The sequence below is a fragment of the Mastigoproctus giganteus genome, chromosome 10 (genome assembly GCF_048544385.1).
Source record: "Mastigoproctus giganteus isolate SK-2022 chromosome 10, ASM4854438v1, whole genome shotgun sequence".
NCBI lineage: Eukaryota > Metazoa > Arthropoda > Arachnida > Uropygi > Thelyphonidae > Mastigoproctus > Mastigoproctus giganteus.
In genome coordinates, this window is record NC_143584.1 from 144252052 (window position 1) to 144324140 (window position 72089).

At 38.7% G+C, this 72089-nt stretch overlaps 1 protein-coding gene across 1 annotated transcript; it reads left to right on the forward strand.

Moving 5' to 3' along the window:
- The first annotated feature begins 3512 nt into the window (after positions 1-3512).
- SkpA (S-phase kinase associated protein 1 SKP1-related A) lies at positions 3513-15190 on the forward strand. The gene is made up of 2 exons (XM_090384001.1): positions 3513-3626; positions 14506-15190. The coding sequence occupies exon 2, from the start codon at positions 14564-14566 to the stop codon at positions 15050-15052; it is 489 nt and encodes a 162-aa protein (XP_090240127.1). The 5' UTR covers positions 3513-3626; positions 14506-14563; the 3' UTR covers positions 15053-15190.
- The last annotated feature ends 56899 nt before the right edge of the window (positions 15191-72089 follow it).

A 72089-nucleotide genomic window follows, 5' to 3' on the forward strand; every position in this document is an offset into this window, starting at 1 on the left:
GTTACTTTGCCCCCGAAACGATCCCACACATCACCGCGAGATGCAAGGTGATCACACAGACTGAGTACACCCATAGACATGACTAGGTAGCCAGGATAGTACATCGGAAGCTAGCAAGGAAATACCTGTTGATCCAAGTCTGCGTGGGTAGCACAGTGGTATCGTCACCGTCCTCCCGACACTGGGTGGAAAAGGCCCGGGTTCGAATCACATCCATGACGCGAGGAACTTTCGTGGGCTTTTTTCACTCCGTGGCTGAGTTAGTTGGCCTCAGGCGTAGATAGCAAGGTTTTCCCCTCAGAAATGGGGTTTTTCGTCCAGCAAAACAGGCAAATCGACCAGAGAACACACGCAATTTACAGACACGAATTCCGGTTAATGTAAACATTTATGGGTAACCCTAATATAACAATAATAATAATGATAATACCTGTTGATCCAAGAAAGTGTACCGTACTACAAGTACGAACCCCAGGCAGTACTAGAGACCCCAACGGACAAGCTGTACCTGGACCGCGCCGTAATAACGGATAGGACAATCCCGTACAACAGACCGGACATAACCCATGTGGACAAGAAGGAAAATGCTACCTATCTGAAGACATAGCGGTACCCAACACTGGCAGCCTGCAGAAAACCCATGGGGTAAAAATGAGGAAGTACATGGACCTAAGGCAGGAGATCAAAGAGATGTGGCATATTCAACAAGTAACGACCATCCCGATCATCGTGTCAACCACAGGTATGGTGCCAAAGACCATACATAACAGCCTAGCAGCAATAGGTCTTCCGGTGAACACTTACAAGGAACTGCAGAAAGTCGCAATCCTGAACACCTCTAGGATAGTCAGAGAGTTCCTCGACCAACAGTAACACCAGACATAACAACAACCAGACTGTGTGCTTGGTGGCAATACCCGTCAAATACCCGTCACGAGGTGGAATCCCCCAATCAGGAAGAAATAATATAATAATAACAATAATCGCTTCATATTCCTTAAGAATATTAAAAAAAAAAAAAAAAACTATGATAATAGAGTCATGAGAATACTCTCATTTGCCTATGTGTATTATGTTTATAAATTGTGTATTTTTTTTTTTTTTTTTCTTTTCAATTTGCCTGTTTTGTTGGAAAAAACTCTACTTTCCAGGGAAAGCGAATTTGCTGTCCTTGCTTGAGACCAACTAATTCTGCCACTTAGTGAAAAAAAAAAAAAAAAACATAAAGCTTTTCAGTCGTGGACCAGAATCGAAGCAGTGTCTTTACAGCCTAGTGTTGATAGGGCGGTGATTACAATCACTGTACTATCAGCGCAGACCGTTATGAATAATAGGCGGTTGTCTAACGTTGACACTTCTGTCCACAGTATAGCTAAATTTCTTATTATTATATTTCTTTCTTATAATGCGAAGTGAGCATTATCTGCCAGTATAATTCTCACTTTTAAACGAGATAAAGTGTCCAGCAGCATTTTGAAATGCTGCTGGATGCTTCCATTTTGAATAATTCTGTGACATTATCTTTCTTACAAGGGAAATAAAAAATTATCACTGTCGGCTGAAATTGATTTGTGTTCATTTCTTGTTCAATGTACTCAACTTGCTGTACATTTTAGCTGTTAGCTGCTTTGATACGTTTCGATCCCTTAGGGTTTGTTTTACCCTCCACCACAATTGGATACATTGATTTTTTTTGTATGTCATATATACTTTACAATCAGTTTGTCTGTTGCTGGACAGGGCAGCATAAAAGTTATTATAAGTGTAATTATTAATGTTTGCGGATTGAAGGTACTTATTGACACCAAACTTGAATTTTGAACAGAAGTAAAGGAGATAAATGAGGAATAGAAATGTTTACTTCTGTGAGTTTGGAGTTGGACAGTGAATGGGTATTGACTAGTGTAAACCTATTTTTGGCCCCGTGTAGAAAAAGATAATGAAACAGATATCGTTTCAGAATAATAGTGCCCATGGAAATATCTATAGAAAAGGTATGTATCAGAAATCGAGCCTCTGATTGATAGAGTTTCTAAGAGATAGGTCATCAAGCCTCATGGATATCAGAGTTGTTGGGTTCGCCTTCCTTCCCACACCATATGGAAAAGACCTGAGTTCCCTCAATGACGCGAGTAATGTTTATGGGCCTTTTTCACAGGGTGGCTGAGTTAGCCGTTCTCAGGAGAGTGTAGGGTCGTTTTTTTCTCCCGGAAACTTGGATTTTTCTTCTAGCAAAACAGAAAATCGACTTCAGACACATGCAATTTACAGATAATATACACTGAGCAATATGGCCTTAGTCACTGATGCTTCTAAAAACCCTATTACAACAATAACAACAGGTGATCAATTAACATTACTGCCCTCTTTTGGATAGAATCTAGAAGCCTGAGAATGGTGTCGGGTCACCACCTCACGGGAATGACGTTCCATGGAAGAGCGGATTTGAAAATTGTGCAGAATTAGTAACTGTTTAGGAGAAGAGTAATGCTGAGAGGGAAAGAGAAATCCAGATTTGCATTATGACTATTTTTAAAACCATTTAGTGTTGTGCAAAATCCAAAACTGTCAATATAATGTTCGTACAGTGTAAATTCCGTTTTTTTTTTAAATAACACTAGAGCACAGTCAATAATTTCTTAAAAAAATAATCTGTTTTGAATAATTCTTTTGTATTCATAATCCCAGGCCTCACGTCTGTCAGTATGGACTTTGCCCACCCCAGGGTCCTGAGCTGGATATCATCATTCTTCTCTTTCTTAGTGATTCCTTTTGACTCTCTCTCTCTCAGCGTAACTCGGGAATTTTTTTGGCTGGTGCAGCATAAGCTTCAGGCTTCCTTGCACCATATGGCTAATAATAATAATAATATAAATATTCCAACAGTTTCCTCGTGTTTCATAGTCTCATTATCATTAATTACATAGCTTTGAAGCTGTATGTAGTGATCATTCTTCTCTTTCTTGGTGATTCCCTTCTACTTTTCTCTCTCTCTCTCTCTCTCTCTCTCTCTCTCAAGGTAACTCGGGAACTTTTTTTTTTTCCCTAGTACAGCATAAGTCTCAGGCTTCCTTGCACCATATGGCTATTATTAATAATAATAATAAATTGTTGGGTACCTGTTCCTGTGCATCACTATTCATCAGCTCAACTTGCTACCTAAAATCGTATTGTCAGATTGCCATCGTCTGCTGGACATAAAGTGCTACTTTCTGTGGAGAGCGAGATATAATTATGCAAAATATGCATATTTTTTTTTTTTCGGCTAATTAGGCCACAGAGTGAAACTTAGCCCATAAAAACTCCTCCAATCTTCTTCGTTAGTTTCATCCATATATTCAAGTAAAGGGAAGAATTGAAATTAAGCAGAGAATACGTCTGTTCTCAACAGATAAAAACTTTAAAAAGAGATTTTAAAAAGAAATGTCCAAAATATCAGCATTTATAGACCGTTGAAATTCATTCTTATAGAACGCGGGAAACTCTCATTTGGCGGCGCTGTACTCATAACATTTTTAATCGTCCATTTGGGAATACTGTTTGTTGCCTATTTTATTCGTCCCAGGAATTTGGAAGGTGTTGTCGTCTGGTGTGCAGTGAATTGGATATTGGAGTGTATATATTTCGTAAGTTTATAAAACGCTGTTTTATTCATGCGTAAGTAAATCGTGAATAAATTCAGTAGTTTCTAAATTTAACTCCTGTGAAATTCGACGCTGCATATCTTCTCTTCCCCCCCCCCTTCTTAATTAATTCCGTACTACGAATTGGAATATTTCATAATAACTAATATGGTTCGAGTTTTGTTACTCCTGTATATTTTTAAGAAAACTTTAATGTGAATTAATGTTTGCAGATGTGGCATTTTTGCGAAGATTAGCTTGTTGCATACAAGGACGTTTGGATTGTGAACGTTCAATAGTGTTGCGTCAGCATTTATCCCCCCCCCCCCATTTAAGCACTAGACGAATGGATTGTTCCCGTTCAGAGGGACTTTTCATTTTGCATTTATTACTACTTTTGTTTTTTTTTTTGCCATATTTCAGAAATTTGAACGAAAATAATCAGGAAAGACGGTAGAATGTTTACCACATTGATTTGAATTGCATTCTATAATATTTATCCGTCCGTTACATTGCTATCCTAGAGTAAGTTTTTTGTTTGATTTTCTAAATCCATAAATTTAGATCTCTTCATAATCGATTAAGGTGTACATAATTATGAAAATATTATTAATCTAGAGTGAGATTTTACATACGGTGGCGAGTCCAGTTTGCCTTTCACTGGCTTCCGTTGCTGAGACTTGGTAAACTGAAGTCGCTTGATGTTTACGTTATACTCCTCGATCTGATGTTTATGTCAAACCTGCATTGTTATTTCGTAGGAGCTACTGGAAATCCCTTTCAATACTGCATATTATTTAGCAACGGACATGAAACAACTGAAATAGTTAACATCGGGAACAATTAAAAACAGTGATGGAACTGGAAATGTGGAGAATTTCGTATTTGAGGGTAGATGGAATTTTGGAATGGTTGTGTGTGTGTAACAGTTACAGTAACTTATTATTCGAGTACTTGTCAATTTCTTTTGACCTCTGTTTGTTTTATCATTGAAATCACAGATAGCATTCCCCTCACTCCATTGTTTATCCTTTAAGAAGAATGCCTGTGTGGTTATGAAAGACACTAATAGTTATTCTAATTATCGTTATTAGATATTGTGGTTACTGTATTAATAAATAACCGCAATTCAATTTACTAAACATTAGTATCCACTGCTCATTGATTTTTCAAAGATAAATACACTTTCTTATATGGGGTGCAGTGAATAGCACTGTTGCTGGCGTAATTTGAAGCAACTTCTGTTATTCCAGGCATAATTTAATTATGATTTGGTTGTTTTTAAGTTTAAAAATGTTTATTAATGCAGAAATTTTTTTTTTTTTCCAGAAGCTGAAATTTTAGCCAAATGTTCTTACTGTTCATTGCTCACCAGAATTGTACTCCTTCCAAGTTAATTTCTGAATCTAGAAAAATCTAGCACAAATAAGACTAAGTAATCAGGGGTGTGTTGGATGGGGTCTCAGGGAGGCCTTGTGCAGGCTACCCTTGTTAAATTTTTGGGGATTATCAGTGTGTGTGTGTGTGTGTGTTTTATATATATATATATATATATATATATATATATAAAAACCTTATTTTTTAAACTTAATACCAACTGGAGAAATTGCATACAACTGCAGCGGATAATTTAGGTAACCAAAGTTGGACTTTGTTGTACCCTATAAATAAACAGATTATAGTAAAATTAAAAACGATGTAGCTAATAATTGATATTTAGATACATTGAATGGAATGTTAACCAGGGCTAGCTCCATTCAATATATATTCCATCAATAATTACTGAGGCTATCTGTTTGTTTGCCATTTGCCAGTTTTCTAGGGTCAAATGTAATTAAGGTGAAAGGGAAAAATTGAGATCTATTACTATCCTTATTACTCTTCCTATTTGCTTTAATTTTGGCATAAGCCTTTCATTTTCACTAAATAAATAAATTGCACTAATTAATAATGCAATTTATTTACTCACTTTTATATTCTTGATTCACTTCCATTATTTTTTTATTAATTTTCACTGCTATCTATCAGGCTAGCATTTATTTTGCCAGTTTTCTGCTAAATTTAATGTATATTAAAGTATTAATACTAAATTGATAGTATATTTGCAGTAAATTCTCAGTATATTTGAACCTAGAAAAACTGGCAAACAGAAACAGATAGGATATAGGATATACATGGAAGACTGCTGTACAAATTGGAGCAGTGTGGCATTGGAGGCAAATTGCTGCTATTGATAAAAGGATGGGTGAGTGGGAGAAGACAGTGGTAATCAGTGGACACTGCTCATCATGGACTAATGTTATTAGTGGAGTCACTCAGGGTTCAGTATTCGGTCCATTGTTTTCTGTATTTATAAATGATATTGATGATAGTATATCAAGCTTAATGTTCAAGTTTGCAGATGATACGAAGGTTGGCAGGGTTGTTAAGGACACTGACAGTGTGCTGCTGCAACAGGATCTAGAAAAGTTGAGCAGATGGGCTGAGAGGTGGCAAATGAACTTTAACATTGACAAATGTAAAGTACTATATATGGGAAGCAGTAATCCCAGAGTAACGTATCAACTCTGTGGTACCACACTGACAGTGGTAGAGAATGAAAAGGACCTGGGGGTAATTGTGCAGGCAGATATGAAGTTTTCTGAGCAGTGCAGACGGTCTGCAAGAGTAGCTCATAGTGCCTTGTCAGTGATATACGGGAATTTTTCTAGCAGGTATAAGGAGGTGATTATCCCCTTGTATAAGGCAATGGTCAGGCCACACCTTGAGTACTGTATACAGGTCGGGAGGCCTCATTTTAACAAGGATGTAGAGCTGTTGGAACGAGTACAGAGAAGGGCAACAAGATTAGCGAATGTAACAAAGGGTTGCTCTTATGAAGAAAGGCTGCAATTTTGCAAATTACAGTGTCTGGAGACTAGGCACCTGTGAGGTGATCTGATTGAGGTGTATAAAGCCTTGAATGGTTTGAGTGTGCTCAATGCTGATGGAATTCTTCTTGTTCAGAATAATCATTTGAGAGGGCATAAATTCAAATTGAGGAAAGATAATGTGCAGAAGTTTGCCTTTAGCCAGCAGGTTGGTGGAACAGACTTCCATCCTTTGTTGTGGAAGTTGATAGCCTAAATAAATTTAAGACTGAGCTGGACAGGTACTTGGAACAAATGGAGGGGTGAAATGGGAGCGTGTTTTTTTTTTTGGCAGATGCTGCATAAGCTTGCTTTCTTGCATCATATGCCTCTACTAATGCTAATGTATCCAAATATCAATAATTAGCTACATTTTAATTTTACTATAATCTGTGTTTATTTGTAGGGTACAACAAAGAAGTCCAACTGAAATACTTGGCCCTTTGGCCTCATGGGTATAGTTTTCACCTCCAATACTTATACAGTATTCTTAAATTTTTATTAAATTGCTCCAGTTGTATGCAGTTTATCCAGTTAGTATTAAGTTTAAAAAAAGGTTATATACAAACTGATAATGTTCCATCATTATTTTGATGGCATTAATCTGTTCTGATACTCTATTTCTCTTCCTCATTCTTCTACATAATTTCACATATGTACACACACACACACACAGTGCTATTATTTGTAAAAAAATAGGTTCCAGTACCCATTCTTTACTATCAGGAAAAATTTAAATTAAAAGGATATGAAAAGTACTCTGAAACTTTTTTCCCTGACATTGTTACTTTAGTAATCTTTTTAGAATAAGAACAACAAATTAAGTGTAACACAGTTTATTAAGCATACATTTATTTATTCAAGTATATAAAACAAGTAAAAAATAATAACATAAGTAAAAATGATTTCATAATAAAGTTTTTGTAGAATATTTTTTTTGAGTAAAAAGCTATTTTTGATCTAACCTTTAAAAAAGAATCCGAAGAGCCTCAGCTCAAGCTGGGAGGATGGGGGGGGGGAGTTTTTTTAAGAACTGGAATAGTGGGAAGGTGTTTATTTAAAAAATAAATATTGAAATATTTATTAATACTAAAAAACAAACATCCAATTAGGTACAAATTAATGACTTATACTGATGAACTTCTTGAGCAAGTGTCTCTCAACATCATGTGAGTATGTCGTAATTAAACATGCATGAGCTTTAAACATGCTCACATTGTTCAGACGACGGTTTCTTGATTTATTTTTAATATAGTTCTTGTTCAAAAATATTTGCAGAAATACGTCGAACCAAAAACCTGAAAAGTCCAAACAAATATTTTCAAATTTATTTATGGTCCAGTAAGCTACTTCACACAAACAATTTAGTCTACATCTTAAAGTCATCTATTGCCATCCATTTGTGTAGAATTGCAAGGGCAGCCTTTTGCCTCTCCAAATCCTCAATTTCAGTTTTAAGGCATTTTATCTTATACTCCACATGTCCTTTATTTTTAAGCCCTCTAATTCCATTTCAAATTGTGCTTCATGTGAGCTGTAAAGTTAGAACTGCAGTTACATGTTAAAAGAGCTGCATGTGGCTCGGGAGCTGCAGGTTGCTGACCCCTGTCCAATGAAGACTTCTTTTCTTCCACTTTGTGTGTTGGCTGCTGAATGAAGTTTTCAAAGCAGCCATGAATCGACATTTTGCTGGATCGAAGTGAGTCAGGGGTGTGCCTACAATTTTAAGAAACAGTAATGAAGAAACTTTTTGTCATCAACGAAGTGCTGGTTGGGCTAGCGATCAGATCCATTTGTGAAAATCCTCATTCCCTCGATGAAATTGGTATCTTACTCGGAGTGTTCATCAAATACTTCAATTCTTCTGAAACCTTGTCAATTAGGTATCCACGAATTGCATCTCTTTCATTTAACTGTAACCTAATTGACAATTTTCTAACTTCACTTTCACCAAATGCCAAAAATTCATGTTTAGAAGGATTAATACCTTCGTTGTCCCTTGTTTTCCTTCTCTCGTCATCAGTATTGTCACTAGTTCTTAAATTTGAATTTTTTTTTTCTTTCTCGGATATTCAAGTACTGTGACCATGTAAACAGAAAGGGGAAAATGTGGATAATGCGCTTCCGCAAAACAACAGATGATTATTTGTTGGGGTAAAAGAAAATCACTTCTAATTCTTGAACGGGGCATTTACGGGTTGATTCACAAAGGTGTCCAACATACGGCCCACGAGGAAAGTGAACTAAAAAAAAAAGCATTTTAAATTTTGTTAATTATCAGAAATTTCTCATTAAATGTTTTGTTCAGTAAATATAATTGTGTATTGTACTTCATAAAATTTTCAAATATTTTCAATTTTACTTTTACATGCAACAAGATATGGAAAATGTAACACACTAAAGAAATTTAACTTTGAATTGTTTTGAATATGGCCCCTGTATGGGAAAAGGTTGGACACTGCTGCAGTAGGTGGGCCAGAGTCCATTGGGAATACACCTTGATCTGCTTACTCTTGACTAGTGAGACTCCTCCATATGTGGGACTGGTGGTCGGATATGTTTTACCAAGTACTAGTAAGTTGTAGAATGCTTCGGCTCTTAACTCGTGCAGCAGGACTAATTGCCTGAAGGCCAGAAGTGTGCACAGAGTTGATTCTCTCCTAATCTGTTCCCTATATGAAAATTTTCTTTGCTCAACGGAAACTATTTTAAATGTAACTTTCAAGTGGAATTCAAAAATTTGCTATAAAAGGACTTGGTTAAACAGAAGTCCGGCTGAGTAATTTAGAATTATAAAAATGGTTATACAGTTTTATAAGGCAATTTTTTAAAAAAACAGTAAAAAATGCAAATTTAGTTAAATTTTAAGGTTTTTTGAATAGTAGGTAAACATGTGAAAAAAATTTAAGGAATATTACAAATTTCAAAGTGCACTGCATCCAATTGTCACACATCACTGTTATTAATAAAGGTGCCTGTATGCCATACCGTTGCATACCGTCCCAAAAAAAGCAGTGTGTGTGTATATATATTCCCAGGTGAGCCTCTTTTTTTTTGTTAGGAGGCTTTGCCTTAATTGTTGTGCCTTTCTGGGGTTGCCTTCCCTATCATCCCCATACTTCTATCTGTTCCCCCTTCAGTCTTTGCCCCAACTTTAACTGAAAGTTTTTTTTTTTTTTTAATTTTAATTTTTAGGCCCTTGCCACTGAAATCTTAGGAAATTAGGTGGCAGGGTCTACCTAACCTAACCAGATTACTTAATTGTAATGCAATCCCTCTGTCTGACCTGCCTCCTTGGGCCAAAGTGTGGGCAACAGTTGGGTCCCACTAGGGACCCAACTGTTGCCCACACTTTGGCCCAATGGATAAAAGGTCAGAGGAAAAACATGACAAACATACCTTACACTTTAAAATCTCTGGCCTTCAGTGTTCTGTATTTCAGAGTACATAATGCAGAGATGGGGGAACCCCTGGGGCCATTAGACAATGAACACTGCATTTTTGTGCACAAGACAGTCATTAATGAATAGTACCAAGCAGCATTCCTTCAGGATGACTTGAACAGGCTTCAAAAATGTTAAAGAATTCTAGAACTAGGGGTCATAAATTCAAATTATGGGGAAAGTACAATCTTTATACAAAGTCTTATTTTACTAGTGAGTTGATTACGCTATTCTGTGCTTTGAAAAAAAAATTCGCTTTTCTCAGAAATTGAGTCATTTTGTAATGCTGATTTCAAAGATGATTTCAGTTTTGTTTCTATTTCAGGCTTCAAAAATCAATTTATATTTTTAAAGAAAAATGATGAAAAAACTGAAAGTTGGTTTTTTTTTTTTTCACAAATGCTGCTTTTACCAAACATTTAAATACTTAAGTCCACTAAACACTCCTCTTATTATTAGACCCATCAGGATGTAAAAGGAAGGATGAACAAAAGTATGGCTTCAGCAAGTAACCAAAAAGTGATCCCCCTGTTTTGATAAGAGAAGTTAAGAATTAATGTTACAACAATTAATCATTGCAAAGATTTCTATTCTGATATTCTGTATATCACATGAATCAGGAATTACATTGGTGAATATTGGGAATCAAATGTACTGTTAACAGCACAATGTTTGATTTAGACTACAGTACTTATTTAGAAGAAAATTATCTTATTTTGCATGAGATTGATTCTGAAGGATGCACAATACAATGAGGTGTGACAGTTAGATTCCCAGACTGGTGCTATTGTGATAACGTTCCATGAGCTTGAAAATAAACAAGTATGTTGTAGTTCAAACTTCCTCTGACAGGCTGCAAGTAACAACCAGTTTCAATAGTAATGTTATGTTTTGCATTGGAGCAATGAATGAATATCAAATTTTGTTTTAAACTGGGGAAATCTAACAGAATTGCACGAAATATTAAAAACTGTTCGTGTTGAAATGTTGTGCCAGTGTGTTTGAATGGTATAAGTGGTTCAGTGTTGAAGGAGATTATTAATAGTGAAGTGGTGCAAAGAGGCCTGAGGCCCTATGCTGCACCAGTCAAAAAAAATTTGAGAGAGAGATTATATCCACCTGGACCCTGGGTGTGCCAAACCCATACTTGCCAGATGTGAACCTCTGAATGATGGCTCTTTTAGATATAAGGAGATGATTCATCAAATTTTGCATGAATATTTAGGGAAATGGAAGGTATATGCAAAATTTGTGCTGTATAGCCTCACAGATGAGTGGAAGCAATGAAGAGTCACATGCAAAGGTTTCATCCAGACTTGTCAAGATGGCCCTAATTTCCTTGAATGTGTTATCACTGAAGATGAGTGTTGGTCATTTCAATATGACCAAGAGATGAAGTATCAGAGCATGCAGTGGACTTAAATCATCACCAAAACTCAAAAGTTTTTGTTTACAGAATAAAGACAATGCTGAACATATTTTTCAACAAACAGGATGCAATTCACAATGACTATACCTGAAGGGGAGTCTGTGCTGTGTTCTACAAACAGGTGCTTCAAAGACTATTGAAGTGCATTTCCAGGGTAAGAACACAACTTTGAGAGAAAGGCAGCTGGTTCTTGTTGCATGACAATACCCCATTCCATATTTTTTGTGAAGACATTTCTGACAAAATATAGCATTGTACAGATTAACCATCCACTCTATTTTGCTGATCTAGCACCAGTTGACTTCTTCTTTCAAGTTAAATCTGCCCTCAAAGAAAAATTTCAGGATGTCAAGGACAAAGAAAAATGTAACCAAAATTAAGGATCTCTTTGGATGCCTTTCCTGACTCTTTATGGAAATTTAGAATTGTGTAATAAGTGCATTCAATCAGATGGTAATTACTTTGAATAAAAATTAGAACAATTTTTGAGTTCCTTCACTGTTCTTTTTATTGCACCAATCTGAACTTTATTGCCACACCATGTGTGTGTGTACACTTTATTTTTTTAAATCATAAAAATAAAACTTTATCATTATAGGCCTTCAGTATAGTAATGACCAACACCTATCTTCTTGGAGGGCTTTGGATGGATCTGACTAGTATTTTAAGCCCAGTTATTGATAGATACCACTGCCTGAATACATCAGAATTAATTGAAGTAGACATGTTACCAGATTCTTCAAATAAACCCTTCATATGCAGGCCACAAATTTTTTAAATGCCACTCATGCCTGTGTTTCTTAGTTTTGTAAAGGAGGTTGTGGACATCTGTATATTATATCAATTATTTTTTGCATCCAGTTCCTTTGTTACTACTACATTTATCTATCAGTGGTTAGTATCCCTTAAAATCTGTAATGTGATTGCCATGCAACTGCATTTCTGTCAAGATCATCTTGCATTACTGCTTTAACCACTGAATCTGTTTTCTCTGGAACAAATCAAGATGGGAGGTCTGTAAATTACTTTGTCCTTTGATCTTTTGTGAATAGTGAAACATTGCACATATGTAGAGACCTACCTGTGATTTGTGGATGCTCAAAGTTTTGCTTACTTCTTTGCTGCTTTTAATATAATTGGATAGATTCCATCAGTCCTAGTGCCTTATTTACTTTTGTAGATTAAATTTAAGAAACACTTGAACCATAAAATAAATACAGCAAAATAATTAGCACTTAATAGGGTTATAGGTAAGACAGGGTGCTGTTCTGCTCCTATGAACCTAACCATCCCTATATCAAAATAAAATAAACAATATAATAAGATAAAGAAAAGAACTAAAGCATAATTTAATTCTTCCTTGAATTGATACTACTTTCATATCACCAGAAAGTTGTTCCAACAGTTGAAAGCAGATTTTCACATCTGTTCTATGTCCATCCTTTCTTTAACTTAAGTTTGTTCCCTTATGTGTGGTCTGAAGATGTTATCAGCATTTAGTTCTAGCAACCCACATTTCTTTTATTGTGGAGAGTACAAGTGATGTCTTTTGGGGTTGATGGGCATCACATTAAATTTTCTTTACATTTTGAGGCTACAGGCCAACTGCTATGTAGCCCACCAGACAAAACATGTTGGTAACTCCTTAGTAGGTATACAGATCAGCTAGTGTATAACCTTGCTGCCCCTGCTCTGCAGACTAGTGACTGAACAGTGAATGGTATTTACAAGGGACAGGGGACACTGTTCAGGCCAGGTGTCAGGAAGTTGGCTATATTCTTTACTAATTCATGCATATTCTATCCCCTTCTACTTTATCTACTGAATGTGTCATGAATAGTCAAACTAATAGAACAAAAACTTGTCTGCAAAAAGATATAATGCATCCAAAACCACATTTCACAAATGTGGTCTCAGGGATGTCCATTTTCACCTGCACTCTGCCAAACCCTACTTGCTTTTCTGACAGTCAATTATCATTTGCCTCACTCCTAATCAGTTCCCAACTATTCACTCAGATTAGATTCCTTTAACTTGAAAGTTGGTACTTGTACATATGTCTGTTCTGATATTCCATGTTAGAAACATCCTAATTTAGAATCTTTCTCTTCCTCATTCTATCAAATTTGTCTGTTGCTTCTATCATTTGTCTCTATTAAGAAGGAAGACTGAAGAAAAATTTGAAATTACTCCAATGCCCCTGTCCATTATACAAAAAAACTTATACCTTTCCAAGTGCTGTCTTATCTTACAGTATCCTTATTCACCAAACCTTGCACCATGTAACTAGTTTTTTAAACAAAACTAGTTAGTTTTGTTTAAAGTAAAACTTGAGTAAACAGAAGTTATGACAGCATGATAGTGGCCAGTATTTTGTAGATTAATTTTGTGGCTGTAGGAGTTGAACTGCACATTCAATCTTTTCTTATCATGGCAATTTGGTTCTTTTTTTATTATCACTGTGATCTATATTATAACTTTCAATAAGGGTGCAATATGATGAATACTAGACTGTTGACAACATTTTGTTATAATAACTCCTAATTGGTTTGAAGGAAGATGACAGAACCTGATCATTCATAACTGACTTTCATTAGGATAGTGCAAAAGCTAAAGAAACTATGGAATTTCATAATTAGTTGTAACTTTTTTCTTGTAGCAGGAAAATTCACAGAAAACTTAAATTTCTTATTTAATTATGATTTAAATTGTAAAAGTGATCAAGCAGTAGTTGAATACACCATTTCAAAAGTAGAAATTTCCCTGTTAACCATGCAACAGATGACTACTTTTGGTGATCATTTCAAATGCCATTGATCATCATAGATGTAGCCATTCACAGGCAAGCTTGTGATGGGGAACTTATTTATATTGCAAAGACGTACAAATGGATGAATAGTACTGTAAAGACTTAAGTATGTTTGCCTTCTGCCCCTCCACCTGATAACTTTAGTCATTTTATTGTTTAATTTAGTTTATTAAATGACCTAGATCTTGAAAAAAAATGTATAATTATCTGAAACTAATGGTGTATGTGTAAACACCTAAATTTTTTTTTTTTTATAATTTTCTTTCTCAAGTTTTTTTTTTCTTGTTTCTAGAATAATTCTCATACTGCCACCTGTTAAATCTCTGGGACAGCCATTTTTAAGTCTGAAAATGCCTAATATTAAACTCCAGAGTTCAGATGGGGAAATATTTGAGGTTGATGTGGAAATTGCCAAGGCTTCTGTCACTATCAAAACAATGTTAGAAGATCTTGGAATGGATGATGATGAAGAAGAGGTAGTTCCATTACCTAATGTGAATTCTGCAATTCTGAAGAAAGTAATACAGTGGGCAACTTATCATAAAGATGATCCTCCACCACCTGAAGATGATGAAAATAAAGAGAAGAGAACAGATGATATAAGCTCATGGGATGCAGATTTCTTAAAAGTAGACCAGGGTACCCTTTTTGAGCTTATTTTGGCAGCTAACTATCTGGATATTAAAGGACTTCTGGACGTTACATGTAAAACTGTAGCAAATATGATAAAGGGAAAGACACCAGAAGAAATACGCAAAACATTTAACATCAAAAATGATTTTACTCCAAGTGAGGAGGAGCAGGTGAGAAAGGAAAATGAGTGGTGTGAAGAAAAATAAACTATTATAGTGGTCATTGTTAATTTATGTCTAATTGCTGTTTACTAATTGCAAGTTTCATATTGTGCAGATGGTATTTAAATTGGTTCCCCTTAGAAAATTAGATCCTTTGGAGTTGAATAAAGCATTAGCATTACATTACATTGTTATGTGGATTTATTGCTTAAGGGATTACTTGATAGCCACATTCCTTCCTATTTTAAAGATTTCACTAGTTTGTCCATAATCTCATTTTTCAACTGGTTGTATGTCATGTGGGATACCATTATAAAGTCATGCCATCACCAAACTATTGTAGGTAGCAAAAGTTGTTCCATATAATAATTAGAATATTTCGGTTAAATAATATTAATCAATACCAAAATTAGTTTTTCAGAATGTCTGAAAGATAGGTGATTTGTCAACTAAAATTAAGCATACCAGGTGAAACATTTCACCTTTAGTTTCTGAATAACCTTAAGTGTTGTATATATGATATTTTATTTTTTTAGTTCCTTGGACGAATGTGTACATCACTTTATCTATTAATCCATTTACATCTAGCAAACAGGAATATCAGTGAAAAATTTACTTTTGGCAATAACTGCTAAATCAGTATCCACATCCATTGAATGCAGTGCATATTTCCTGAATTAATCTCATTTTATTCAAATTCCATCTTGTTTATTTAATGTTTTTAATTATACTTAATTATCAAGAAAACTTATGACTTGAATATATATAGAAACGTGATTTTTAATTTTCATTATTACTTTTTAAGGGTTCATTCAAAATATTCAATTTATGGTAATACTATTTTAGACTATATAAATTGCTGATAAGACACCACAACAAATGTGACCTTCAGTTATGCTGAAAGAATTTGGAAAACAGTTCCAATAAATGTTGAAAGTTAGCATCAACATTTAGATTATTTTAGTAAATGTTTTCTCTTAAATTTTTGAAAAATGGTAAATTCTAACAAGTTTTGGTTTCGTTTATTATCTCTGTATTATGTGACGGAAATTAGCTTTTTATTTTAGTGTTTTTGCAGAAACAATGTGAAATCCTAATTATAACATTTTATTAGTTTTTTTAAAAAAACTAGCTGCTGACAAGTTTGTGGAATCACTTAATGACTATCTTTAGGAGAAAAGCCTAAAGATAGTCATTAAGTGATTGTTTTTCCACTGTCATTAGTTTATACTTAAATGGTTTAGCTAGTATAATGGAGTAGATTTTTTAAACTTTATGCAGTGCTTTCTTAGGAACTTTGAAATGGTAATTTGGATTCAAACCAAAATTAGTTAGATGTTCTTAAAATAGTCTAAGTTATTTTTAAATGTTACCTTTCAAATTTTATTTTTCATAACTGCATATCTTTTGTCCATCTGACAATGTAAAAGATTAACATTGAAGGGTTTAATAATTCTGTGTATCAACAGGCTTTTACATGTTAATTTAATTAACCTGCTTGTTTTTAGTTTAATGCACATGGATCTTCAAGGAACAAACTTCAAGCTGAATTTATAAACTCCCATGTATTTAAATGAAAAAATAAAGACTTATCATAATATGCAATGTTATTGTTTTATAGATATTTTCAGCATGGTATCACAACCATATACCATACAAGCAAAAATTATCTTTCACTTGGTGTTGTGTTTTTTTTTTTTTTTTTAAATCTTAAACTAAAAACATTGAAAAAATGCCAGTACTTTTCAAAGCCACAAACTCCTCTGGTCACTGATTTAAGAGTGCTAGCATTAAGTAGATGACTTGATCCACTTATTCTGTTTTTACTGTTGTTGATAAATTAACAGAAAAAGTTTTTTATTATACTCTTAAATTTAAAGTTTTGAGTATAAGAGTCAAGTTTTAAGAACTAGTTAATATCACCAATAACTGTGAGCACATTATTAGCCCTATGATGCAAGGAAGCCTGAGGGAGACTGCAATTGTCTTGTATGGTTTTCGTTAATGGCATGAAAGGCTAATTCTGACCTGCTGAACGAGAAGCATATACTGTGGATGTCTGTTTTACTCAAATATTCAAGAAATGTATACAAAGTCACATATCTGTGTCGTGAAAGAGGAAAGGGCAGCGGTTGTTCAATATAGCATGCAATTTATAGGCATTGAGAAACTGATTAAAGATAACAGATCTTTTTGTAGGTGAACAAGTGATAGCTGTTATAATGTAGAAGCATACCAGTGTTTGTTGGTTATGCTTCTACATTATAACAGCTATCACCCATTCATCTAACAATAAAAGATCTATTATCTTTAATCAGTTTCTCAGTGCCTATAAATATTCAATGACTGAATCTTCTTTAGACTCAGAAATACAGATATTCACCAGTAGATTCTTAAATAGGGATTACCCCTTGCTAAGGATAGGATACAAAAAACTGTCAACTAACAATAGTAACATCAAGAAATACTTTCTGTCCCATGTGTTGAATAGTGGTACAAGCAGCTTAACAGATTTTTTAAAGATACCAAATATAAGATTGTGGCCAGACCAATTCCAAAATTAAATACTATACTTGAACAATCTTAGTCCTTTCCTCTTTTGACACAAATAAATGACTTAGTATACATTTCTTGCAGTGATTGAGATTTGTCTTACCAAGAATCTACACAATTTCTGTGGAATATTAGAGTAAAAACAGCATGTATCATCATCAGTATGTGCTTCTCAATCATTAATGTCAGAATTAGCCTTTCATGCATTCACGAAAACCATTATTTGAGGCCAAAATAATTAGTGTCTAACATAATTATACGAGACTAATAATTGCAGAAACCATTGAAATTAAAATACATGAGAATTCTGTTAACGTTTGCCATCCATATCTAATCTCAGCTTTGTGGTCTTATGTACAAAGACAAATAATCATGGCCTTTCTCCCTCATGTATGAGGGCAAATCTCTATTTAAGATCCATGCTCGCATACTTCGTAATATCCATTCCTGTGATGACAAAATACAGTCAAAGCGCTGTCAGCTTCTGGAAGGAAAATTTTTTTTTTTCTCTCAAAATTTACATTGAACTTTTAATTGATTTTTGTACAATTTGCATTAATCTTTTATTTGTTTTGATTTCTGGAGACTATCATATGAAATTGTTCTACATATCATATTGAGGTAAATTTCTCTTGTTCTATAAATATTTATATCAAAGAAGAATATACTGAGCATCATAGCTCTGTTATATATTATCAAAAACATGAAATAGATATTTCAGATAGGTAATGCTGCTATCCCAGATCCAGGACAGTAGAATGATCTCCTTGGGATCAGATGATCCCTTATCTAAATACACCAAATATTCACTAAAAGTAGGCAGTGTAGACAAGTGGCAAAGAAGACCCATGAGCTCCTATGAATGATTTAATGAACATTTCTTTGTTAGACAGTAAGTTCATAATCCTACTGTGAGGCAACACCTGAAATACTTGAAGCTGACAGCTTTGGAATATTCAAAGGTCAACTGGACCGATACAAGAGCGAGTTAAATAGGCAATTTTTTTTTTTTTTTTTTTTTTGCTGGTGCAGTAAACCCAAACTTCCCTATGGCTAATAACTATCCTTCAACATCAGCCACTTTCAATCCACTGCAGGATGAAGGCCTCTCCGACAACTTTCCAGTTCCTTCTGTTTTTGCAATGGACATCCATTTACTACCCACGAACTTGTGAATTTCATCTGTCCATCTGTCGTCTTCCAGGTTTTCTGCTAGCTCTTCTTAGATACTGTTCTGTTATTTTCTTAATCCATCTATCATCATGTCTTCAAGCTGTATCCTGCTCAAGACCATTTTAGTTTTGATAAGAACGTCCTTTACTTGAGTTTGCTGCCTAATCCATGTTTCTCTTTATCTTAACAGTCTGATTCCTAATATTTGTTCCATTCTTTGCTGTGTAGTTTTCAGCTTCTCTTCCATTCTTTTGGTTACTGCCCAAGTTCCATAAGTCATGGTGGGAGTATACATTAGTTCATTATTTTATGTTTCAGACATATTGGTTCATTATTTTACGTTTCAGACGTAATGATTACTGTGGCATACTTGTTCATCATTGCTTTTGTTTTAGTTGTATTCATCTTTAGTCAGAAATCCTTACTAATTTTGCATAACTGATTAAGGTTTTCCTGTAATTCTTTGGGATCATGGATATGATCACAATGTCATCTGCAAATCATAAATGGTTTAGATACTCACATTGACTCCTTTCTGTGACCAGTCTAATCTTCTGAAAGCTTCCTCAAGGGCAGCAGTAAACAATTTTGGAGATATTGTATCTCCTTGTTGAACTTGTTTTTAAATTTGAGAAAGGACCCTAATAAAGGAGGTAGTATCCTCATTTTCTTCAGAATAATAATATGTAGGGTATCTATGCCTAGTCTTTCTGGTGCCCAAAACATTGCGTTATGCTGTAGGAGTTGAATGCCTTTTTTATAATCCACAAATGCCAGGCATAATGGTGTTTTATATTCATTTGCTTTCTCCATTAGCTGTGATATTACATGAAGGTGATCCATTGTTGAAAATCCTATCCTAATCCTAAAGCCAGCGTGCTCTTTTACTTGATTCTCATCAAGTATTCTTTCATTATCTGTTAGTAATGACCCTTGTGAACAACTTGTAGATGTGGGCTAACAAGCTAATTGGTCTATAATTTCCAATTTCTGATTTATCTCCTCTCTTATGCAGCTGAACTATGATTGCATTATTCCACTCCTTGGGCATCTTTTCTAATGCATTTTGTGACGTGTCTTGCCAGTTTCTGTGTCACGTCTCTTCCTCCAAATTTTAACAACTCTACAGTAACTACATCTCCCCCTCCTGGGCTTTCTGATTCTTAATTTTCTTCAGTGCATGATGTTCTACCTCATCAGGAAGGATATTGGGTATGTCATATGTTAATTTGTGATCCATCTTCTTTGCTGCTGTCATAATTTCCTCACTCCTTGTATAATTCTCTATACTAGTATTCTGCTATTTGAATTATGCCTTCCCTGCTATTTATAAGAACACTATCTCTATTCTTCAGTATCATTTTGTCTTTCTGTATTGCTGCTGATATAAGTCCTTTGTTTTCCATTAATGCTTGTTTTACTTTTCTTGTGTTAAATCTTATGTCCTTTCTCAGTCTCTAATGGCTTTGCATAACTTGGTATACTCAATTTTATCCTGGTCTGTGTTTATCTTGTTCTTTGTTGTCTTCGATTCATCTTGACAAGTGTTTCTTGACTAATTTTTTCTTTGGATTTCTTTTTACCCATAGGTTTCTTGGGCTTTATCACTTTCAGACAGTTGTAGTATTCCTTATCTGATATCTTTGTCTTGTGAACAGGCTGCAGAAGCTGAAACTTCCAGTACATACTGCTCTTCTCTGTTATCTCAAAGACCTTCGTATTATGTACTAGTCAGGTTTTTTTTTTTTCCTTTCTTTTCTTAGATCTATATCATGCCATTCTGTGATCACTTCCAATGTTTACCTTGTTCAGCACACTAAGATCATTCATGATATATCTTCTGTTAGTGAGGATGAAGTCTATTTCATTACTTGTCAATCCATTTGGGCTCTTCCATATGTACTTTCTGTCCATCCTTTTCTTGAAAAATGTGTTCATTACTGACATTCTTTGATTCTACAGTTGCATTTCTTTCACCAATTCCAAAATTTCCTATAGTTCCCCTTTTTGTGCTGTTTTGTATCTTTCCAACCTTATCATTGAAGTCCCCCATAATGATAGTGTAGTGGGTTTTCTGCTCATCTAGTAACTTGATTTTGGTGTACATTTCTTAAACCTCTTTATCATGGCTCAACGTTTGTGCATAAATCATAACATTTAGCTTGTACCTCTTAGAAATCCTGGGTAGTAGTCTTGACACCCTTGGTGATGTACTTTTTGAATTCCAAAATGTTTTTTTTTATCTTTATGAACCAGAAAGCCAACTCTCTATCCTTAGTTTATCTTAATCCTCAATTTTCAACACAAACTTACATTTTTCATGCTTAGTGGGAAGAATCATTTTTGATAAATGCAGTAAAATATTTAGTTAAATATAAAAAAAATCTATACATATATAGAACAAACCCTTACTTTGATGGACACTCTTCACTCTAATTTTTCCAATAAAGCAGGGAGCAAGGATTTTCCTTACAATTAGCCTGACCAGTTGTCTGGACCTCCAGGAGGGTACTTGACAGCCCTTCAAGACTCAGAATAAGCTTCAGTCATAGTCAAAACATTAACTGCCATTTTTCATAATAAGTGCAGTAAAATATGGTTTTTTAACTTTTAATGCTCTTAATTTCATGGTACAGCACTATAACATTCTGAATTTAAGGAGCTATTTTATTTTATTTTGAGTTTAATGAGCAATAATATTTAGCAGAAGACCTTTAACTCTATAGTCCACTGGTTTTACTGATTGCTGTTTTTCTCAATGTTTAGGAAACTAAAGTTTTAGTGTTTTTAATCACTTTTGTACTATTACTATGTCATCTAACCCTTAGATGTTAAAATAAGCTTTAAAATAAACTGATTTGATTATAGAATTATATTGTAATGTTCTATTAGTGGAGCAGCAACAATTCTAACTTAAGTTTACCTTGAGTTCACTAGTGTAGTAGTTTGAAAGTAAGATATAAGGAAAGTGAACAAATAATGGCTGTGATGAAATATGAAAGCTTCGAGGATATAGTGATGAGTGTCTGAATGGCTTTTCCAGTGTTGATATCCATAAAATCATTTACATATACATTTATGGTTCTCCAGGAATATTGTTGGCATGGTTGTTGTTACTTTGACAACAGACTGATTCATCCTAGATAAGGCAGGTAGTTACTGACAGATATGGCATGTAAAAAATTTATTCAAAAGATATAGATTTTTGAAGCATAAATTCAGTAGTTAGATGCCATTCACAAAGTACATTGTGAAAGATCTTACTCTGCATCCCCTTTTCCATATGTAGCAGAAGTTAACTTCCACTACCCATTTTAAATTGCATTTATTTTGTAATATAATACAACAAACAAATGAAATTCCTTTGCAATAGGAACTTAAGTACTAACACATGGAGAACTGATTAAATCACTTGTACACAGGAAATAAAAATATAAGCATTACAGGAATAATGGTACTTGTCTCTGTGCTTATTCAATATTTTAGTGGCATAAAATGTTGCAGAAACTTTTTTTTTTTTTTTCTTCTCTTTCAGACCAGGGTTTCTTGATCCTTTTATGGCTGGAACCCAGATAAAGCTTGGGAGTCAGCTTTGCAATCCCTAGCTTAGTTTTGAATTAATAATGTATTTAATTTTACTGTTTCAAAATATTGTGTGTTATTATTAAAATATAATCCTTATGAAACTGGATAGTTAGAAAAATATTAGTTTTAGTTGTAATATGAAACTACTGGAGAAAATGGAAAGGTGAAACGGATTTTTTTTTTTTTTGCTGATGCTGTATAAGCTTCCTTGCATAATTTGTCACTACTAATACAGTACCAAGAATTCTTAGAATTGGTTTTTCTTTTTTCACTGTGAGATTATTGATTTGTTTTTGAAAATTGTAGCAAAGCATCTTTGCTATCATACAAATGACAGACAGAAATATCAACCAAACCTTCAATGTTAAGTGAAGGTTTGGTTGATGGACACTCTTCACTGGTGGGCTGTTGCCTCATCCCATTGGTATTTAGTCACATCAGATGTAGTGGTCAAAATCTAGGCTGCTTCTAAATGTCCCATGATAACATCTTACATAAGAAATTCAGCATTTTCATCCTCCAGAAGCAATTTTAATGCTGGTGAAAGGCATTCTTGTTTTCTTCCATTTTTCGATTCCACAATTTCAGTCTTTGAAAGTTGTCAGATACCCGGCTAGCCCAATCACTGTATAATCATTGCTTTGCACTGAGAAATTCAACTTATTGATTTCACCAAATATATCTAATGGGTGCTAGTTTTATTATCTGTTTGAAATTTCAATATTATGTAATGCCACAAGTGTTGGATACTTCCTGATGACTGCCACCTGACCACAGAATGATGAAATGTGTGGGTCTGAGCCAACATTGAGTACATTTGGCTAAAGGTTTTGTTCTTTAGCAATCTCACTTGTATAAAATTTGCAACCTGCATGACCTCTTTTGTCACAATGTTGAACTCTGCTTCCTGGAAGCAAGGTCCCCTATGTGGAGGCAATAAAAAAAATTTTCACCTGCAGATTCACTTCATTCTTACACAAGTCATGGTGTGCTGCAGACTCTTGATTTGCCATCAGTGCTCAAATGTCGAAACAGCATAGGTTGGATCCTCACTAGATAAGAGAAATTTTTCTTCCGTATTGTAGTAGGCAGTAACTAGTAAATGCAATTCTTCTCTAAGTTACTTGTCTCAGATATGCCAGACAAGCTGTACTTGCTACCTGGGAGTCTAAAATGCTGATGGAACTGATATTTGGGTGACACTCAAGCAAGTGGACCCAATTTTGGCAAAGTCTGGGCAATCTGTGACAACCAAATCCTCTGCTTGCACCTTCACAATGGTGGGACTGTTAGTAATCCTGGGTATAACCCCATGCACAAGCACACTGGGTAACCACCCATGTGAACCAATGTAAGCAGGAGTCTGTGTGGCACCCACATGGAGGAATGCTACCCCTCTGTGTTACCAGGCAAAACTAGGTGGTAGATGATTCTCATCAACCGCTGCAATACCACCACTTTGCTTATTGGAGGCTTGAAATGGTGGAACCCGTGTCTCCAGAGCAGTTCCAGTCAACCCTTCCCCATCTCTTCCATCATTCAGTATGACTGATGACTTGAGGTTATGATGGAAATCATGGTGAGATCCAATCTTCCTTACATTTCAAGGGTACTGCACTAAAACAGTGTTCGCAGGCTGGCCGCTAGTTAGTACATCGAACCAAACCTATTGGTAACTCTTTAGGAGGCTTCCAGATCAGGTAGTATATAATCTTGTTACCTCTACTCTAGCCGGGTGGGTAAAGTGCCTGCCTGGCAACCCAAAGGTCGCGGGTTCGATTCCTGCCTCGGGCTTGGATCAAAGTACTGCAAAAACCTTGGGAGGTGCATTATGGCCACGAAACCTATATGCCAACAACTCCCAAAAAAAACTGCCAGATAGACTGGAGGGTGTCTGGGTAGTGTGTATGCAGGAGGCATTGTAGAGGCCACGTTATGTCAAGGATCTGGGTATATTCTTACCATGTGTATGCCATATCCAAAAATTTCATTACTTCATACAGCACCCACTTTTTCTTACTATTGAATACACACCACGAATTGTCAAACTAATAAGGCAAGCTTATCTGTGAAAAGATCTAAACCTCCCAAACATTTCCTAGTTCATTTCACAAATATATGTGGTCTCAAATCTAATATTAATGATTTCCACTTGCAGTCTGCCAAACCCCATGTACTTTTTCTGACAGAATCTCAGTTATTGGTTGATTCCACTACTGCTCATCTCAGTTGCCCAAATTATTTGCTGTAGGATTCCTTTTGCCTCAAAGGTGGCACTTGTGCATATGTCTGATCCGATATACCATGTCAGAGACTAGGTAATTTGGCATCTCCTCTTTTTGATCTCTGGCTTAATTTCTACCTCATTGTGTCAAATTCATTTGTTGTCTCTGTTCTCCCAACTCCACTAATCACTTGGAGCTCTTTGACTTCCTCCCTTTGCAACTTGCATTTCTCCAGTCCAACTTTCCTAACAGTGTGGTCATTTTCCTTGGTGGATTTTAATGTTCAACTACAGCTGGCTTCCATTTTTTGTCACACCAACACAGCTGGTTTGAGATGCTGAGGCTTTTGCAATTACTAACGACCTTGCACAGATTGTTCTTTTACCTACAAGAGTACCAAACAATTCCTAACCATGCAGCCAACACACTTGATCTTTTTCTCCCAAACAACCCTTCTAACTATACGGTTGAAGTGAGTGGTCCTTTAGGCACCTCAGATCACAACTTGGTGATTGTCTCTTCTCCAATGGAGCCTTTATATCATGGCTATTCCTAACCTCTTGTTTGGCATTACAAGAATGCAAAATGGAATGACCTGCAAGATTTATTTTCTTCTTTACCTTGGACTCACTAGTGTTTTAAAACTGATGTCAATGTTTGCTCAGATCTTGTCAATGAATATATCTGCAATAAGGCCTCTAAGGTTGGGATTATTCATACCACAAATTTAAACATATACACCAACCATTTATAACTGATTTAGTAGTAAAATAAAATGATACAAAAGACTAAAATATTATTTACAAAAATATGATTATTTACAAAAAACTAATTAACAACAAAAATAAAATTAAATAAGTTAAAATGCATTAAAATATAAAAACACTATTAAAGCTTTTGGTGTCTGCCTCCTTCCTCAGCAATAATGAAATTTAAGCAACACATCCTTAAGTACCAGGTTCACAGCACACGTGGATGACCAGGCGCATACTCGGTATTCCTTTCACTTGAACCGGAAGTGGTATGGGGACGTGGAAAACTAAAACGTTTATCTCTGGCAAAAACCACCGCCTCGAAAAGGGGGTGAAGCCTAACTCCCCTGTCTGTTTATGCTATTGTTGCCAGAGGATCCAATCCACAGACTTTCCAGCCACTTGCGATCCCAGAATCTATGCGCCTGGTAAAGGATGACAGCCTTGTCGGGGGAGATCTGGTGTTGTTTTTCCCAATAGTGCTCAGCAATGTCAGATTTATTGAGCTCTGCGGTCCGTATCGCTCTTGAATGTTCTCCCAGACAGTCCTTGAGACGCCGTCCTGTCTCTCCCACGTAACCTTCCCCACAATCCGGGCATGTGATCTCATATATGACCCCACTACTAGAATCCCTAGTAATGGTGTCTTTGACCTGTGACACTACTGTGTGCAACCTCCGGCCTGAGAGCTGTACACAGCATGTCAGAAAATCGCGAAGCATCCTCGCAATGCAATCCAACAGGCCCGGATAGTAGGGAACATACACTGTGGTAAGCGGTACAGGCGGAACTACCCGATTGGGCTCTTCCTCTATTGTATTTATCAATGACCCTCTGGGGGTAACCGCACCTCATAAGATCCGTCATTATTTGCCTAATTTCCTTCTCCCCCCCCCCCCCCGCCTCAGAGGATGTGTCGCTTAAATTTCATTGTTGCTGAGTACTCCGAAAGCTTTAATAGTGTTTTTGTGGATTTTAAATTTATATTTTAATGCATTTTACAAAATTAGTTTTTTGTAAATAATATTTTAGTCTTTTGTATCATTTGATTTTATTTTACTATTAAATCAGTTATATAATATCGGTGTAAATACACCATAGTTAACCCATAGATATGAGCTACGATTGTAGCGTTGAAGGCATCGTTTTAATTGTCTCATAATGTGGTTGCCTTCACAACAAGATAGCTACTATTGAATTACTTCAAATAAATAACGCTTCTCTAGTAGAGCAGGTACCCAGGTAATTTACCTGGGTACCTGCCCGCCCACTGATGATGAAGCCGCACAGCTTCGAAACGATCGTCTGGGTGGTGGTACCGCTGAAAATAAATAACAGTAGTCTTCTCTACTAGAGAAGCGTTATTTATTTGAAGTAATTCAATAGTAGCTATCTTGTTGTGAAGGCAACCACATTATGAGACACAATTAAAACGATGCCTTCAACGCTACAATCGTAGCTCATATCTATGGGTTAACTATGGTGTATTTACACCGATATTATATAGTTAATTTTCAAAACCCATAAGGACTATGCCTAGTGCATTTAATTTTCTAAATCAGTTATAAACGGTTGGTGTATATGTTTAAATTTGTGGTCTTGTCAATGAAGTTATTCTTGTAGGAATGGAATCCTTTATCCCACACTCCGCTTTAAAATCTCGTTCTTTATCTAAACTTTGGTTTTCCAATAAATGTGCTAAGGCCGGCCGTTCAGGAAAAGAATGTTGTAATTGGCTTGTTTCCAATTCTTCAATTTTTTTTCTGCCTACACCAAAGCTCGCAACAATTGTAAAGCAGTTATTAAGCAGTCCAAACCAGATTTTGAGGAGGCTAAGAGTAGAAAAATTGCTCCTTGCCCTAATAGTAGCCGAGCATTCTGGTCTGTTGCCAAAGCTATTGGCTGCAACTTTTGCCTACTGTACACCAGAAGTGAGAACAGAACCACATGGTTCTGTTCTCACTTTTAGTGTTTCCTGACCTGCTAGCATCCCATTTTGATTCCAACTTGTGTATTAATGATCTGGATAAAACTACTCATTATTCCCAACAGGTTCCATTAAATGCCTCCTATGATCTTCCATCAGAAGGATTTTGACGAAACTTGAGGCTCAAAAAGCTCCAGGTCCTGATGGTATTTCTCCATTTGTTCTCAAAACCTGTGCTTCTGAACTTACTACTGTTCTTTGCCGCCTTTTTTTCGCTTTCTTATTCCAAAGGTGTTTTTCATTCTGCTTCGAAATTTGCTCATATCTAGCCAGTTCCTAAAAAGGGTGACAAATCCCTCCCATCTAATTATCGTCCCATTGCAATTACTTCTACTCTTAGCATTAGTAGAGGCATACGATGCAAGAAAGCAAGCTTATTCAGCATCAGCCAAAAAAAAAAATCTCCATTTCATCCCTCTATTCGTTCCAAATGCCTGTCCAGCTCAGCCTCCGTCCCATTTCATCACTCTATTCGTTCCAAATGCCTGTACAGCTCAGCCTTAAATTTATTTAGGCTATTAGTTTCCACAACAAAAGATGGAAGCCTATTCCACCAATCAACTACCCGCTGGCTAAAGGCAAATTTCCATACATCTATTCTACAACTATCTTTCCTGAATTTGAAACTGTGCTTCCTCAGGTTCTTAGTCTGAGCAAGACAAAGAATCCCATAAGCATTCAGCTTGCTTAACCCATTGAAGGCCTTATACACCTCAATCAGATCACCTCACAGGTACCTACTCTCCAGGCGCTGAAATTTGCAGAACTTAAGCCTTTCTTGGTGAGAGCACCCCTTTGTTCCCCTGACCAATCTTTTTGCCCTTCTTTGTACTCGTTCTAGCAACCCTACATCCTTCCTAAAATGAGGCCTCCAGACCTGTACACAGTACTCTAGGTGTGGCCTGACCATTGCCTTATAAAACGGGATTATCATCTCCCTGTCCCTGCTAGCAAAATTCCTATATCTTATTGACTTTGAAAAGGTCAATGATATATAGGATGATAGCACATTGCATTCCACTTTTCATTTTTAGAAACCTTTCCCTGCTCAGTCAGCTTCAACTTCTCGAATATCTGCTACCAGTTCCTTAAATTCCGATCTCCAGGTAATTCTCCAGTGGGGCAATGACAACTTAGTTGCTCAACCCATTGAAGGCCTTATACACCTCAATCAGATCATTAGTTGATTTCAATCCTTCTAAAACTCAGTCTTGTCTTATATCTCACAGAGAATTTTTCTGTGCCTATGCTTATCTTTGGTGACACTTCGATTTCTAGGCAAGTTGATATATATCTTGGGGATTAACCTGCCTTCTAATCTCTCTTGGCATAAGCACATTACAAATATTGATTCCTCTGCATCTAAAAAACTGGTTTTTCTCTTTCGCTCTCAGCATTACTTTTCTTCCAAACAGCTGTTCACTTTGTACAAATCGCAAATCCGCCCTACCATGGAATATTGTTCCCACATCTGGGGCGGTTCCCCCAAAACCTCTCAAGCTTCTAGATTCCATTCAGAAGAGGGCAGTTAGGTTAATTAATGACTCATCGCTAACTGAGTCCTGAGTCTCTCCATTCGCTGTCTCATAGACATACTGTTTCTGCTGCATGCCTTTTCTACAGATACTTCCATGGGCACCGTTCTGAATTGGCTTCTGTAATTCTTGCTCTCTTTCAAAACAGTCCGAATACGTGCTGCCAACAGCAAACTTCAAACTCACAGAACCAACTTTTCATCTTCCTCGTTTATTCATTCAACTGCCATTTTCTGGAACAACCTTCCTTTGTACGTATTTCCTGAAAATTACAGTCTACAGAAATTCAAGTTTAATGTCAACAAATGTCTTCTCAACCTCCAACCCAAGCCTGGTACTAAGTACTATACTATAGGTTATAATACCTCTCGTGTTTGGAGTGTTCATAAAAAAAAAAAAAAACGACTCCTGATTTATGAGGAGAATGTCTTTTTGAGTAAACCCCCACAGTAATTCTGGCGTTGTTACCAAAGTTGTTTTTCACAAAAAAAATAATCATCTTAAAATTGGTGTTTTAAAAAAACATTCTGTGAATATTTTCTTTAACCAAGTATTTGTATTCTATTAAAAGAGTAAATAGAATACATGGCCATAATTTTTCGATTAACCAGAAGAAAAAGAAAAAAAAAGACATTCATGTTTGAGGGGCATATTGCATCATATTACTGAAATCATTTTACTACACATAATTAATGAAAGCACTTTACCTCCCTATCAGGGCTGGCTCAAGGTTATATTGTGCCTCTAGCACACATTGCCTGATGACACCCCCCCCCCTCCTGCCAATATGAAAATTTTCATTTTTTTGAATATGAAAGTACAAAAATAAACACTTAAGAAAACAAAGAAATCCACAAATAAATTTCTTTGAACCTATTCAATCTCATTAATAAATATAGAAGTCGCAAATTAAGATGGTTGTCTGTGTTGAAATATTGTTTAAAAATGTGTAAAATAAATTCCTAAAAGTTTTCATTTTGGATTTAATATCCTATTAGTTTTTAACATTTAACAGCTGCCAAACTCAATGCCAGATCTCTCTTGTGCACCAGTTAACACAGCAGCAATCTTCAGGGCAGAATGTGTTGTTTGCACAGGAGCTAGTTATTGTAGGTAACTCAATTGTCAGGGAAACGGGAAATATTGTGCAAAAAGGATAGGTGGAATAGGAGCAGGGTATGTTTGCTTCGGGCAAAAGTTGATGACGTTGTAGAGCAGATATCTTTTAAGGACACAAAACGTGATATTGTTGTACACGTTGGCACTAATGACATTAAGTGTCGGAGATTTGCAGATTTACTTAGCAAGTACAGGTCAATGTTGAAAAAAAGTCTCGAGTCAGGGTTAAATTTGAAAATGTCTGCAATCCTGCCCAGACACTATAGGGAGTATATGTTGAGAGCCTTGTCAATCAGTTCGGCCCTGTAGAGATTGTGCAAGGCTCATGGGGTTGAATTTTTCCCAGCGTGGTCTGTACTTGTTAACAGGAGAGAAGCAATGTTAGGTGGGTAGAAAATCTGCTAGCTTGGGGGGTTTACAGACTAATAGATTAACAATGGCTTCAGGCAGAGGTGGAAGTGATTCTTGCACTGCTTCTATTGGAATGGAACAGCAGCCTGGAAAGCAAGTTGCTGGGGGTTTCAAAAGCAGCCGAGAGTCATCACGAACAAAATTAATACGTGGACTGTGTTAGAGTAACTAAGAGTAAGACCAGGTGCATGTACACAATGCTAGGAGGATAGTAAATAAATTTGATGAATTTGAAGTGCTGGTCAAGACATTAAAGGTTGGAATATCAGAGATAATGAAACACAGCTATAAGGAATGCAGAATTGGAATTTAGGGATTATAGTGTGTACAGACGAAAGGAAGGAAGAAGGGGTTATGCTGTTAGTTAAGAAACAATCTGACGCGGTGCATCCAGTTGACATTGGTGGACAGTCAATGTTGAGTCAGGTTGGTGTGACAAGCACCAGGAATGCAAAAATGAGGGTAGGAGTTTGTTGTAGGCCTAATGACTGATGAGTACAATGAACAGTTATACAGAGAAGTAGAGTGGGCCAGTAAATGAGAATGTCTTATAATGGGAGGTTTTAACTGCCCAGGTATTGAGTGAAATTTGTGGGTTGGCCACACACACACACTAGCAAGACTTTTGTGGATTTATTGGATGATTGTTTTCTACAGCAGCATGTTTGAGAAGCAACCAGAGGGAGTAATACTCTTGATTTGATTATCAGCGGTGATTATTCCTGCATTAAGAATTTACAAAGACGGGATTTACTACCGTCAGGGCTAAAGGATTAAATTTTGCTTTCGTAATGGTGACTACAGTGGTATTAGAGATTTTTTAAATTCTATACATTGGGACTGACTGATGATATTACCAACAGCAAATTTTAAATGAGAAGCATTCAAGGAATTAATCGTGGAAGCTACTAAGCTTTTCATACCAACTAAGAAATACAGTTCAAGGTTTAGGCACAAGTAGATGTCAGATGAACTAATGAGACTCGAGTCAGAGAAGGAAAATGGATGGGATGCATATAAATTATCAGGAGCTGGTACATACGGTGGCGGACAAAAAAAAAACTGATTCACCTTAAAAAAAGTAATATTTGTAGTGAAACGTATAAGATATTGTCTGATTACAGTCATTTTGTTTGTTGCAAAGCAAACGTTATTGCCCGAGTTAACGCTTCTGTTGCAACAGACAGTAATTGCAAGGTATTCCATCAGCCGTTTCTATAAATACGGTGGTGTTGGAAGAGTGTACACGCTCATTAGTATCCTGTTTTGCAGAGGTATAAGCATGGCTCCAATCACCTGAGAGGGCATAAATTCAAATTGAGGAAAGACAGATGTAGGATAGATGTGCGGAAATTTGCTTTTAGCCAGCGGGTAGTTGGTTGGTGGAACAGACTTCCATCCCTTGTGGAAGTTGATAGGCTAAATAAATTTAAGGCTCAGCTGGACAGGTATTTCGAACGAACGGAGGGGTGAAGTGGAAGTTTTTTTTTTTTTGGCTGATGCTGCATAAGCTGCTTTCTTGCATCATATGTCTATGCTAATGTTCAGCTGACACCAAGAAAATAAAAGTAGCTGTTGCTCTGTCCCAGGAAGGGCTTTCTACGCGTCCTATCACTGATAAAATAGGCTGCGACCAGTGAACAGTATCCCGGGTGCTGAAATTACAGCGTGAAACCAGTGATATGAAATCAGACCTGGATCAGGCCATAAGAGAGTAACTACGCCTTCCCAAGATCGATATTTGAAACGGCTATGCCTTCATACTCACCATGCTAGTGTTCCTGATCTAAAACTGGACTTTGAGATGGCCTCTGGTGTTGAAACACGTGGACGAACTATCCAAAGACTGCTTTCGGAATGTGGTCTGAATGCCTATCGTCCCAAGAAGAAGAAGCCTTTGTTGACCCAAACAAATGAAGAAGCGACTTTCTTGGGCTAAAACACATGTTCCATGGACAAAAGAGCAATGGGACACCGTCATCTTTTCTGACGAATCGAAATTCAACATGCATGGCTCAGATGGGAAGGGATATGTCAGAAGACGAAAATCGGAGGCATACTGACTGCATAACACCAACTGTAAAGTTCCCAGATGGTCTGGGGATGCATAACAAGCAAAGGGGTGGGACGAATTAAGTTTATTAACATAACGGTGAATGCAGAAACATACACGACTACATTGGAGGAGTGCCTGAAACCCGTTATTAGGGATCACCACACAGACGTCCAAAACTGCATTTTTCAACAGGACTCAGCAAAATTGATAAGTTTGTCTTCTAGTCTCACAAGGCTTAAAACATACTTACACTAATGTTTCCCCTCGTTTTCCTCTCTTAAGGTGCAATCTATGATTGCACCTTAAGAGACTGGACCGGCAACAGTTCAGATTTGAACCCTATTGAAAATTGTTGGTACATAATATCGTCTAATATTGCTCGGAAGAAGCCAACAAGTAAGGTTCAGATGCAGGAGAGCATTGTAAGGGTGCGGTACCACGAAATTGGGCAACCGTATATCCCGAAGTTGATTAACTCTATGCGAGATCGTTGCAAGGCTGTAATTGCAGCTCGAGGAGGAACAACAAAATATTGAGGACTTATTTTGCTGATTTACAGTACATAATACTATTACGTTAACTTATCATTTCAGTTTCTACACATAAACTCAATAAAATATCTTTCGTTGTCACGACTGCCAATTGCATGATTTCTCATATTTCCATTAATTACACATTTTACCTTTGGGAAAATATTTATGGCAATTAGGTATATCAGATGTGGAGTCTTTTTATTGGATCTCATTCACAGACACTGTGCTGTCACTTTATTAGGTACACCTACCTAGTAGCGTGTTGAGCCTCCTTTAGCCTTCAAAACAGCCTTAATTCGTCTAGGCATGGATTGAACCAAATGCTGAAAACGTTGTGCACGAATGGAGTACCATGCAGACATTAGTGTGTCACGCAGTTCCTTGAGATTCGACGGAGGTGTAGGTCTGCAGCGAACAGTCCTTTCCAGCTCATCCCAAAGATATTCAATAGGTTTGAGATCCGAGGGACTTAGCGAGCACTGCTGCAAAGAAAAGTCGTTGTCGTGTTCCTGAAACCATTCCATAGTGATTCGGGCTTTATACACTGATGCATTAATCTGCTGGAAGTAACCATCTGAGTGAGGATAAACCGTCAACATGAACGGATGCACTTGGTCAGCAACGATGTTTAGGTACGATGTGGCATTCAGACGTGAATCTGTGGGTATCAATGCACCCAACACGTGCTAAGAAAACATTCCCCACTCCATAACACTGCACCCACCACCTTGCACAGTAGTCGTCAGACATGACGGGTCCATGGATTCATGTTGCTTTCGCAAATTCTGAGCCTTCCATCAACATGATGCATCAGGAACTTCGACTCGTTAGACCAGGCAACTGTTTTCCAATCCTCGATAGTCCGGTGCTAGTGTTGCTGTGCCCACAGGAGGCGTGATGTGGCCGTCGGCTGTTGTAGCCTGTTCATGACAAAATTTGACTAGTGGTCCGTTGTGATATTTTGTTCTGCGCACCAAGGTTGTATTCTGACGTGATGTGCGACATTATGACCTGTCTATTTGCTTGCACAATTCTAGCCATCCTCCTCTGACCTTTCTCATCAACAAGCCATTTTATTCGACAGGAGTGCCGTTGAGAGGATGTTTTCTGCTCGTTGCACCATTGTCGATACACCCTTGAAACTGTGGTGCGTGACAAGCTCAGGAGAATTGACGTTTCAGAGATGCTTTGTCCAGCACGTCTTACACCTTCTACCATGCCACGTTCGAAGTCCGTTAGGTCACTCCTTTTCCCCATTCTTGCTACGGTTTGTACGCTTAACTGATACTAGAAAGAGTGTTCTGCTGCATTTATATCCACAACTGTGATCATGTGACTTGCAATGTTGTGGGACAAACCATTTGTGTGCACAGCAGGGGTGTATCTAATAAAGTGGCAGCACAGTGTATATTCCATATAAATACAATCAAAAAAGCAATGAAGCCCAATATGTCCTATTATTATAATCTTAAATTATAAGAGGAAACCTCAAACCGTTTTAGTAGGACTGTAATTCTCTTGACCCTCAATCGCTGATGAATATATTATTATTATATGAACCCACTCCAAGTGCTTAGTCTTAAATAGATCAAATTAAAAATAGCTACTAATTAAAATCACCATGCATTAAATTCTCATATTACACCAAACGCACCGAGAAGAGCCATGGAAAGTCAGCGGTCACCAACCCCTAAAAATCCAACCAATATCGCATGCTACCATGAGAATTGAAAAACAATTGTCGCAAAAAATGTTAAAACCACGAAACAAATATTCAATTCACAAACATTTGCTTGTGAATTTTTTTATGTTATTAATGAAGCTCCCCAGGATTCAGTGTTGGGCCCATTGTCGTTTTAAATATTTATCAATGATGTCGATGAAGATACAGTATATCAGGTTTAATGTCGAAGTTTGCAGATGATATAAAGGTGGCAGGATTGTTAATGACAGTACGATATGTACTGCAACATGATCTCTAGAAAAGTTGGGCAGATGGGCAAGAAGTGGCAACTGAAGTTTAACATTGGCAAATGCAAAGTACTGAATGTGGGTAGGAGTAATCCCAGAGAAATGTACCAACTGTGTGGCGTTACAGACATGAAGTTTTCTGGGCAGTTCAGACAGACTGCCAGAGCCGGTCATCAGGTTTTGTCAATAATATACAGGAGTTTTGATGGGAGGGATAAGGAGGTGATTATCCCCTTGTACAGGGGGTTTATGCAGGAGTTTTGATGGGAGGGATAAGGAGGTGATTATCCCCTTGTACAGGGTGGCTACTGAAAGACTGAAGGGTTTTAAAAAATCATAACTTGTTCATTTTTAATCTTTTTTATTTTCTTTTTTTACAGGTTATAGAGCATCCCTTGGAGATTAAAATGGCTATGTATGATGTCCAGCAACGAGTAAAACTTGTTGGGGTTTTCTATTCCAGTGAAAGATCAATTATTGAAACTCAGAGAAAATACCGGCAACGTTTTAAAGGCCTCCTAGCGATAACACGATTCGGAACCTAATTGCCCGGTTTGAAAGAACTGGATCAGTCGGCGATCTTCCGGGAAGAGGTCCTAAGCGCACTGTGCGCACTGACGCAGCGGTGGAAGCTGTACGGCAGAGTGTCCTTGAGGATCCACCTGCCTCTACCCGTCGTCGATCTGCTTAACTAGGCATCGCCAGAATATCGCTTCAGAAGATTCTGAAAGGGTGGTCAGTCTTTCAGTGGCCACATTTTAATCTCCAAGGGATGCTCTATAACCTGTAAAAAAAAGAAAATAAAAAAGATTAAAAATGAACAAGTAATGACTTTTTCAAACCCTTCAGTGGCCACCCTATATAAGGCAATGGTCAGGCCACACCTTGAATACTGCATACAGGTCTGCAAGGCTCATCTTAGCAAGGATGCAGAGTTGCTAGAATGAGTACAAAGAACGACAACAACACCGGTGAGGGGGAGCATTAACATTAGTTGAAGAATATGATGCAAGAAATCAAGCTTATACAGCATCAGCCAAATTTAACCCATCCGGTCACTCCAAATGTTTGTCTAGTTCAGCCTTAAATTTATTTAAGTTATGAACTTCCACAACAACAGATGGAAGTCGATTCCAGCAATCAACTACCCGTTGGCTAAGGGCAAACGTCCACACATCTATTCTACAACTGTCTTTCCTCAATTTGAATCTATGCCCCCTCAGGTTCTTAGTCTGAGCAAGTGGAAGTATCCCGTTAGCATTGAACCTGCTCAAACCATTCAAGGCCTTATTACACCTCAATCAGATCACCTCGCAGGTGCCTACTCTAGATACTGCAACCTGCAGACCTTAAGCGTTTCTTCCTAAGCGCATTTGTTCCTCTCACTAACCTTGTTGCTCTTCTTTGTACTCATTCTAGTAACTCTACATCCTTCCTAAAATGAGGCCTCCAGACCTGTATACAGTACTCATGGTTTGGCCTGACCATTGCTTTATACAAAGGAACAGTCACCTCCTTGTCTCTGCTAGCAAAATTCCTATACATCATTGACAAAACTCCGTGACCTGCACTGCTCAGAGAACTTCATATCTGACTGCACAATTACCTCCAGGTCTTTTTCTTTCTCCACCTCCTTGAGTGTAGTACCACAGAGTTGGTACGTTTCCCTTGGGTTACTGCTACCCATATGCACTACTTTGCATTTGTCAATGTTAAACTTCAGTTGCCACTGCTCAGCCCATCTGCCTAACTTTTCTTGATCCTGTTGCAGTAGCATACTGTCTTTAGTGTCATTAACAACCCTGCCAACCTTTGTATCATCTGCAAACTTGGACATGAAGCCTGATACCTTCATCGATATCATTGATAAATACACAAAACAACAATGGCCCAGCTCTTGACCCTGGGGACTCTGCTAATAACATTAGTTCACGTAGAGCAGTGTCCATTTATTAACAAACGGTGCTCTTACGAAGAAAGGCTTAAGTGGTGCAAATTGCAGCGTCTGGAGACTAGGCACCTGCGAGGTGATCTGATTGAGGTGTATAAGGCATTGAATGGATTGAGCAGGCTCAATGCTGTTGGGATTCTTCCTGTTGCTTAGATAGCAAACTTGCGGGGGCATAAACTGAAATTGAGGAAAGACAGTTATCGAATAATGGTGAGAAATTTAAGTTAGCTTAAAATATTTCAACGGAGTGAAAAACTTTTGGAGCGAATGGATGGGTGAAATGAGGGGTGTTTTTTTTTTTTTTTTTTTAGCTGATGCTGAATAAGCTTGCTTTCTTGCATCATATGCCTCTGCTAATGCTAATGCCAATATGTTAACACATGAAATATACAATTTTTCATGCTGACTTTGTTTCCTTGCCCCTAGGCCAGTGCCTACTTGGCCTTACTCTAAAGCTGGCCCTGCTCTGTATCGTTTATTATTGATTATTAATAGTCTAGAAGTCATGTATATGTAATTATAATATTATAAGAAATGGTTTGTCAGATGGTGCACCTGTCGTATTACAAGTGAGATGTTACCTCAGCATTGGTTGGATGAGATTATGTTAAAGACTAAAAGTTAAAGTAATTAAAAACCAAAATTAATCATTTCTGTAAGAAAATAGGTAAGTCATTTTTAATTTTGCAGTCTTCATAGAGATGAAGGAGAAATCTGCGAACGTATCATTTTTAACTTTATTAATAATAAATAGATCATAAACCCTCAAAGAACTACTTTAATTTTTTAGGAATTTGAGCAAACTCTTATTCTGTAGGTTTTAATTTCTAACGCAATTGCATACTTTACGGTCTGAATGCTATCCCTCTCTCGATTTAGAAAGAAATAGATTAATAAAAACTTCATTAAAAACTGATATAATTAGACTTATTTTAATTATGCTTTTAACTCCTAACTCGCGTTGCCAATGTTCAAAAAATACAAGGCAATAAATTGAATGCTGCCTGCCTTTTGTCATTAACAATTACAGAAGACTAACGTATGAATTAGTGCAATTGCATCATTTTTATACGTAGCCACCTACCAAAGTAGACAAATTGGCATCGTTTTAATTACATATCATTTGTGAATGTCTTCGCAACGAGTTGCCATGCATTGCACTACCTCGAATAAGTAACGCTTCACCAGTGAAAAAGACACGGTTTTGAGGCTTATTTACTGTTCTTTGGTGGGTGGGCAGGTACCCTGGTCTTGTAATAGTGACAACTCAGTTATGAAGTATAACTCCACAACATGAGAGATGCCTGATAGTGTATAATAGCATTCTTACTATTGTACACCTAAACTAAAGCATTCTTGGGCAAGTGCTTGAGGCGCTCATACATTATCACAGCAGGCGCCCACGCATTATCGATAGGTGTGGTGAACATAGGCTATTCCACCTTGTGCAAACCGATAAATGAAAAATGGTGGTATGGCTGACCATGAACTTTAACCATGGAACAACTAACAGTGTTTCCAAGGTCACAATCCGACAAACCCTCTTAATCGGTTACCAGAGTATGTGCCAGTCAAGGTATCCAAATTTACGACCAGCCATCGCAAATGATGCTTAAAGTTTGCATTTGAAGGCCATCATTGGACCATCGACAAATAAAAAAAAAAAAAAACAGGATTGAACCACTGATGAGAGAAACAGATAGCAATTTATTACTACTTACTATGCCGTGTGGACACTAAATCGAGGGTACAGTGACGAACTGTAGAGAGGACTCATCCAATGTCATGGTGCAGCAAAAACAGGCAATGTTTTGGTATGTGGATTGTTTTCTGGAAATCTCTTGAAACCCTGATACCCCTAGACATTAATTTCAAATGTTAATTTACCTTTTGTGGCTGAGCAGGTATACCCGTTCACGGTCACCGTGAACGGGTATACCTGCATATATACCTATGTTTCTTGTGTGGCATAGGTGTGGTCCAGCAGGACAATGTGCCCTTCCACCTTACTAATATTGTTCAAGAATGGTTGCTGAACATAGAAATGACTTCCAGGTGCTCCATTATCACCAAATTCACTTGGTCTGACTCCCAGAACGTCTCTAGGATTTGTTGAATTGACATTTGGCATTTGAATCATCCACCACGGACTATCGCAGATCTACGAGAAGCAATCCTGACGACATGGTACAACAAACAACAAACTATTATTTTTAGGCCACCCGAATAATTAAATTTATCTGCCATGCTGTGTGTCTTATGTCTGTTAATTGCGTGTGTTTTATGGTCAATCTGTCTGTTTTATGGACGAAAACCCCAGTTTCTGGGGGGAAAACCTTGCTATTTACGTCCGAGACCCACTAACTCAGCCACGGAGTGAAAAAATCCCATTAAAGTTCCTCGCATCATCGACGGGATTCGAACTCGGGCTTTTTCCACCAGGTGTGGGGAGGACGGTGACGATACCATTGTGCTACCCGCGCAGACGACATGGTATAACATACCTCTTTCAACATTTGGAGGCCTTATACAGTCCACTCCTTGGCTTGTGACAGTGGTAGTGGCGGCAAGAGGGGAGGGAGCTCGCCTTCTATTATTTATGTAGGTGATTATAATGTTTTGACTAGAGTCTAGAGAGTGCACAACATTGGGTGGCCATACATGAAGGGTTCATCCTGCAGATTGGAACGTAGTCAACCCTGCCAACTTTCGTATCGTCGGAAAACCTGAACATTAAGCCTGGTATGCCTTTGTCAATATCACTGATAAATATAGAAAACAACAATGGGCCCAACACCGAACCCTGGGAGACTCAACTAATAACATTAGTCCATGAAGAGCAGTGTCTATTGATTACCACTCTCGGTCTTCTCCTCACAAAAGTTATACGCAACATAATTTCAGTAAAATCACTAATTATTTTGTTATAATCAAAATTTACACATAAATTGTGGTGTATTAACAGTAATGCCAAATTAGACAACCTTTCTTGAGTCGTTGTAGTTCTTAGATAGTTTTTTAATTAATTTAAAGTTGCAGAAACTTTGCTCTGCTGAGGCAGTTGCAACTGGAATTGTCAATAAAATTCTTAAAGCAATACTTAGATTGGGAAATGAACCATGATTTTTACCTATCATGTTCAAACATTATAATGGAGTCGCATATGATAAATTATGGTTATCTGAGAAAATATTAAAAATATTTTAATTTCATCATATAAATCAGCCATCGCATAAATCGTGATGTGATTTTCACCATCTCTTAAACCAATATATAGATCCATATAGTATTTCTTAAGTACTTCTTTTTCTTTCAAATCTTTATATGCTGAGATATTATAAAGAAAATCGAAAACAGCAGTATGTTGCTCAATTGGTTCATATCTCTCTTCAATCTAGAATATACCTCGATATATAATGGCCAGAAAATAGTCTGTAGAAATTAGTTTTGAGATTATTTGTAAGTAAATTTTCTCCTTCATAGTCAAGAAAACTTTTTCGTTTCCTTGTTCTGATTTGCATATATTTTATTGGAATGCGCTTTGGTTGCATATTTTATATGCAGTTGCTTTCGATTTAGAAAAACCATATTATCTAAATTTTTTAAAAATATTTTTAATCCTTTTAAAAGTGAAATAGCCAAACTGTGGAAAACGCAAATTCAAAGTTAATTTTATTTTCTGCCAAAGACCACAATTTGCTCTTTATTTGAGGATCTGTTTTGTTTAACTCTTCTAGCGCATCTCGTATCTTATCTAAATTAAATCTAATTGCTTTAACAATATTTAATCGACATTCCCATCGTGTGTGTCCGAGAGTTTTTGTAAGGTCAAATTTAATGTGTTTCATGAAGATGTTCCATCTTTAGCATTAGCATTAGCAGAGGCATATGATGCAATAAAGCAACCTTATACAGCAACTGCCAAAAAAAAAAAAAAAAATAATAATAATAATAAAATAAAAAAAAAATCCCATTTCACACATCCATTTGCTCCAAAGTTTGTCCACTTTTTCCTTGAATTTCTTTAAGCTATCATCTTCCACACTGACAGATGGAAGATTGTTCCAGCAATCAACTACCCGCCTGCTAAAAGCAAATTTCCGCACATCTATTCTACAACTGTCCTTCCTCAATTTGAATTTATGCCAGCTCAGGTTTCTAATCTGAGCAAGAGGAAGAATCTCATCAGCATTGAGCCTGCTCAACCCATTCAAGGCCTTATACACCCCAATCAGATCACCTCGCAGATGCTTAGTCTCCAGACGCTGAAATTTGCAGAATTAAGCCTTTCTTGGTAAAAAGAATCATTCGTTTCCCTCACCAATCTTGTTGCCCTTTTCTGTACTCGTTTTAGCAACTCTACATCCTTCCTTAAATGAAGCCTCCAGACCTGTACGCAGTACTCAAGGCGCAGCCTGATCATTACCTTATACAAAGGGATAATCACCTCCTTAACCCTACTAGCAAAATTCCTGTATATCATTGACAGTACCCCATGACCTGCTCTGGTAACCTGTCACGGTTCAGAAAACTTCATATCTGACTGCACAATTACCCCCAAGCCTTTATCATTCTCTACCACCCTGAGTGTAGTACCGCACAGTTGGTACGTTTCTCTGGGCAGATCCAGAAAATATCGTATATAACCTTTGAATTGTTCCAAAGAATATCATCGCTTTCGGCACAGTTGAGGCCATGTTTCCTATGTGGGGGTGGGGATTTAATGATTATTTTTATATATATTTTATCTATCTATATCCTTTTTCTTATATACCTTTATCTATCCCCTTCGATTAGTTCCCCTTTAGAATACAACTCCGGTTGTCGGCTGTCTTTCATTGTTTCTAGTTTTTTTAAAATTTAAGCAGACCGCCTCTTTGAAGATTTTCTATTTATTATTATTATTATTAGCTATATGGTGCAAGGAAGCCTGAGGCTTTTGCTGGACCAGCCAAAAAAAAAAAAAAAATTCTGAATTACCCTGAGAGAGAGAGAGTTTTTTTTTTTTTTTTTTTTTTTGTTTAGGAGCATTAGCAACTAAGGCCATATTGCTCCGGGATATGCGATGGTCATTCCCTGACCTTTCCGTATTTGGTGGTGACGGGCTCGAACCCCGGTCTAATCAAGAAGCGTGTGCTACACACTGCTGCTCCTTCCCACCTGGCTACGGAGGCGCCTGAGAGAGAGAGAGAGAGAGAAAGAAAAGTAGAAGGGAATCACCAAGAAAGAGAAGAATGATGGAGGACCTTGGGTGTGCCAAGCCCATACTCACCAGATGTGAGCCCCTGGAGGCTTCTTTTCTTTTCTGAGCTCCACTTTCGTATTTTTTATTTTTTGATTATTTGATTTGTCACGATTTTGACTTGTACTCATTCTCAGTGATGTAAAGTATTAAAAAATAAAATGAAATTGTATTCAAAGTGTACAGAATTTGATTTGAATAAATTTTCATCAAAAAATGTAAAATATTGAGAAATTAAAATTAATTTTGATATAACTTTTCAAAAAAGTTATTTTTCTTCTAAAATATTCAAAATTATAGATTATATCGCTTGATTGCGTATATCATTCTTGACAATCATATTAGTGATTTGATTCCGAATATTTCATTTTTTTATCTCTTATTTAATATATATATTTTGTGTGTGTATGTTTGTGATATGCGGGACCCTCTGAACCGCCTGGCTCGTGACAGCGGCCCCCTCTTCCGGGTCTAAGGGCGGTACTGAGAACAGCCATATTGTGTCAATGTTTATACAGGAAGTAGACGAGTTGTGGTCAACATTTACTGCATCTAGCAGTGCTTGTATTGTGTTGGCATGGTACGCTAATAAATAGCGTACACAATATGCTATTTATTAAACTCCTAAAATATAATATAAAGAATGCAAGCATCTATGTATTTGAATATTTCAAATGCTTTGATTTTTTTTTTAACATTTTTATTACATTCATTTATATTATTGTTATCTCCATAGAAAATGAAGCGATCATTCCATTCACGAGCACAGAAACGAAAACGACAGAAAGAAAAGGAAAAATAGGCAGAGTAGCAAAAAAAAAAAAAAAAAAAAAAATTCAATAACTGCATTTTTAAAACCATCCAGCTCCGTAACAAAAATAGGTACATCTGAGGAAAGAGAAGTAAAAATCAAAGAACGGGAATGTACAACAATAACGTAGAATTGATGGAAAGTATAGAAGGACTTGGAATTAAAGACTTGAATTCAGAAGATGTAATTGATAATGTTGAGAATGGAGCAAATAAAAGTTTAATAAATTATCCAAAAGATATTGCATTATGGATAAAATCTTTAGGTAATAATGCCATTAATTATTATTTAATAAATCCACTTACAAATGTAGCAGACATTACTAAATTGAAAATTTAATAGACAGAAAGGAAAAGAGTTTACTGCAGGAATTTACATGCTTCACATTTTTTTTCTTCCAGAAAGCATGTAGAAATGTATAGTATCTTACGTACATCGACTGCGGAACGTTAGTTCAGCTCTCCCAGGTACTTTGTGACGATACAGGAACCTCTGTAAAACAGCCAGAAAAGCCCTGTAAACACCTCTGTAAAACAGCCATTGGGCAGGCTTTCCAGGTGATCGCCTCTTGTCACCAGCACAGAGTAGTAACATATCTTACTATCTTACTTCTCTGTGGTCACCACTAAAACGATCTTCTGGAAAACCTACCCAATGTCCGTCTACACCACGGGAGGTGTGCCACAACTAAGTGTATCCCCAACCACCAAAAAATAAATAAAAATAATAATGATAAATAAATAAAAATAAAAAATAAATAAAAAATAAAATAAAATAAAAAGAGAGAAAGAAATAAAATAATAGGAAAAAGAGGGAATATATATATTCCCTCTTTTTCCTAAAAGAAGGGGAAAATAACTAAATAGAAAGGGGGAAAACATAAATAAAAGAAGGGAAAGAAGAAAAAAAAGGAATAGATGGTGAGTGTAGTAGTGCATTCCGAAACTGTTTAGATTAAAAACAACAAGGATGCTGTAACTTAGGTGATAAGTTGGCAGGTGAAATCAGTTTCAAGAGATACCTATAGACGTTGCTGCGTTGGTTCCTTGTTGTTGTTGAGATTATTATTATCATTATTAGCGTATGGTGCAAGGAAGTCTGAGGCTTATGCTGCACCAGCCAAAAAGATTTCCAAGTTACCCTGAGAGAGAGAGAGAGAGAGAGAGAGAGAGAGAGAGAGAGAAGTAGAAACCATCAAGAAAGAGAAGAATGATGATATCCAGCTCAGGACCCTGGGTATGCCAAGCCCATACTCACCGGATGCGAGCCCCTGGGGTTAATGATGATAGACTTGAGAGAACTTGCTTACTTTGGTGGAAACAGCAAAGGAGAATTGTTGTAGAGCTGAGAATGATAGAAAATTTTCAGTCAGTGCCACTTCATTTCCTTCAGAAAAATTGCTAACAGTAGTTTGTAGTGTAGATCTGTCGTGGTGGTAAAAGTTGCAGCGACACAGGATGTGGGTCCAGGTTTTCTCAGCACCACACAAGCAGAGATTGGTGTCAGACAAGCCATATTGAAATAGTTTGGGGTTGATAGAGCCGTGCCCAGTAAATATATATGACGCTGTCAAACTGGGAGAACACCATTTGCGAACGTTCTTGTTGAGGGGAAAAGTAACTACAGGAACAATAAAGCGCGTTACTTGACCAGTAATACTGGAATCCCATCGTGATTATTATATTATATTATATTAGGGTCTCCCGTAAATGATTACATATACCTGTTTATGTAATGTCTGTAAATTCTGTGTGTTCTCTGGTCGATTTGCCTGTTTTGCTGGCTGAAAAACCTTGCTATCTACGCCTGAGACCGACTAACTCGGCCACGGAGTGAAAAAAGACCATTAAAGTTCCTCGTCATCTACGGGATTCGGACCCGGGCCTTTTTCCACCTGGTGTGGGGGAAGGATGGTGACGATACCACTGTGCTACCTGCGCAGACAATCGTATCGTGATTGCCACACATTGGTAAGTTCATTCCAAATTCTTCGTTTCTCATTTTGATGTCAGCAGTTAGGTTACATGAGATGAGAGAACCTCGTCAGGATCGCAGTTCTTCAGACGATAGCACAGTCCTTTCAAGATGATCTGCATGTCATCTTTTGAAGATGACATGAAGGTCTAAGATTCCGGCAAGAACCTGCAGAGCAGCAGAGGACACTGTCCTGCAGGCCCGGAGCATAGCAAACAGCATGATCCGTTGAGCGGAGATAAACTTGGATCGAAGTTTACATTAACAGCCCTATGAAACCAGACTCCCGAAGCATATGTTGTTATTGGTACGAATACTGCTGTATAATATAGTAAGAGAGTCTTCTTATTTAGTCCCCCAGTCCGATTTGGAAATACGGATATTTGCTACAGTGAACTTCGTAATCTTCAAGCCAAGGTAATTAATATGGGAGGATAAGGTTAATTTGTCATCTAAAATTACGCAAGACAGAGAATAAAGGGAATGGCTCATATTTTCCGAAACGAGTGTGTCTGTTGTTACCTTTGCAAATTGTTTTCTACATCATGGACAAAACTTTCTACTGGGTCTAATGATTTGAAAAATATATATAGTATATTTAATGTTCTAAGAGTCATGTTATATCGATGTGTGTTTTCCGAAAGAGAACTTCAGTAGCTGGCCGTATTGATACTGTGCTGACTAAGCAAATAGAAACTGAGACTACTTATTGGAGACTACTAAATTTTGAATTTAGTTTTAAGAGAAATTTATGGGTATATTAAAGAAGCTTAGAAAGAAATAACTATAAGCAATGAGAAGAAATGTATAAGTAAAATAAAAGCACAAAAATTATATAAAAAATTTGACGATTATGAGATTGCTTTGCTCACAGTTCCTTGGAATAAATTCTTGCAGCGAAATAGCACAAAAAAAATCTCTCCAAGATCTACAAAACAACTTATGGAAAGCAATAAAACTTTATTAGAATTTATTTCGCGTACTGGAAATGATTTTGAAAGTGTTACGAGAGAAACAGCCGATTTAATAACTGGTAAACAGTTTTTGTAGTTTAAAGATTTAAAAACTGAAGCTAAAAAAAAAAAAAAAAAAAAAGAAAGAAAGAGAAAGAGAGAGATAAAAAAAAAAAAGGAAACAACGATATAATGAATCAAGGATCAATCAAATAAATTTACTTGAAAAAGAAAAAAAAAAGCTTTCATAGCTAATATACATTGTGCTATTTGTGACAAGCTTATTTACGATTTAGACACAAAAAAAAAAAGAAGAAAAAAAAAAGTGAAGTTTAGTAATGTTATTATTGATTTTCAACTTTTTATGACAGAGGGATGAACTTAATATCTGCATTGATAGATTAAGAAACAAGTATAAGAATGACATTGACGTAAGCGAAACGACGAATTTTGAAGTGAAGCTTCTTTAGGTGCATTCCAGGCAGTTTTCACATGGGAATAATTTAGTGGATTGATAAAAATCGGAAAGAAAATGCGACACAGAAAACTAAGCCATAAGTAAACAATAGTGAAATTATAGTAACCTTATAATACCGTGATAAATCTGACTAAAAAATGAATAGCACTTTAAATACAACACGCGCGCACTTCTCTTCCATTTGCCAACTGCTGACGGTTTACTCAACGAAAGTCCTTCGCAACGACTACTGGCACCACCGGTCTTCTCCCTTTTTTAATTTACGTCTTTTAACCTCTTTATGACAACCAAGGATTGGAGATCTGCATTTCTACTTCCTTCCGCTCATTTTAAAATCTGTTTAAAATATTTTCACCTCATTCCCCGCCTTAGTTCTTTTTAATGCTTCTTCCAACCTAAATTTAACCACCATCTACCAAAAAAATTTATTGCAGATTTATATAAGGTGAGTACCGTTTTCTGAGCATTTGCTATTCATTTTTTAGCCATTAGTAAACGCATTGCGGCGATCTTAACGGGCCAACTATCATACTAGGCTGAATGCATCCTATGCCGAAATTCAAAGCCTGCATGCATCGGTTCAGTTAGTAATTGGAAGGGTGACTACTTGGGAATGATGATATCCTGTTGTGTTTTTTTTTTTTTTTTTTTTGCCTTCCTTTCTTTTTAATTGATAAGGAAATCTTTGCTTATATCTTTACTGTTATAGCCTGTGGATAATATTCCTCCTATTTTCGCTATTAGAATCGCCGTTAATAGAATTAAAATTCGACTGATGTATCCGCTGTAACATACGACATCTTTCTGATTATGGCGTAAACAGTTTAATCTAGATCCTTCAGTCTTCTCCATTCTTGTTTAGCGGTGATATAATTCTACAGGCGCACCTGTGGGATATATACATATTTCTCTATTTGCAACCGGTTTCTCGTCTTCTCCAACAAATATTGCAGAAATTCCCGTTTTGGGTGTAGTGCATTATATTTCATCCAATTATTGCATTACTTCCGCCGTACATCCTTGTTTGATTGTTTTTCAAGCCATTTTGTCGTTGCTTCAACAAAATCAAAAATATAAAGTTGTCCATATCCTGGCATATTTGCCTCGGTTGGATATAGCCGTGAGACCAAATGGTAAATCTAGCCGTGTATTCTAAAACAGTATGGACCATTTCCAGGCCATGATTTAATCTCTGTGCCCATTGATGCGAACGGAATTGCTGAGTGGTGTACCTCGCATATGTTCTCTGTAGTTATTTGCTTCATGTGTATCCCGTGTAAGCAGCTCTCGTAATAGAGTAGGTGCCTCAGATAGTGCGTCAAGTGAAACCTTTCCGTCATGACAGCATTTAGTGTATTGATTCGATGTGTTTGACTCATGTCCCCAATATCTTGCATTGCAATACTCACAGTGGTAACACATATTTCCTATGTCACGCTCTTCCACATTAATTACAGGTTGTTCATTATTCGCATCCGGACTTCTATTTGATTAGTCCTACGACGTCTTTTCATTTCCAATCTTGCTTCTCTTTCTTCAATGTTTTCTATCCGTCTTCGTCGTCGTAGAGTCTCGTTTCGGTCTCTTAGTCTATTAGATCTCTCCTCTAATGTTTCATTGGCATTTCTTCTACATTTTCTCAAAGTTCTTACACACTGTTCAGCCATTTTTACACTTCTTAAAACTTAGAACGGTTTATTAAAATTTAAGACAGATAAAATAAACATAACTTTCAGGCATAGGTTGCCTTTCTTCAGTCGAAAAGGGTTAGAACAAAAATTAATAAAGAATGCCTGGTATGGTGGTCATGCCAGGTGAACCGCGTGAACGGGTCCTGGTAACAATTACCAGTTGGAAAGTTTGGGCAACATACCTAAGCGTTTTATATATATATAGATTCGTAAACGTGATCGCAATGACCGGCACTTACTACATATCGTATAGTTATTATTATTATTATTATCTACATGGTGCAAGGAAGCCTGAGGCTCATGCTGCACCAGTATAAAGAAAAAAAAAAAAAAAAAAACCCGAGAGAGAGAGAGAGAGAGAGAGAGAGAGAGAGAGAGAGAGAGAGAGAGAGAGAGAGAGAGAGAGAGAGAGAGAGTCAAAAGTAGAAGGGAATCCCCAAGAAAGAGAACAATGATGATATCCAGCTAAGGACCCTAGGTGTGCCAAGCCCATACTCACTATATGTGAGCCCCTGGGGGGTAATGAACGGTATTTCATTGTAACTAAGCTTTGTAAGAGCTTACAGAGCACGTATACGTGCAACGCGAATGTGGATTCACAAAAATCGCCAAGAAAATGTGACGCGAAATGATTCATCTTCCTTCACCATTGTACAACTCCGTACAAGGCAGGAACGACGCCTTACCCAATCAGTATCCCTACTGACTGCATCATGCTGTTTTTAAAGTGAAACTTCTTTATGCGCCACACGCTTCTTGATTAGACCGGGGTTCGAGCCCGTCACCACCAAATACGGAGGATGCGGAAAGGTCAGGGAATGACCACCGCATATCCCGGAGCAATATGGCCTTAGTTGCTAATGCTCCTAAAAAAACCAAATAACAAACAAACAAACAAACTTTAGGCGTGTCCCAGGTAGTTTTCACACTGGAGTAACTTATGTCTGTGATTGACAAAAAAATCGCAACGAAAATGCGACACGAAATTAAATATTATTATTATTATTAACCATAAGGTGCATGGAAGCCAGAGGCTTATGCTGCACCAGCCAAATAAAAAAAAAAAAAAATACTGGATTACCCTGAGAGAGACAGAGTGTGTCAGAAGTAGAAGGAAATCACCAAGAAAGCAAGAAATAGAAGAATGATGATATCCAGCTCAGGATACAGGGTTTGCCAATCCCATACTCACCAGATGTCCCCTCGACGTGGGGCACCTGTACGTGGTGAGGGGACCTCCCAAGTGACGCTGCTGGACTTCCAGACTAGCATCACTGGGATCTAACACCCACAGCCCAGGTTCCAGGCTTACATCAATGGAATCCGGCGTGGTTTGCCGTGCGCTGCGACCCCGTGGAAATTCGGAAAGGGGGATCCTGGTGGTTGAGGGGCCCAGCTTCAATACACCACTTTGGCCCCTGCTTCGACAAGATGGGTGGTCCTGGAAGGGCCGGCTAGGATCAATCGGCTAGTAGGCTCGCCTGCGAGGGTCAACCGTGTCAATGCCACGCCCCTACCCTCATGGTCCGAGGGACAGGTTTCAGGTTGGCGGCGGTGCGGGTATAGTGTCTGGGTAGCCCTGGCGTTCCGCTCCCGAACGCATTTATTGCATGCCGGGTAGTGGGCGTCCCTTTGGGCTCCGTGGTGGGTGGGGAGCCCGGGCACCGAACAATTTAAAAAACTATATGAATCCTGATAAACTTACTCCTTCAGGGGGCCCCAACCCGGTCCCTATCTGAAAATTTAGACCTAGAAGCAGATAGCATTATTGCTAAAAAGAGGCAGCGAACCGAACTACCATCAGGGCCTGTCCCAAGGTTCTTAATCATACATTCTACCAATGAAACACCGATTGGTAAAATGTCGCCCTTTTTTATTCAAAAAGGGTTAGATGGGTTAGCAGGTTCACCCAAATCAGTTAAGAGGCTTCGTTCTGGAGACCTTTTAATTGAAACTAAAAATGACAGGCAATCAGAACATCTCCTCCGAGTAACATCAATCGGTGGAATACCCATAACAGTGACACCACACAGAACACTCAATTCATCGAGAGGTGTCATTTCGGAGTGGGACCTTCTCGACGTAACCGAGGAGGAAATCTGTTCCGAATTAAAACCCCAGGGAGTTATTGCCGTCAAGAGAATTACTGCGCGAAGGGATGGAAAAATTGTTAAAACCAGGAGCGTTATCCTGACTTTTAACTCTCCTAAACCTCCTGACGAGATTAAAGCTGGATACATCAACTGTTCAGTGCGTTCATACGTTCCGAACACTTTACGGTGTTTTAAATGCCAGAAGTATGGACATTCTCAAATGGCCTGCCGTGGAGTCCTTGCATGCGCTCGATGCGGTGCAAAGAACCACGAAACAACAGCAAGTTCAGCCGCAAAACCCACCTGTATTAACTGTGAAGGCGAACACCCGGCCTATTCACGAGCATGCCAGAGGTGGAAAGAAGAAAAAGAAATTCGACGGCTGAAGGCAGAGCTAAATATATCATACCAGGAGGCAAGGAAATCGGTCAAACCCCTGAATATCAACAGACCTACCTACGCCCAGAAGGTAGCAGGGAGATGTTCCGTCGGAACTCAGACGGACATGACCATTCCTCCAAAGGAGTCTTTCACTCCCATCGCGCGTTATCTCTTAAGTTCTCAAAAACCTGCATAGAAGGACCAATCAGCTGCCACTCCTATATCGGTACCTCCTAATGCTCCACAAGTAACAAAGTTAATTATGAAAGAAAAGAATAAGAAAGGGGAAGTCTCCCCTACTACCCAAGTAAACATGGATGTCGAGCAGAAGGAGGTACCCGAAGATTCAGTCTTGGAACTCTTTGCGGAGGAAGAAATGGACACGGGACAGCGTCCATTCTTCCCCAAAAAAGATAAACCCAAGACTGATAAAAGTAAGCCCTCAGCACCTCGGAAGCCGCCTGATGGACCCACCAAGCCAAAATAATGGCTAAATTCCTACAGTGGAATTGTCGTGGATTCCGGCGAAATACTGATGACATCAAGGCCCTCCTGCAAAAGCACGAGCCAGTTTGCTTTTGCTTGCAGGAAACTTACCTTAAGGCAAATGATGATCCCACAATGCATAACACCACCATTTTTCGTAAGGATAGAATTGCGGATGGTCCTGCTCGTGGAGGAGTGGCTATCCTTGTGGGAAACCAGACCCCAGTTCAGCCCTTGCTAATTACAACTAGCATAGAAGCTGTTGCAATTCGCCTTACAGTGGGATTTTTATTAACGGTCTGCTCTATTTATTTGCCACCTGGGACTGACATCTCCCAGGAAGACCTTGATGATCTTGTAACGCAGTTGCCTTCCCCTTTCTTACTTTTTGGGGATTTTAATGGACATAGCACCCTGTGGGGTATTGCTAACATCAACGGAAGGGGACGAGTCATAGAGCGTATGCTCAATGACAATGAGCTTTCCCTTCTAAATACTGGAACAAACACCTTTTTCCACATGCCTACCCGTACTTTTTCTGCCATTGATCTCTCTATCTGTTCCCCTTCTCTACTCCCTTCACTCACTTGGGAAGTGGAGGAGAATCCATACGGAAGTGATCACTTCCCTGTGATAACCTCGTTACACAGTGGGAGACCATGTCTTCCCTTCAGGTTACCACGGTGGAAGATTGATCAGGCTGACTGGACTGCCTTCCAACATCAGGCAAATTTTGATCTTAGCACAGTCAGTCAAGAGCCTATCAATGATGCAGTTAAGTACATCACAGAAAATATTGTCCAAGCAGCTGCGAATGCTGTTCCAAAAACATCTGCCCGGTTTCCACTATTTCCCAAACCTTGGTGGAATTCACAATGCACAGCAGCAAAAAAGCCTCAAAACAAAGCGTGGGGGATATTCCGCCGATATCCTACCACGACCACCCTTATAGCCTTTAAACGTGCACAAGCCAAAGCACGATATATCCGCCGTCAGAGTCAAAAGGAATCGTGGATCCGTTTTACATCATCTATTAACCAGTCTACCAACTCTAAGGTAGTCTGGGATAAAATCCGGAAAATGAAGGGAAAATATACATCCCACCCTTCTTCAATCCTAGATTATAATGGATGCGCTATTGCAGATCCAGCTGCAATAGCCAATTCTCTTGGGGAAACATTCTTTAACATCTCTTCATCATCTTCGTATTCCCCAGAGTTCCTGGTCCTGAAATATAAAATCGAAAAACAGGCACTTAACTTTAAATCTAAGAGCATTTTTGCCTACAACGGGGATTTCTCTATTCAGGAACTGAAAAGAGCCCTCGCTCTTTCCAAAGCAAGTGCCGTTGGACCAGATGGCATCCGTTATGAAATGATTAAACATCTTTCACCAAAATCTATGGATTGTCTGCTCCTTCTGTATAACAGAATCTTTACTGAAGGGCAGTTTCCAGACTCCTGGCGAAAGGCAATCGTTCTTGCCTTTCCTAAGCCAGGAAAGGATCCAAAAGTCACCACCAACTATCGTCCTATTGCTCTGACCAGCTGTCTGTGCAAAATCCTGGAGAGAATGGTTAACTCTCGTTTAATATGGTACTTAGAATCAAATGACCTTCTCTCCAACATCCAGTGCGGCTTCCGAAGGAACCGGTCCACTTTGGACCATCTTATTAGACTGGAAACATCCATCCGGGATGCTTTCCTAAAACGCGAACACTTGGTGTCGGTATTCTTTGACATGGAGAAAGCGTATGACACAACTTGGAGATTTGGCATCTTAAAAGATCTGTATAGCCTTGGCCTTAGGGGACAACTCCCCATTTTTATTAAAAACTTTTTAGCCAATCGATCTTTCCAAGTTCGTGTGGGATCCTCACTCTCCCGTTCCTTCAGCCAAGAGGAGGGAGTACCACAAGGATCAGTATAAAGTGTCACGCTTTTTGCCATCAAAGTAAATTCCATCACAGAACAACTTCCTCCAACTGTAAACAGTGCCCTCTATGTTGATGACTTTAGCATATTTTGTCAGTCATACAACATGAGGGTTATTGAAAGACAACTGCAGAAAGCTATTGGTCGCATCAACTCCTGGGCTCTTGCTAATGGCTTCAGGTTCTCGCCGGAGAAGACCGTTTGCGTACACTTTTGTCGTAAGCGTAATCTTCATCCTGAACCTGAATTAAAGCTCGGACAAAATGCAATTCCAGTAGCAGCGGACACAAAATTCTTGGGACTCGTATTCGATAAAAAGCTGACCTTTCTGGATCACATCCGTCAACTCCGCACAAAGTGCACAAGAGGGCTGAATATTCTGCGCTCTCTTTCCTCAACATCTTGGGGTGCGGATCAATGCACCCTACTACGCATCTATCGTGCACTTGTACGATCCAGACTAGATTACGGGTCCCTTGTATACAATTCGGCCAGAGACAGTGTATTTCGATGGCTGGATCCTGTCCATCATCAGGCTCTCCGTATCGCTATTGGAGCATTTCGAACATCTCCTGTCCAGAGCTTATACGTCGAAGCAAACGAACCACCGTTATCACTTCGACGTAAGCAGTCGTCTTTAAAGTACGCCTTAAAACTGAAATCCCTGCCAGACCATCCTACGTGGCCATTCGTTTTTGAGCCACGATGGGAAAATTTGTACAACACCCGTAAGACTGCCAATCGTCCTTTTGGTATTCGTCTCCAAGAGCTACTCAAAGAACTTAATATGAAGGTAGACAAGGTTGCCCAAACACCAAAGCAACCCCTTCCACCCTGGCATGCTCATGTCCCGGAACGTGACTTATCTCTTAGAAATTGGGGAAAGTCGGACACTCCATCGTCTGTCTACCTGCAGCTTTATTCAGCACACCGAGCTGAATATTCTGACTTCGCGCCAGTTTACACAGATGGTTCGAAGTCGGAATCATATGTGGGATCTGCTGCAGTCTTTACAGACAGCTCTACATCGGAGCAGATTCCATCGGAATGCAGTATATTTACTGCAGAGCTGCACGCTATTGAGTTAGCCTTGGATCACATTAGTGACTGCCAATACAAACGGTTCATTTTATATTCCGACTCTCTCAGCATGTTACAGGCTTTAATATCTGTGAGATATAATCCCCATCCAGTTCTGTCTAATATTCAGCAGAAGATTCACTTCCTCCGTGGACGTGAATATGATATCCGCTTCTGCTGGATTCCCAGCCACATTGGGATTAGGGGAAATGATTTGGCTGACGCCGCAGCCAAATCAGCAATTCCCAATAATAATCGCTGCCTGTCAGTCCCCTATACAGACTACAGGGAAATACACTTACCAAACCATACACTTCCAATGGCAGGACTCGTGAAATAGACAGACTGGGAATAAACTATATCGTATAAAGCCTGTAATTGAACCGTGGCAGTCTAGTCTGCGCAGGAATCGTAAGGAGGAAGTTGTTCTTGCCCGGACCCGCATAGGACACAGTCATTTAACTCATTCATTTTTGCTGAGGGCTGATGACCCTCCTATGTGTGAGTCCTGTGGCACAATTTTATCGATCAGACACCTTTTAATTGACTGTCCAGATTTTAGCAGCACCCGTTTTACCGCTTTTAATCATCTGACTGAGCCTTATACACTCAGTCAGATTTTATCCGACAATGACAACGTGTCTGCTATTTTTAGCTTTTTGAAAGCAATAAAGGTTTTTAATCGTATTTAAAATTTATATGTTATTGTTATTTATTTATGTTTTTTTGTTTTTTGATCTGGACATGGTGGCCTAATTAATTAGGTCACTGAGATGTTAAATTTTTAGAAATTACCTGGTCTTGGCGCATTATAGCCTTAGTTGCTAATGCGCCAATAAAATCCAAACCAAACAAACAAACAAACACCAGATGTCAGCCCCTGGGGTTAATGAAATTAATGAAATACGTAAAGATTTAATTATATAAATTCTTGAACGGGTTGCGATTCTTGTCAACACTTATAGAGTTGGTTTTTGGTGTTTAATTGCAATATAGGTGATGTTTGGAAAAATACTGGATATAGTAATTGATGTTAAAGCTCCAATTGCTTGGCTTAAATCTTGGTATAGAGGTAACTAATTGTTGATGATATACAAAAATACTGATTTTATGTTAGTGTTTTTTCTCTTACTCAGTCGGCGCCTCCGTAGCCAGGTGGGTAGCAGCAGTGCGTAGCACCCGCTTCTTGATCAGACCGGGGTTCGAGCCCGTGATCACCAATTACGGAGGATGCGGAAAGGTTAGGAAATGACCACCGCATATCCCCGGAGCAATATGGCCTTAGTTGTGTTAATGCTCCTAAAAAAAAAAAAAAAACCAAAAAAAACAAATCTGATTCAGTCCTTAAGATGGCTAGTAACTCCCTTACGAGTTCAGTATCTTATAGCATTACTTGATGAACGACATAATTGTACTAGACTTAATTGTGGACATTGTATTAGATTTAATTGTGGATATTGAGATGTGGTTAACTCTGGGTTAATTCTATACATAAATTGTGTATTCCAGTCTTTTATCTAGAGTTTTATCTATGAAAGTTAATGCAAGAAGACGCTCATTATCTCTCTCTCTCTCTCTCTCTCTCTCTCTCTCTCTGACCAGCGGGTGCTGGATGAGGAGATTGAATTTATTTAAGTAAAATTCTGTAATGTAGTGTATTTGTTAATTGTTTTGCTGTCTGGTTGATAGCTGGTTTTGTGTTTCAAATATCCCAGTCGGGATTTAGTAAAATTTTGCGTTTTCCTGATAACAGCTATACTTTTCAATATCCATAAGTGCTGGATATATAGATTTCTTATTATAATGTTTATGGATTGTCTACTAGCTGTCTTCTTATTCTCTTTTATTCTCATTATTACTAATTGTTCTTCCTTTTTTCTGGGAGATGCCTTTTTTCTTTCATCTCCCATCTTTTCTAATACTTTCCAGTCCTCCCCTCCTTTTGTTACTTCTCCCACTATTATCCAATTTCTTTTCATAATTTACGTTGGGGGTTCCAGGTAATCCCTGGAAGCCCCAGTACGAGACTTAGTTTGAGGTCCCTGGCGTGCCTCCACGTGGCTTGGGATGAAAGTTAGGAGGCTGGGAACCAGGTGTCCTCTGCCCCCTGCTGCGAAGACGCCAAGTGCTGGCACTCAACATTCAACAGAACAATGCATACGCTACACACCCACATTGTCACACTTTGGCTTTGGCTCATGCCTTACAGATGCAACTACAGCATATAGGAAAAACCCTGGAGAACGCCAAAAAATACAAATTATACTTGTATACTTGAATCCTCCCCTAAACCGTGCCAAGTGCTGGTCATACAACACAAAGGCTCACATCTGGTGAGTATGGGCTTGGCAAACCCAGGGTCCTGAGCTGGATATCATCATCATTCTTCTCTTTCTTGGTGATTCCTTTCTACTTCTCTCTCTCTCTCTCTCTCTCTCTCTCTCTCTCTCTCTCTCTCTCTCTCTCTCTCTCTCAGGGTAACTCGGGAATGTTTTTTTTCTTTTGTATGGTGCAGCTTAAGCCTCAGGCTTCCTTGCCCCATATGGCTAATAATGATAATAATAATAATAATAATAATAATAATAATAATAATAATAATAATAATAATAACAGAACATCACATGGCTAACAACAACAGAACATCACATTACACTTACACACAATACGTTACATACACACGAGCAGATATGGTGGAAAAAAAAAAAAAAAAACTTCACCACAAGAAGTATAAGTGCGGCTAATGGCTAAAACCCTGGGATCCGTAACAATCACACTTGGAATACTTGAATACAACCCCCCCCCTACACACACCCAAACTTTGTCATCAAAACGTGGGTGGGTCTTATCGACCAGAAAATACGGTTCATATATTTACATAAAGTCGATATGCAAGATATAATGTACGAACAATACATTGTTAAAAAAAAAAAAGGAAAATTTTTAATACTTAATACGTAATCTTTAAATTTAATTTATGTTCCGTTTATTAAACTTTTATAGAGTATCGCATTTTGTAACTTTACGTATTTCGTTTTCCGTAAATCAATAAATTATGAGACTAACGTAAGAGATATGTTCTGTGATCGAGAAGTGCTGTGCTGAGTGTGTGAAACTGATGCATTTTTTTAAAAAATTTTATTAAGAATTCATAATATCTGTCCAGACTCTGCTTAAAAAGTAATTTAAGAAGTGACGAAGTGAAATGGATCCGCAATTTAAACACCCGAAACTGGTAATATTAATATTTATATTTGTACCACTTCGTTAGGCTTACAAACTAGTTAGGGATATTTCCTCGTAAATTTTTTTAGTATGGGACAATTTTTGCCAGCAAAATGCTGATATTTTCAGACCATAAGAGAAATATTTTTCTTAGTTATATAGACTTAAAAAGCATACAGTGTTCTTCATATTAAAAAGTGGATTTTCGGCACGCTGTATTAGCGTTCTTAAACACATATGCAGTCAGGCTTTGTAGTGGCTCTGGGATCGACTTGGTACGAGTGCTAGATAGAATGGTTACTTTAGTTATTGTTTTTGATTTTTAGGCGCCATTAGGAACTTCTACTGTAGAATTGTGTGCGGCGGCTATATTTCCATGTTGTGCTGACTTAAACTATCATAATTCACGGAAGAAATCACACTTCTGCCATAATTAGCCGCCTGAGATCGGCTAACTTATAATTCCGAGTGATGAGGCATTTTAGAAATTCTTTCAGTGCATGACGAGATTTGAACTCCGACGCTCGAAACTAGTGGAAAAACGATTATTATTATTATTATTAGCCATATGGTGCAAGAAAGCCTGAGGCATATGCTGCACCAGCCACAAAAATTTAGTTACTCAGAGAGAGAGAGAGAGAGAGAGAGAGAGAAGTAGAATGGAATCACCAAAAAAGAAAAGAATGGTGATATCCAGATCAGGACCCTGGGTGTGCCAAGCCTCTACTCACCAGATGTGAGCCCTGGGATTGTAACGATAGGAAATTCGTACAGTTTTGGTACAAAATTAAGGTTAAACTTTACAAGGTGGTACACTTCCGGCTGATCGTTGCGAGTAGCACTAATTGACATGGGCTGTTGTACGGTTGAATTCTGTGATTATTGTGAATGCCTTCGCTGTTGTTAGTCCTAGTTAGGGTGTTTATTGCCACTTCTTACCGCTGTTTTTAAAGCGGAAAACGAGCCCCTATTTAAAAACAGAGGTAAGGGATATTTTAACCAAAGATTATGCCGAGCCCTCGCAATCGTTAGTCTTAGTTAGGCTGTTTATCCCCCGCCTTACCGCTGTTTTTATAGCCGAAAAATGAGTTCCCTATTTAAAAATAGCGGTAAGAGATATTTTAACAAAGATCAGTTTTTACCCGACTTCGGGAGGGATTTAAGCAAAAAACAGTTATTTTTGAAAATTTGTAATTATTTTAGCTTACTTTAATTCCGCATTGCCATTTCTCTTTATTTTTTATTTAGACTTTTATGTATTACGTATACAGAATTTTAATTCCGTATTGCCATTTCTCTTTATTTTTTATTTAGACTTTGATGTATTACATATCTTTGGCGTGTTACATGTGGGCGGGGAATACAGCGAGTGGCACCTGGCAATCACTGCTTTGTTTGTGACCGTTAGTCGAAATATGGACTTCTACCCAAGATCTGGAGTTCTACCTTGATATGCTTAGCCCGCATTATGGTTAGTCTTAGTTAGGGTGTTTATATCCCCCCACCTTATCGCTGTTTTAATAGCGGAGAACGGGTTCCCTATTTTAAAATAGGGAACCCGTTTTAGGGGAGGGATAAACACCGTAAAGCCCAGGGGCTCGTATCTGGTTAGCATGGGCTTGGCACACCCAGGGTCCTGAGCTGGATACCATCATTCTTCATTTACTTGATGATTCCCTTCTACTTCTCTCTCTCTCTCTCTCTCTTTCCCAGGGTAACTCAATTTTTTTTTGGCTGGTGGAACATAAGTTGAGTTACCCAGAGAGAGAGAGAGAGAGAGAGAGAGAGAGAGAGAGAGAGAGAGAGAGAGAGAGAGAGAGAGAGAGAAAGTAGAATGGAATAACCAAAAAAGAGAAGAATGATGATATCCAGCTCAGGAGCCTGGGTGTGCCAAGCCCCTACTCACCAGATGTGAGCTCCTGGTTGTAACGGAAGGAAATTAGTACAGAACGAAATTATGGTGCAAGGAAATTCAGCTTCCTTGCACCCAGAAGCGTAGCTAGGTTTTCAGCGCCTTTGGCAAATTCTTGACTATGCGCCTTTTTTCGATAATTAGTAAAATCATAATAAGTAATTTGTACCGTCGGACCTCTGTTTAACAAACTTCTTTATAGCGGATTTTTCTATTTAGAGACAAATGTTTTCTTTTTACTAAATTTTTTTAGAATTCGCTAAATAGAATTTTATTCTTTACCAATTTTTTTTATTTCTTCGTTTTATGGAAACGAAAATTTCTTCGTTCTTGGAACGAAGAAAATTTCCATATAACGACTGCATAATGAGACAACTGGGTACACATCCCTTGCCGCCATAGCCTTTAAGCAAGCAATAGTGCTGTTGTTACGCACGAATTTAAAGATAAAGAGATTGCCATCTGCAACTCAGTGGGACTCGTAAAATCTATCCGACTACCTATCCCACATACCGAGAAGTCCAGCTGGTCAACTACTTTCTGTGTATCCATAGTCAGTGGGCAGACCAAGGCTCTGGTCAACCTTCTATTGTAAGCACCCTGTTAGAGACTTAGAAGAGAGTGGCTTTCCTTTGTGGTGGGGGGGATGATCGATGTTTATTTGTCTTTATATATTTTATATAATTCTTTATTTTTCGATATTATATATAACTTTTATTTATTTAATTTGTTCCTCAATGCTATAAGATTTATTTAATTATTCCCTGTACTCTACTATGCCCCCCGTTTTGTCCCTTCCCACTTTACACCTGACTTGTTAATGTCCCAGAAGGTTCTAGACTCTAAGGGGGTCTCAATATTTTAGATATTCCTCCTCTGGACTGGCTGAAGTTCAAAATGACTGACAGACACATGAGTACAAAACATAGTAATATTTATTGACATTGTATACATTTCATTCAATAGCTACAAGTAACTGCGAACTTTATTATGTGTAGCTTTGTTAGACTGCTAGGCCTTATCTGTGTAAATATCCTTGTAATTCAAACTACTAAATTTTATATATATATATATATATAATAAACAATTACAAGTAGCTATATATATATATATATCCCTTTCCAAAATTATTATGTACACAATTATATATATATACAGGGTGATTCACAACCAGTGCGACAAACTTGCAGGAGGTGTAGGGGGCACAAAGGCGAATCGGAATCACATAGCATTGCAGGGTCCGAAATTCCTTCGTCATGCGGTAGAGGACGTTGCGAACGGGAGGTCGCTTGAACAGCGATCCTGCTGGAAGTCAGATTTGCGAACCGTTTCTGTTGAAGAAACCAAGTAGCAAAAGTCCTCCGGAGTGGATAATCCGCAGGCGCCAATGATTGGACGTGTTGCAGATGGTATGAACTCATTTGGTTTGTTCACAGTATCCTCCATACAGTGGATTGGTAAATACCCAATCGTTGGCTTATCGCTCGATTACTCGTACTCGGATTGCCTTCTGCAAGACGTAGGACATTCTTCTCATTGTCTGGTGCCCTCGTCGTTCGCTCTCGACTCATGGTACCTCTCGTGAAACAACCAGTCTCACGTAACCTGTGCACACATTCGAAAATCGTATGACGAAGAGCACGCCTTTGGCAGGAAACGTTCCTGGTACAAGTGCAGAGCGGCGCGCCCGTTACAGTCTGCAGCTCCATACGTGAGGTGCATGTCGGCCAGTTCAACGTTTGAATACTCGTCCATTATACTGCCTTGTGAACCAGTTCACAAATGCTGACTTCCAGCGGGATCGCTGTTCACGCGACCTCCCGTTCAACATCCTCTACCGCATGATGAAGGCATTTCGGACCCTGCAATGCCATGTGATTTTGATTCGTCTTTGTGCCTCCTACACCTCCTGCAAGTTTGTCGCACTGGTAGTGAATCACCCTGTATATATCTCAGTTAGAAAATCCTTTCCTCAACTAGAGATCTGTTCATTATTCATAATCAACCAATGTAATTAACCATCTTCCCATATATCTAATTCAATAATTCTTTAATTAGCTAGCCACTCAATCAGTGTTTTATCCGTTTTTAAACAATTACTATCACACTAAATTATACTCTCACTAAATCCAAATTCACTATATTTTAACTTTCAACTACAATCCTTTGTTACCTAATTAGTCATTCCCCCAAAATCGACTATTATATCAAGGTATCCCTTCTACCCACTAATTAACTTTTACTTTAAGGTCCTACTCTTAATTTCTCTACAACTCTGTGTACATGGGTGCAACTACGTTTAGCTTTATCCCTTAGATTAAGTATTTCCTCTAGAGTCCTTCCTTCACTAACTTAAGATTTTTCCCTACTTAACTATAACTTACTCAGTTTTCCGAGTGTTCTCTCTATTCTGGGCTGCCATAACCATCTGCATAACGGCGTAGTCTAGAAGGCGGGCGGTTGTTCATCTTTGAAATATATCAATCTACCTGAGGTTTGCTCTCCCGTAGGCACTGCTCTGCTGAGTTGAATAAGGATCCTTTCTCCCATCATCAGCCAGTGCTGCATCTGTACACCGCTCAGGCATTGAGAAAATTTTAGGGTCAGCCTGTCGCTCATCACTGCTCAGTTGAGTACCCTGCCTCTATAATTCTCCTTGGGCGTTCTTCCCTTTCCTTCATTATGAATTGCATCAACTTCTCTCACTGTGCTGTATTCATTGGCTACTGCTATATCTTCATTGTTCTACGTGGACACATTCTTTCTCCAACTTTAGACTTCCATAAATTACTCAGAAGGAAAATTTCCTTCCCATTACTACGGCCTCCTCTCCAAAACTTTTAACCACCACCCGAACTCAACAACGACTTCCACACGACTGTCTTCCTCCACACACTCCTAAAAAACTCCAAAAAAACCCCCTTTTCTCTCTTTACTCTGAATTTCAAAATTTCCTACGCTTTTCTCTCTGATCAATCGCTGACCGTTACATCCTCTCCCCTGTAATTCCCATTCGTCTCCTTTACTCTTCCGTGGGCGTGTCCTTTGACTCTGATCTCTGCTCATTAACTACGGACTGCTCCATCGGTGTTTTTATTGCATTGCATGTCCGAAACACTTCCCCCCGTTGCTACATTAATCTTCCTCTTACTTAAAGGTAATAGGCGAAATGAGCACAATTAAGCCTGGGACTTTTCTGAACTATCCTATTCAAATTCTGTTATTTAGTTTTGACCTGATATATTTCTAAAGGTTGACTCTTAAAAATCACTAATAATTTTCCAATATCAATAACACCCATTATTAATAACAGTTGTAAGGACAGGTCCTTACAATTCTCCAAACAGGCCTCTGCGGTTGGGTATATCCATACTGTTTTTTTGAGTCTTTTTTCACCAACCATGCGTAGAATTAAAACACCAGGGAAACTAAACTTTTGATAACTGATTTATAATAAGTCAAAATACCCGCATCTACAACAAATTTAACTTTATAATAAACTCTACATATAAATTATTAAAATCTGCTACATTACAATCAATAAAATGCATAAAATATACTGATTAAAACGATAAAAACCGTAGCTTTCAAAGGCTCAGCCTTCTTCTTCAGCGGTAAACCTTGCTATGCAGTACAACTTTAAATATCAGCAGGCTAACGGTACTCCTCACGTGTTTCCATTCTCGTGTGCTTCGTTCTCTCGCGTTGTGGAACTGGAAGTGGCTCGAGTGGAAGCCACACGGAATCGTTCATCCCTTTTGAGGATAGTGGTCTCAAAGATGGGATGAATCCGCGTGCCTCTATCCCTATTTATGTTAATGGTAGAACAAATCCGCAAACTCTCGAGCCACTTACGGTCCCAGAACTTATGCGCCCGATCGGTGATGATAGCATCGTCCGGGGAGATCTGGTGTTGTTTCTCCCAAAAATGCTCGGCCACGGCGGACTTGCCATATTCCGCATTTCTTATTGCCTTAGTGTGTTCCCCCAAACGATCTTTAAGACGGCGTTTTGTTTCCCCTACATAACACTCCCCACAATCCGGGCATCTAATGCTATATACGACCCCACTAGTGTTCTCTTTTTTAATGGGGTCTTTAACCTGAGACACGATTGCGCGCAGCCTCCGTCCTGGAAGCTGCACACAACGCGTCTGGTACTTTCTTAGTATTCTAGCAATATGATCAGTCAAACCCGGGTAGTAGGGAATGTATGCAGTGGCTACCGGTGTAAATGGCTCGCCTCTCCTCTGATTTCCTTTAACATATTTCTCTATAATCCTCCGGGGGTAACCACATTTTGCAAGATCCGTCGCGACCCGTTCATACTCTAATTTTCTATCATCGGAGGCACTGCAATGTGATTTTGCTCTTTCAACTAAAGCTCTTACCACACTGTTCCTATGATGGTTGGTTTGGGCTGAGCTGTAATGCGTATACTGCCCTTTACACATGGACTTCCTAAACACCCTAGTCCTCAGCTGTCGACCTTCTCTACAGACCAACACATCTAGGAACGGCAAAACTCCTCCTTCTTCCACCTCCGATGTAAATTGTATGAATGGGGAGAAGCCATTTAAGCTGTTCAACACTTGATCCTCACTCCCCTTCCGAATGATTGAAAACGTATCATTCATACAATTTACATCGGAGGTGGAAGAAGGAGGAGTTTTGCCGTTCCTAGATGTGTTGGTCTGTAGAGAAGGTCGACAGCTGAGGACTAGGGTGTTTAGGAAGTCCATGTGTAAAGGGCAGTATACGCATTACAGCTCAGCCCAAACCAACCATCATAGGAAACAGTGTGGTAAGAGCTTTAGTTGAAAGAGCAAAATCACATTGCAGTGCCTCCGATGATAGAAAATTAGAGTATGAACGGGTCGCGACGGATCTTGCAAAATGTGGTTACCCCCGGAGGATTATAGAGAAATATGTTAAAGGAAATCAGAGGAGAGGCGAGCCATTTACACCGGTAGCCACTGCATACATTCCCTACTACCCGGGTTTGACTGATCATATTGCTAGAATACTAAGAAAGTACCAGACGCGTTGTGTGCAGCTTCCAGGACGGAGGCTGCGCGCAATCGTGTCTCAGGTTAAAGACCCCATTAAAAAAGAGAACACTAGTGGGGTCGTATATAGCATTAGATGCCCGGATTGTGGGGAGTGTTATGTAGGGGAAACAAAACGCCGTCTTAAAGATCGTTTGGGGGAACACACTAAGGCAATAAGAAATGCGGAATATGGCAAGTCCGCCGTGGCCGAGCATTTTTGGGAGAAACAACACCAGATCTCCCCGGACGATGCTATCATCACCGATCGGGCGCATAAGTTCTGGGACCGTAAGTGGCTCGAGAGTTTGCGGATTTGTTCTACCATTAACATAAATAGGGATAGAGGCACGCGGATTCATCCCATCTTTGAGACCACTATCCTCAAAAGGGATGAACGATTCCGTGTGGCTTCCACTCGAGCCACTTCCAGTTCCACAACGCGAGAGAACGAAGCACACGAGAATGGAAACACGTGAGGAGTACCGTTAGCCTGCTGATATTTAAAGTTGTACTGCATAGCAAGGTTTACCGCTGAAGAAGAAGGCTGAGCCTTTGAAAGCTACGGTTTTTTATCGTTTTAATCAGTATATTTTATGCATTTTATTGATTGTAATGTAGCAGATTTTAATAATTTATATGTAGAGTTTATTATAAAGTTAAATTTGTTGTAGATGCGGGTATTTTGACTTATTATAAATCAGTTATCAAAAGTTTAGTTTCCCTGGTGTTTTAATTCTACGCATGGTTGGTGAAAAAAGACTCAAAAAAACAGTATGGATATACCCAACCGCAGAGGCCTGTTTGGAGAATTATTTCGATGTTATGGCCGTCCATTTGTGCAGTGCGTCAGAGAATTTCAGAGGCATAGTGTTAGGGAGGCGAAACATGAACAACATTTGAGGTTTGCCCATCGATGCAAGACGCATAATCTCATTCCACGAGGCTTTCAAACAAAGCTACCCTTTGAGGATGAACGAGTATTTAACATTACCAAGTGGTATCAAAGGAAGATCCTTAATATATGGATCGGAAAATTACATAATGATTTATACCACATTAGGAGAGGTAAAAGGCAGTGCTTGGATAAGTTAAGTGATAAGTTGTCTCCGATACACTTAGCAGGAGTGGTTAGTGTAGTAACAGCTAAAGCAAAACGAATTTCGGACAGTTATAGACGGAGACAAATGGGGAAGTTTGACAAGCTTAAAGAACGATCCAAGCCTAGGGGCAGTGGTGATAGCACCACCAAGAATTTTGTGGTGAATATGAGCAATAAACAATTAACTAAGGAGCAATTGGAGGTTCTAAATTTAGGACCGGAATTTGCCATGGTGCCGCCCAGATTACCCGTTGCAGAAGTAGCTATGGGCGTGGAAAGGGCTATAAGCAAACTTCCCGAAGCTACAGCTAATGAAGTTCGAGTAAAAGTAGCAGCGATCCTGAGTCAAGCTAAGGATGCCCCCTCCAATCTTAATGTGAAGCAAAGAATTGCGCTAAGAAGCCTTAAACAGGATGATAGCATCGTAGTCCTACCCGCGGACAAGGGTAGAGCAACTGTGGTTCTTGATAAGGAAGCGTATAGAAGTAAAGCGTTGTGTTTATTGGAAGATCAGATGACTTATAAAGTTATTCAGAAAAGTCCTCTTCTTAGTTTGGAACGCCAAGTGAACGGTATGGTACAGGGTTGGCTTAAGTCCAACAAAATTTCTAAGGAACAGTATTGGATGTTGCGCGCTACAGGTAGCCAAATGCCAAGATTTTATGGCTTGCCTAAAATTCACAAAGTGGATGTGCCACTTAGACCCATAGTCTCATTTATAGGCAGTCCAACCTATGCACTTTCTGGTTTCTTAGCCAAATTGTTATCCCCACTAGTGGGACTTTCAGAATACAGTATTAAAGATAGTAAAGACTTTGTGCAGTTTATTAGAAGCCAACCCATAGAAGAAAATGAGATCATGATTTCCTTCGACGTGAAATCGCTATTTACATGTATTCCGATTGATCATGGGGTGTGGTGTGCACGCTTGGCATTACAGAGGGACACCACCCTAAGTACTAGAACACAGCTAAAGCTAGAGGATATTGAGAAAGGAATAGAGTTATGCCTCTCAAGTACCACTATGGTATTTGATAATACTATGTATAAACAGGTTAATGGTGCAGCCATGGGCTCCCCCATCAGCGCAATTATAGCTAATTTAGCTATGGAGGAGCTCGAGGCCAGAATATTTAATGCTAGTGTTCTCCCTATGCGCCCCTGGAAAAGGTATGTGGATGATACGTTTTCAATCATTCGGAAGGGGAGTGAGGATCAAGTGTTGAACAGCTTAAATGGCTTCTCCCCATTCATACAATTTACATCGGAGGTGGAAGAAGGAGGAGTTTTGCCGTTCCTAGATGTGTTGGTCTGTAGAGAAGGTCGACAGCTGAGGACTAGGGTGTTTAGGAAGTCCATGTGTAAAGGGCAGTATACGCATTACAGCTCAGCCCAAACCAACCATCATAGGAACAGTGTGGTAAGAGCTTTAGTTGAAAGAGCAAAATCACATTGCAGTGCCTCCGATGATAGAAAATTAGAGTATGAACGGGTCGCGACGGATCTTGCAAAATGTGGTTACCCCTGGAGGATTATAGAGAAATATGTTAAAGGAAATCAGAGGAGAGGCGAGCCATTTACACCGGTAGCCACTGCATACATTCCCTACTACCCGGGTTTGACTGATCATATTGCTAGAATACTAAGAAAGTACCAGACGCGTTGTGTGCAGCTTCCAGGACGGAGGCTGCGCGCAATCGTGTCTCAGGTTAAAGACCCCATTAAAAAAGAGAACACTAGTGGGGTCGTATATAGCATTAGATGCCCGGATTGTGGGGAGTGTTATGTAGGGGAAACAAAACGCCGTCTTAAAGATCGTTTGGGGGAACACACTAAGGCAATAAGAAATGCGGAATATGGCAAGTCCGCCGTGGCCGAGCATTTTTGGGAGAAACAACACCAGATCTCCCCGGACGATGCTATCATCACCGATCGGGCGCATAAGTTCTGGGACCGTAAGTGGCTCGAGAGTTTGCGGATTTGTTCTACCATTAACATAAATAGGGATAGAGGCACGCGGATTCATCCCATCTTTGAGACCACTATCCTCAAAAGGGATGAACGATTCCGTGTGGCTTCCACTCGAGCCACTTCCAGTTCCACAACGCGAGAGAACGAAGCACACGAGAATGGAAACACGTGAGGAGTACCGTTAGCCTGCTGATATTTAAAGTTGTACTGCATAGCAAGGTTTACCGCTGAAGAAGAAGGCTGAGCCTTTGAAAGCTACGGTTTTTATCGTTTTAATCAGTATATTTTATGCATTTTATTGATTGTAATGTAGCAGATTTTAATAATTTATATGTAGAGTTTATTATAAAGTTAAATTTGTTGTAGATGCGGGTATTTTGACTTATTATAAATCAGTTATCAAAAGTTTAGTTTCCCTGGTGTTTTAATTCTACGCATGGTTGGTGAAAAAAGACTCAAAAAAACAGTAAGGTCCTTACAATCTTTCTGCCCCTTTTAAAATTCATATCCCGTATATGAATTTTCTATATTCATATACGGGATATGAATATTCATATCCCGTATATGAGGTTCTTGATAGAGAGAGCCTATTGCCCTGGCCTACTTTTAACAACACCCTACCTCCCCTTTCTGATCTGTCTCTAACACCTTCTGACTTCCTTACTCGCCCCTTATGCAATATTTACCTCTATGTAGTCCCTGGTAATCCACTCTTTTTCTTTTTCTTCGCATCTCTCCTTGGCTCCTGTGAGTCTCACCACTGCTCCCATTTCTGGCTTGACGGGGTGTTGCCTGCATCTTCCCCATTCTCAGATCCTTGGGTGGCAGGTCATTCATGTGTTCTCCTCCCCTCAGGTGGTATTGTCTCAGATGGTTCTCATGCTCCACTCTAACTGTGTACTGTGGTCGAGTTGGCTTTATCCTGTAATTAACAGGGGACAGTTTTTCCGTTATCTGGAAGGGCCCTATGGATAGGTTATTCCATTTTCCCCTCCTTTTCCCGTGGTTCTTCCACACTACCCAATCTCCTACTTCCAACGTCTTGTATTTCCTGCCCATATTTAGATGTGCCCTGTTCTTTTTGCTTGCCTCCAAACTCGCCTTCCTCGCATCTAAGCGTGCTTCCTCAAAATTACTAATGATCTTCTCCTTATACACCGTGATATCAGGGAACTCCTCCCTATTACCCTTGAGGCATAAATCAGTCGGAAACTTTGGGTCAAAACCCATCAACAGGTAGGCCGGAGTGTCCTTTATACTCTTATGGAAGCAGGTCCGTATCGCATCCAAGGCGTAGGGCAATTTCTCGTCCCAATCCTTAGCGGAATATTCCGAATTTGAGAGAGCACACCCTTCAATGTCTGGTTAAACCACTCACATAGCCCGTTTGATTCGGGTCTGTATGGTACAGTGTTGAGTTTTTGTAGCTGCAGACATCTCACACATTTATCTCACACATCTGCATCATTAACTCGGACTGGAAGTTCGCACCGTTGTCCGTCAACATATACTTGCTGCATCTGTACCTACATACCACTCCTTTCAGATAGGCTTCTGCTATAGCTGAAGCCGATTGGTCCTTTAAAGGGAAGGCCTCCGGGTATCTAGTAAACATGTCTACCACAGATAGGATGTACCTCTTTCCCCTTGGTGTTGTTGGTGAAGGGCCTACAATGTCTAGTGCAATCGCCTCAAAAGGTCGTCCTGGATCTAGGTGTTTCGTAGGGTCTTTACCTAGATGTGTGGCCCTCATCTGGTATTCATGGCAGGTCTTACAAAACCATTCTATGTCCTTACTCATCCTTTTCCATGTATACCGCTCCTCTGATCCTCTGCAACGTTTTTTTGAACCCCATGTGCCCAGCTATTCTGGTAGCATGAAAGGCTTTTAATATCTCGGGGCGCATTTCCATTGGTAAGACCACCTTCTCCTGGTCCTTGCCCCACCTTTCGTCTCTGTTTTCCCACACTAAGATCCCCTTATTATTCAATGCATACCCCCTTCTGGGAGCTTGGTTGGCTTCAGATCTCTTCTTTAGGCCTAACATAATGCCACTGCATTCCCGATCTATCTCCTGAGCCTTCCTTATTTCCCTTTCCTCCCCCATCAGTTCCGTGTTCCCCGCAGTAGCTACACATGCTTCTATCACCTCACTATCGCCCCTCGAGTCGGCTTCCACCTCGCTTGTCTCATAAATGGCCTTACTAAAATAGTCGGCTACAGTGTTTGTTCTTCCCGGCCGGGATGTAGTGCACTTCTATGTCATATTCCTGCACTTGCAGGCTCCACCTAATCAACCTACTATTCTTGTCTTTAATGTTCCTCAGTATTTGTAGAGGTTGGTGGTCAGACAAGACTACAGTTTTCCTGCCAGGAATTTGAATTGTTCCAAAGCAAAGACTATGGCCAGTGCCTCTCGCTCTACAGTGGAATAGTTTTTCTTGTGAAGGTTCAGGAGCTGGCTACAGTAGCCTATGGTTCCCCGTTCTCCTTGTTCCAGAACAGCCGCAATGCACTCTCCCGACGCGTCACATGTCAAAAGTTAAAGGCTGTCCCCCATCCGGGTGCCTCAATAGGGGTTTACAAATCATTACCTGTTTCAGTGCAGTGAAGGCCCCCCACCTCTTCCATCCACCGGAATTTCTTGCCTTTCTTAGTAAGCTCTATCAGAGGTTCATCACTTGGGCTCTATATTTAATGAACCTCTTGTAACAGTTCACCATCCCTAATAATCTATGCACTTTGCTTACACTCGTCGGAGGCTTAAGTTTGCTAATTGCTTTGGTGTTTTTTGCATTAGGCGTAATCCCCCTTTCAGATATCACGTGATTCAAGTACTCTACTTCTGGTATAAGGAATTTGTATTTCGAGCTCTTTAACTTCAATTTTGCTTCGGCTAGTCTCTGGAAGATGTCTTCCAGCAGTTCCAAGTGTTCTTCCAACGTTCGTGAGTATACCAGGATATCGTCTAAAAAACACAGCACCCCTTTTTTCAGCAGGTCGGCCAGGATAGTATTCATAAGGCATTGGAAGGAAGCAGCCGAGTTCCTAGCTCCTTGCGGCATCCTAGTCATGTTATACTTGCCAAAGGGCATGGAAAACGCAAAGTACTTCCTGTCCTTTTTCCTAAAAGGGAGTTGAAAATACCCTGAATGTAAGCCAAGCTTTGATAGATACCTGGCTCCCTTCAGGCTGCATAGTAATTCCATAAAATTAGGCAGGGGAAAGTCTATAGGGTGTGTGACAGCATTCACTTTCCGCAAGTCTAGCACTATCCTGAACGCACCATCGCCTTTCTTGACCATTAGAAGGGGGCGTTCCATTTGGACACCAACTTTTTGATAATGCCTGCCTCCTCCATCTCTCTGATCTCTTCCCTCAGTGCGGGCAGTTGAGATTGGGGAATCCGATATTGAGGGGTGTAGATGGGTATTTCTTGTTTGACGTGCACTTCATGCTCTACTAATTTTGTGCATTGAAGATCCATCATTCTCTTAGAGAATGATGGATCTTCAATGAATGATGAGCTAAGAGAATCATCATTCTCTTAGAGAATGATGAGCCTATTAATTTTTTAAAACGGGGTTCCTCCACCATTTCCATCGCGTTAATCCCACATTCCTCTTCCCAATCCTTTCCGCTATCGTCCTCCACCTCTTCTGAGTCCCCTTCTTCTTCTGGATCTGCTAAAATTTCCTTGCCGAAACTAAGGCTGCCCTTTCTCACGTCGATCCTGACGCCTATTTTCTTAAGCAAGTCTATCCCTAGGATTGCGTGATGCTTACAGCTGTCTATCCTTTCGGACACTAGATAAGCATGAGCTACCCCCTCCTTGCACCCCTCTAGTCTAATTCCGTTCATGACAACTTAATCTGTTCGGGTTTCCCCTGCACCCACTCCCTTCAGTAAAAACTCCCGACAACGCCTAATTCCCTCCCCCCTTTTGTTGTCCTACAGTATTGTGAGAAAAATTGCAACATTAAAATGGAGCGAGAAGCTTCAGTGTCCACAAGAAATTTGCCTTCTGTTCCTCTTAATTTCCCTTTTATATATATCATGTCGCCTATCTTGTCCGTATTACTTAATGCTCTGTACAAATATTCGTCCCCCTTAACCGCACTTACTTTCGGTACCGGTCTCTCCAGGCGGGCGCTCTTGAGAGCCCTGTTTAATTTAAATTCCTATCCCTGGGGTTCCTACTGTCTATGATTTTCTTTTCGTCATTTTTCCACCCCCTTTCCCCACTCCTGTTTACTATTCCGTCCCTTCCCGGCCTGTCACTGCGCGTTGCCCTAAAGGCTTGAACTTGCCGCCTAGTGTCCTGTTTGTTGCGGTAGTCGTCACCTACCCGGTATCTCCACCCGCTATTCCTAAGCGGACAGTGTTTTGCAAGGTGTTCCTCTCCCCGGCAATTGTAACACCTCCTATGCCTATCACGCCTATCTTCTCTAGTGCTCCTCCTCGTTTGGGCGTTTTCACCCCTCTGTCTATTAATTTCGTCTTGCACGATCTCTTTCATGTTCAATTCTCCTAGTAATCTATTTAATTTAGCACCCATTTCCGCTATCTGTATCTCTAGACTTTCTAATTTAATTTCGCCTTCTTTTTCTTTATTACCTTTCTGTTTTGTCTCTTCTCCCGTTGCTAATACATTTATGTCGCTTCTAATGGTACCCTGACCGTGGAAATCTAATTTTTGTTCCTGTACGGCTAGTTATACTGCCTCCTTTAAGGAGTTCGGTTTTACCCTTAGGATTTGCCGTATATACCTGTCTTTTTTTCTGCTATAAATTGACCCATTAAGATTTTATAAAACGCGCTACTTTCTTTTTCAGCTTCTTCTGTATTTAATT

What these genes read in the sequence shown, in the direction of transcription:
- SkpA (XM_090384001.1), top strand. Translation starts at nt 14,564, where the DNA reads ATGCCTAATATTAAACTCCAGAGTTCAGATGGGGAAATATTTGAGGTT.